Below are 71,917 nucleotides of genomic sequence, written 5' to 3'. Positions count from 1 at the left end.
ACCTACCCACACGGTGACATTCGGGTCAGCACTGGCTGTGAGGCCAACTGCTGGGGCCAGAATGATGTTTGACCAAATGTCCAGGCACCCTGTGGCCCAGGCAAGCTGACAGATAAAATTAGCCATCACCCTTGGTTCCCGGCCACATCCTCCCCTCTGCACTGGAGGCAGGGTAGCTGGACAGCAGCCACTTTGGGGGGAATGGCACAAAGGCTCGGGTAGTATCTCTAAATATTATCCTGCTACACCGATTTCCATCTCTGGCTTCTTTCTACAGGTTGAGCGTCCCTAATCTGAAAAATCCAAAATCCAAAATGCTCCAAAATCTGAAACTCTTTGAAAACCAACATGATGCCACAAGTGGAAAATCTACTCATAAGTACTTAACACAAACTTTGCTTTATGCACAAAATTATTAAAAAATATTGTACAAAAAATTACCTTCAGACTATGTTTATAAGGTATATATGAAACATAAACGGATTTCATGTTTAGACTTGGGTCCCATCCCCAAGATATCTCATTGTGTATATGCAAATATTCCAAAATGCAAAAAAAAAATTCCTCAATCTGAAACACTTCTGGTCCTGAGCATTGCAGATAAGAGATACTCAAGCAGTAGAAGGCTCCCCCAGCCATCAGTCCCCTCCTTCCTCCTTGTGGCTTATTCTCAAGGCCCAGCACATGGGCACCCCATCTGAATGCCCCTCCCCCAAAAAAGTGGCAGTCAGGGCTGTTGGGGTAGGTCTCTGCCCAGAGTCCTGGGAGACCTGGAGCCAGAAGCCTGCATCCAGATGGACCCTGATTGGAGGGAGCAGGCAACACAGACACGAGAAGCTGGAACAGGAGGTGGGGCCGACCACAGAGCAGACTGAGCACCCACCCAGGCCTTCCCACTCCACAGCCCACACGCTCAAAACGTTTGCCTCCTTTGCTGTGTACTCAGAACCAACTGGCCAGGGCACGGGGGCACCATTTCTCAGCTGCCATCAGCAGGTGACCCGAACCTAGCCACTTTGGCATTGTCAAAGAAGACAAACAGTGCCAATTTATAGGACTGGGCCAAGGGTAACTGTTATCTTGGCCCACTGATAGCCCCTTTCCCCATGCACCATAAGCACTGCTCAGAGGCAGATAAAAATAGCTTTGGATCAAAGAGGTAGTTTCCTTATTTTGTCTCCAAGGACAGATCAGAGAGCTGGACTGCATGCGGGCAAATCAGTTTTTACTCTTGGCAAGAGTTTCAATGCTTTCCTTCCACATGCACAGAAAAGTCTGCCAACGTCGATATCTGAAGCTGAGATAATAGGCTGTGGGCTGTGCTTTGGCTTTTGTTGATGGGCTCCCAGTCTTCAAGGTCTCTGCTAACATTTTGTAGACAGACAGGCTAAGCCCAGACATCAACAATAGTGGAGAAGTCCACTTGTGCCTGCTGGACGGATGAGGGTGTATAATGATAGTGATCTCATCACAGGCCTCTGCTGCTGCAACTCGGCACACACGTAGCATGACCCCCATTTTGTAGGTGGAGAAACTGAGGCTCAGAGAGGTCGCCAGTGCTCAACCCTAAGTCCAGCTACCCCAGAAGCCTGAGGTCTTTCAAGAGTCTGCAGATTTTGAATCGAACAGCCTGAGTTTGACTCCCATCTCACCACTTACAAGCTCAGGCTCTTAATCTCTCTGAGCCTCAGTTTCCTCATCTGTGAAATGGGAGTTAAAACAACTTCCAGAGCTATTTGTGGGTCAAAGGAGATCAAGTAAAAGAGCTATGTAATTTGCAGATTGACTTGTAGGTGCTAGTTACTGCTGCGTCACTCTTACAACTGAGTACCAGTGCACCTCTCCCGGGGCCCCTGGGAAGCAGGTGTCATTCCACCCACTCTACAGCTGGGAGACTGCGGTGCAGGCAGGCTAAGGGCCTTGCCACGCAGCCTGGAAGGAAGCAGTGAAGCCATCAGGGGAGGCTGGCAGCATGCTCCGGGGCGCAGAGCCCAGCGAAAAACCCCTGCGCTATCCTGAAGACCCTTTGGGGCAATGGTGTTTTGCAAGAGAATCTTCCCTTCCCTTCAAATTCGCCCAAAGTCTATTCTCTAGTACAATTCTCAGTCCAGGGGAAAAGAGATCTGATAGAGAAGTCACGCCAAGGTGTTGCTGCTGATGACGGCTGGGCCTGTAACCCCACTGGTTGTTTGCATCCAAACTGAAGCCCTGAGGGGCATGTTTCATTCAAAGAACTTGACAGGCAAGGGGTCAGGGCTAGTCCAACCACCCTTCGGCCAGCACCCAAGGCTCCCCAGGCACGGGGTCCCTGGGAAGAAGGCGAAGCCCCTGTCTCCGGGCCTCTGGGGTCGGTTCCGGAGTTCCGGGGCGAAGCTCGCTCACTGGGGTGCTCTCCCGGGCACAATGCGTGGGCAGCCAGCTGTCACTAACCTTGCGCCGGGTCCACGGCCACAGGTCTGGTTTCTACCAGCGGGCGGGGACGTGGCACGCCCCCGGGGCGGGGCCCACAGGAATGCTTAGCCTGCCACCCCCGCAGGGCCCCTCCGCGCCGGCGGCAGGGCCTCCTCGGGACTGCAGCGCTGCGGCTCCGCGGCTCGCGGGCTGCGTGCGCCCCGGCTGGTGCCTGTGCGGGGTGCCCCCCGCCCCCTCCCCCCGGCTGCCCTTGCCGGGCGCGTGCGCGTCGGAGCGCGGGGGACCGTGTGGATGCGGGCGGTGCCCGGGCACGCACGAGCCCAGCTGAGCCGACTCACCTGGGAGGGACCCGGCCAAGGCCAGCTTTTTGCCGGGGCAGAGCCAGGCCTCCTCCCCAGGGGCAGAGCTGGGGGAGGGTCGCGGGAGGGGCCGGGAGCAGGCGGAGCAGCGGAGGGGAGCGGGGACCCTCCGCGGGGGCAGGGGGGCATTCGCCCGCAGGCTCGGGCCGCCCTACCGAAACTCTACAGAAATGTATTTTCTCACAAGTCCAGCGGCCGGAGGTCCGCGATCAGGTGCCGGCGGGTTCTGTCCCGGCGAGGACCCTCTTCCTGGCTTGGGGTGGGCGCCTCTGTGCTGAGTGTCACATGGCCTCGCTTAGCAAGGACATGGACGCCGTCCTGCGGGCGCCACCCTCGTGGCCTCGTCTGAGCCTCGCGCTCTCCCAAAGCCGGAGCTCCCAACACGGCCGTGCTGCCGTTGGGGCCCCAGCGTGGGGGTCTGGGGACACGCAGCCCCGAGCAGATGGGCTCGCGGAGCTGCCGCTCAGCCGGGGGCTGCTGGGTTCCGAAGACTGCGGCTGCCACAGATGAACCCTCCCGAGGCAGCTGGAGCACACTCGAGACAAGCAGCGTGGTCCCTGCTTCCCTGGTCAGAAGGTGGATTCGCCCGCCGGTCCCCAGCCCGGCTCCCCGAGGGCCCAGCGTTCTAGTAGGATCGCGGAGAGCAGAGAGGTCCGCAGGCTGCCTCGGGGCCACGCCCGGAGGGACGGAGGAAGCCAGTCCCACAGCACCTGTCACACAGCACCTGCGCGCACGTGTCCCCAGCAGCTGGAGTCAGGCTTCCCAGCACTTGCCCTGGACATGGGATTTAGCATCAAAATGCTGCACTTACAAACTTAATGACACTCCAAATACCTTTAGCCAAAGTCAGTGCTGGGTTTGGCTTGCAGGTAATTCACGTTTGGTCCAGATGGGCTTATTCTGCCTCGCCTGTGTGATCGGCCAGGGAAAGTGAGGGTCCTGCTGAGCGGGGCGGAAGGGCTGAAGCAGGAGTCCAGCGCTGCATGGGCTTCTCGGGCAGACCGTGAGCAACAGCTGCTAGATTATTCAAAATGGGAGTAGGCACAACTCAAGAGAAAGAACCAGGGAGAGTATTTATCCCAACTCTGGCTGGAGGGTGGACAGGAGGCAGGCCGGAGCACAGGATCTGTCCTCTGGAGGCGAAGGCTGACAGCTGACAGCTCTGGGGCTGACGGAGGAGTGCCACCTTAACCTGTTGGTGTCTCAAATGCCACCACGCCCCGTCCCTCCCACTGGTTCCAATGGCTCAGTTGCATTATGCGGTGGAAATGCAGACCCATGCAGAGGAAATAAACCAAAAGGAAAGTGTTAGGAAGAGGAGGCCACGGCAGCAGACGGGGTACACCACCAACTCCAGGGGAGCCGATCGCATGGGCCACCATGTACAGGACCATTCATGGGACAGCCCTGTGAAAGCTTCTGACCACAGGCTGCAGAGGGTCACTGACAGGTAGGGCCGAGGCCGAGCCCACACCCAGAACAAAATAGCTCTTCCCAGAGTGACCCCCTCACGCAGGAGAGCAAAGCCATGTCCCAGGCCTGCCACCTGCTTCACCTTAGAACCTTGACTTTCATATCAAGTAGGGTTTCCCGGCCTAGACAACAGGAACAATGATGAAGATGCATCACCTACTGCCTGCACCAATGCTGGGGCTAAGGGCTTTACGTGCATGATCTGTCACAGTGAATCCTTACAACAAACCCTGGGAGCCGGGCTGACATTATACCCATTCTCCAGAAGAGAAAACTGAAGCAAAAACTGGCCCAGGGTCACATATCCTGAAGACTTGTGGGCGGAGGATGTGAGGGAGAGGAGCAATGGGGACAGCCCTGGCCTGGAGCTGGACTGTGGGTGGAGGGCGTGCTTTTACCCCAGGCCTGGTCAGTGCCTGCTGAACACACAAGCGGAATTGCCGTAGAGGTGACTGGGCGTGAGTCTGCAGCCCAGCAGAGAGGTTAGTGCAGAACTAGAAATGTCGACGAAGGTGCCGATGGTGCGTGGAATCTCCATGATGAGGTCCACAGCTGCCCCCCATCCCAGCTGGGGTTTTTCTGCTCCAGCGGGAGTGGGGAAGTGTGGTGGGGGAGCCCGGGTAGGGAAGGTTCCCCTCAAACCCTTTCCCAAGTCCCTGTCCCTCTGTTCCAAGGTGCCTACTGCCAGGCACTGTCGAGGACCATCAGGGAGCTGGCTATGACCAGGGCTGCAGGGCAGAGTGGGTCGCACCCCCTAACCCCTACCCGCATAAATGAATGCTTCACCCCAAGTACTCACGCCTGCTCTGCGGAGCCCTCCCCTCCCATGCCAGGGCTCCTTCACCTTCCCTCCCTTCCTTCCCCCTGCCTGGTCTTACCGAGCTCAGGGAGAGGAAAATGTGGGCCTGCAAGCTTGCGTACCTTTAGAGACCTTCTCTCTCATCTCCATTTCTTCCCTTTTCTTCTCTTTAGTATGAAACAGGGCAAGGAAATGGCCTTTGGGGTCCCACCAAGAGAGAGGGAGACAGGGCCCAGCAGGGTCCCCTAGGGAGCAGTGGAGACAGGAGGGAAGGGCCAGGTCAGAGCCCTGGTCACATCCAGCTGAGCAGAGCAGGAGGGGAGAGAGGGGCAGCTGGCGGGGAAGAAGCTCAGGGTGAGGGGTGCCCAGAGACCAGGAGAGGAAAGCCTGGTCCGCGAACAGGGCTGAGCAGGGCTCTCAACGCTGCTGAGAAGTGAAGAGGAGCTCAGAGCAGTGGGATTTGGCAACTTGGAGGCCATGGGTGCTGGTGACAAGCCCAGTTTCCAGAAGTGGTGGAGGAAGGGCACCTGTATCAGGGTGATGGATGAATGGGGCCCGGGAAGAAGAGGCAGCCCTTTGGGGAAGTCAGGGAAAAAAGGCCACAGAGGAGCCCGGGCTGCCTCCCAGGAGTGGCCTATGCCATGCCCAAGAGCCTGGGGCATTGTCCTGGGGGGACAGGAACCAGCAAAGGTGGAATGTTGATTTGCTCTTTCTCAGCCATGGCACAGCTGGCTGCGTCCATCATGATAATCCTTGTTTACAGGTCATCTGTCACCAAAGAATATTTGCAATTGCAAATGTTAAACAGGTCTGTCTTTCTAGTGTTTTTTTGTTTTGTTTTTTTTGTGTGTGGAAATACCTTTATTGTTTTTTTCTGATTGAAAAATAATATATGCTGGTTAACAAAAATAAAAAACAATCTAGAAAATGCATAAAATGTAGCACTCTGGGAGGCCGAGGCGGGTGGATCGCTCGAGGTCAGGAGTTCGAGACCAGCCTGAGCAAGAGTGAGACCCTGTCTCTACTAAAAATAGAAAGAAATTATCTGGCCAACTAAAAATATATATAGAAAAAATTAGCCAGGCATGGTGGTGCATGACTGTAGTCCCAGCTACTCGGGAGGCTGAGGCAGTAGGATCGCTTAAGCCCAGAAGTTTGAGGTAGCTGTGAGCTAGGCTGATGCCACGGCACTCACTCTAGCCTGGGCAACAGAGCGAGACTCTGTCTCAAAAGAAAAAAAAAAAGAAAGAAAGAAAGAAAATGCATAAAATGGAGCATAAATTTTCCCCTCAGTTCTCCCTCCTAAGGGTAACCACTGCATGGTGTAGATCCTTTCAGACTTGTTTTCTCTGTATCTTTACTTTTTTTTTTAACAAAAATAGATACATTCTACACATCGCTCTACATGCTGCTTTTACATCTAACAATCATGGAAATCCTTCAACATCAGTGCATAGTGATCAATTTCATTGTTTTAACAAGGCGAAAGGATTCCACAGTTTGCCTGGGCTGTCATTTATCTTATAATATCTTCCCCCAGCCATACACATTTAGGGTGTTTCTCCTGTTTTTGTTATTCTGTGCATTGCTGAAATAAACATTCTTGTACATATTTAATGCATCTGTGCATGTACAATACATTCTTGGAACTTGTGTGATTGAGTCAATGGGCAGCACATTTGAAATGTTCATAATAATTTCCATATTTTCCCTCAAAAAGAAAAGGAAAGCAATACCTCTGGCATTGCGTAAGAGTGCCTTTTTAATCTTTACCCAAGTGATACATGAACAATGATTCCCTGCAGGGGATGTTGACGTGGGGAAGCTGTGACATGTGGGCTGGGGGTGTGGGATTTCTCTCTACCTTCTGCTCCTTTTGCTATGAACATAAAACTGCTCCCAAAAATAAAGCCTATTAAAAAATGATTTCTTGGCATTATTTTAATTTTCATTCCTTCAATTAATTATGAGGCTGAATAGTTTCTGAATCATTTATTGGCCAGGTGTGTTAATTCTTCTGTAAATTTCCTGTTCATGTCTTTTGCCCATTTTTCTATTAGATTTTTCATCTTATTGGGTTATCTGAACTTTTGTATATTATGAAGAGTAAGAAGTTGTCATTAAACAAAAGAAAAGACACTGGTTGTTAATACAAAGTCCCCAGGGTGCAGTGAGAAGAACGGGGTTCCCATCACAAGCCTGGCATGGCAGGCACGGGTCAGCCTCCGCTCTCCCTCTTCCAGCACCCAGCCCTCAATTCTGACTCTGGCCGTGCCTATTGCCCCCCTATCCTCAGCTTACATTATCTGCTTTAAAAAATCATTCCTTCAATGTCATGTTCCTGCTCTGAGGTTTTTACATTGATTTTGAGGGCATCTGGGGTGGATAACAGGAGGCAGGTAAGGAAAAGGTGCTCTGCTTTGTTTGTGTTTATCATTCACTTACTCGCCAAGCATTTGGGCAGGGGATGTGGCATGCCAGGCTCTGTACCATAGCAAAGCGAAGTCAAGGGTCCCATTCAGAGGGGAGTTATATATATGGGCAATTAAGTTAAATCCAGTGTGACCAATGCTAGGATAGAAAAATGTGATAAAGAGAGAGGAGAAACGAGAGCCCTGGGATGGGGAGGAGATGGTAATCAGAGAAGGCTTCCTGGAGGAGGTGCTGCTGAATAAAGATTTCAAAGATGAATCAATTTATGTGGCAGAGCTGCTAGTGGTCCCAGTATCTGCTTTGCCTTTATCTCCACTGTCAGCTGGATTTGGGACCATTTAGACGGAAGAAAACATTTCCCAGATTCTACTGCAGCAGATTTGGTCATGTGACTAATTCTGGCCAGTGGGGTGTTAAGCAGAAGTGATGCCCAACTTCCGGGTTGTGTCTTCAGAGGGCAGAGCTGTGCCTCCCCTGTCCTTTCCTCCCTTCCCTCTCCCGGTGTGCAGACACAGTGAGGAGCCAGACTGGAGCCTCCGGGCCCTTGACGACCTTGGGGAGCTGAGAAGAGCCGCTGCCCCAGCTGGTTCGTTAACACGTGCGTTTGTGGAGGGCCTACTCTGCGCCAGACCCCTTGCTAAGCACCCTACAGAGATCTTCTCAACACCTGAGACGTGGGTACCATTATTATCCCTACTTTGAAAATGAGGAAACTGAGTCACAGGTTAAGTAACTCAACCGAAGTCACAGAGCTCCTGAGAGGTGAAGCTGAAGTGTGCATTCTTGCTCTAGCCCCTGCATGTGGCATCCTCCCTGTGCGTCCCTGCGTCCCTCACAGACGGACAAGGCTCCTGCCCTCGTGGGACTGACAGACCCACGAGTGAGCCAGTGAGCAGGCAGCCCGCTACACGGTGCAACGTGCTGCCCAGGGCAACGTGCTGCCCGGTGCAACGTGCTACCCGGTGCAACGTGCTGCCCAGGGCAACGTGCTACCCGGTGCAACGTGCTGCCCAGGGCAACGTGCTACCCGGTGCAACGTGCTACCCAGGGCAACGTGCTACCCGGTGCAACGTGCTGCCCAGGGCAACGTGCTACCCGGTGCAACGTGCTACCCGGTGCAACGTGCTGCCCAGGGCAACATGCTACCCGGTGCAACGTGCTGCCCAGGGCAACGTGCTGCAGAGAACAGGAAAGCAGGAACGGGAGGGGCTGGGCAGGGTCAGTTTAGCAGAGTGATCGGTGTCACTGAGAAGGGGACATCAGAGCAGGAACGCGACAGAGTGGGAGGGAGCCGTGAGGAGTCTGGGGACATGCTGGCCTGCTTTCAAATCCCAGCTCAGACACACATCAGCTCCTGCCGTTGAGTCCTTGACTTGGCGTCTGATCCTCAGCTTCCTCGACTTTAAAGCCTACGACGGCAGTTTGGGAGATTGGAGAGAGCACAGGTGGGCCCCACGGCAGAGTGCGTACAACAGCGCGATTCTCCACGACGATTAGAGTCACATCTCGAAGGCGCCCTCCAAGTTCCAGGCCCCGTGCCCAGTTCTCCACGGATGCATCCAGCTAGTTCCCTAGGGCAGGCGTCCTCACGGCACACCCTGCGGGGTGGAGACGAGTGTTACTCCCTCCGTACAGATGGGCAGACCCAGGCTGTGCACCTCGTGCCAGGCCCCGCAGGCCGCACGGCCAATGTCAGAGCCACGTCCTTGCCCACCAGCCTCCCTGCCACTGGGCCAGCCCCGTCGTCCTCCAGCAGCAGCTGCGGGCTGAGCCTCTCCGTGTGCCGGGTGCTGTCCGAGGGGCTCTGGCTACACAGGGACCGGACAAAGCAGAGCAAGGACCTGGCTGCCTGAGCCGACCTGCCCACTGTCATGTCAGCAGCAATGACCTGATGTCCTCAAGAGGGCCAGGACCGGGACGAAGCTCTCTGCTGGAGAAGTCGGTCACCCTGCACTCTGGGGGGGGACGTTTGAACCCACAGGCAGTGAGCAGTGAGCCCTGTAAGGATGTGGGAGAGGCAGTCAGGGAGAAGAAAAAGCCAGTGACAAATCCATGGCCTAAAAGATGGGGTACATGTCACCCTACTGGGGCTGGTGGCAGGCTGGGCTGCACCCATGCCACAGCCTGCATCTCCTCTGTCCCTTCTCACATGGGTACAAGCCACCTCCATTGACGCCTACGCCTCCACATCAGTCTGTCTCTGGGACCCCTGACTCGGGGCAGTGGCCAGTCCTGAAAGTTCTCCGGGAGAGAAGCATTGATCAGCCTGGGCCTCTTCCACCCTGGACATGCCACCTCGCTGCCATCTCCAACACCCTCAGGAGGACGATCTTCAAGGTCCCTGTTTTACCGGCAGCAGATGGGGCGCAGGGAGGCCAACTAGCTCACCACGTCGCTGCAGCTCGGCGGCGTGGGGCAGGCTGGCTCCTAGCCCTCGAGGACTGGCTGTCGGAAGTGCAGGAATGGTGAGAGCCGGCTGTCACACACAGACACTGCTAAAAGTTAAATTATATGGACTTGCAATTAAACACATCATACTAGGGCAAAGGCAATAAATATACAGAACTCACCGCTTCCAAACTGCTTCGCTGCTCCTCTGTGCTGTTGAGCTGTTGCCTCTGTCACGCCTGTGGGTGGTGGCGCTGGACAGCGGTGGCCACGTGCCCCTCTCCCCAACTCGGCGACCAGTGACGTCATGGGGGCAGTATTTACACCACAGAAATCAGCAAGGGCTGCAGAGTTGGGCTTGGCTTACAGTAGTATTGATTTTACCAATAAAGAAGTGTTAAAAATGCAAAGCACACTTAAAAGTGTGCCGGGTAGAGCTTGAATATAGTGCAAAAAATAGAAAGAAGAAGAAGTAGCCTTCTGGTGTTCAGCAGCTGTTGTCCCCTTTGGCATCGGAGCCACTCGTGTCACAGACACCCTCCGGGAGGCCTGACGTCCGCCCGGCTGGGCCCCGGGCCTCTCGGCAGTTCATGGTTTCCCCTGAGCTGGCCCGTCCAGCAGTCCTGCCCTACCAGCCTGCCTTGGGGACCACCCAGGAGCCAGAGCAGCAGGACGGGGGACCCGGGGCAAACAGCCCTGGTCCTTTAGCACAGCCCACCCTCCCCCTCCCCTGGCCTCGCTGCACATCCTGTGATCGTCACAGCCCGTGGAACTGCCCTTGTTCTTTCTGGCATTTGGTGACGTTTCGCCTGATGTCAGCCTGTGTGTGACACATGATCACTAACGATGTCATGTGCTTAACCATGTTTCTGCCCAACTAAACCTGAGGGCTTCGTTCCTGACAGTGACTGGTGACCTCTTTGTTCCTCTCTCCCTGCTTCTCTCTCCATTTTCTCTTTTCCTATCTTTTTTAATTTTACTGATATTTGTTTGTTTTTAACAGCTTTATTAAGAGATAATTCACATACTTTACAATTCACCCATTTGAAGCGCCCAGTGCAATGGTTTTTAGTATATCCACAGACACGAGCACTCGTCACAGCAGTCAGCTCGAGAGTATCCTCATCACACAGGGAAACCCGTACCCTCTGGCTCCTGCCCTAATGCCCAGCCCGGCCCCCGGCCCTGAGCAAGCTCTGATCTACCTTCGTCTCCACACATGTCCGTGTTCCGGACTTCACTCTGCACGATGTCTTCAGGGCTACTTATGTATCAGTACTTAATTTCTCATTATGGTCAGATGACATTCCTTTGTGTGACTGTACCACTTTTCACTACCCAGTCATCTGCTGATGAGCATCCGCGTTGTTCCCACATTCTGGCTATTATGAATAATGGTGTTATGAACATTCATGTACAAGTATTTGTGTGGAAAAATGGTTTCATTTCTCTTAGGTGTATGTCCAGGAATGGAATTGCTGGACCATATGGTAACTCTGTATTTAATCATTCAAAAAACAGCCAGACTGTTTTCCAAAGTGGTTGCACCATTTTATACCAGCAGTATATGAGGGTTCCCGTTTCTCCACAACCCTCTCCAACACCTGTTGTTAGCTGACTTTTTAATTCTAGCCATCCTAGTGAGTGTGAAGTGGTATGTCACTGTGGTTTTGATTTGCATTTCTCTGATGACTAATGATATTGAGCATCTTTTCATGCACTGATTGACCATTTATACATCTAATTTGGAGAAATGTCTCTTTATATCCCTTGCCCATTTTTAAATGGATTATTTGTGATTGTATTATTTGTAATATAATAATGGTTATAAGTGTTCTTTATATACTCTAGATACAAGTCTCTTATCAAATATATGATTTGCAAACATTTCCTCCCACTATAAGGGTTATTTTTTTATTTTCTTGATGGTGTCCTTTGAAGCACAAAAGTTTTTATGTTTTATGAAATCCAATTTATCTATTTTTTCTTTGGCTGCTTTGTTTTTAACATCACACCTGAGAATCCTTTGCCAAGTCCAGGGTCATGAAGATTTGCCCTTATGTTATCTTCCAACAACAGTTTTATGATTGTGAGAGTTTTGATTTCTGCTGAGTTAATTTTTGTATGTGGTGTGAGGGAAGGATCCAAATGAATTCTTTTGCATGTGGCAGCACCATTTGTTGAAAGACTGTTCTTTCCCCCATTGAATCTTCTGGGAACACTTACTGAAAAGCAGTTGACCATAGGTGTTTGGGTTTATTTCTGGACTCTCAGTTCTCTTGTGTTGCTCCATGTGTCTGTCCTTGTACCAGTCTGCTCTGTCTTCATTATCTATACTTTGTAGTAAGTTTTGAAATTTGGAAAGGTGATTCTTTGTATTTGGTTCATCTTTTTCAAAATTTTTTAGCTATTTGTGACTCCTTATAATTTCACATAAATTTTAAAATCAACTTGTCAACAAAGAAAATAGCTGGTATTAAGATAAGGATTGTATTGAATCTGTAGGTTGATCCGGGGAGCATTGCCATCTGATATAGTTTGCATATTTGTCCCCTCCAAATCTCATGTTGAAGTTTGATCCCCAGTGTTAGAGGGGGGACCTAGTGAGAAGTATTTGGGTCATGGGGCAATTCCTCATGAATGACGTGGTGCACTCCTCATGGTAATGAGTGAGTCCTCACTCTATGAGTTTCTGTGAGAACTGATGGTTAAAAAGAGCCTGGCACCTCTCTCCCCTCTCTCCCTTGCAAACTTTCTCTTGCCACGTGATGCCTGCTCTGCTTCACCTTCCACCATGAGTGAGCTCCCTGAAACCCTCACCAGAAGCAGATGCTGGCACCAAGCTTCTTGTACAGCCTGCACAACCATGAGCCAAATAAACCTCTTCCCTTTATAAATTACCCAGCCTTGGGTATTCCTTTATAGCAATGCAAATGGACTAATACACCTTCTTAACAATATTAAGCTTTATAATCCATGAACATGGGATGTTTTTATATTTATTTATTTAGTATTTAATTTTGTTAAATAATCTTTTGTAGTTTTCAGAGTATAAGTTTTGCACTTCTTTTGTTAAATTTATTTCTACATACTTTATTCATTTTTGATGTTATTTAAATATAATTGATTTCTTAATTTCATTCTTGGATTGTTTACTGCACTCAAATACAATTGATTTTTTTATATTGATCTTGTGTTCTGCAACCTTACTGAACTCATTTATGAATTCTAATAGGTTTTTTAGTGGATATCCTAAATTCTTTAGGATTTTTCTATATATAAGATTATGTCATCTGTGAATAGAGATAATTTTATTTCTTCTTTCCCAATTTAGATGCCTTTTTTTCTTATCTAATTGCCTGGAATAGAACCTCCAGTACAATGTTAAATAGAAGTGGCAAGAGCAGACAGTCTTTTCTTATTCCTGATCATAGGGGGAAAGCCTCTTGTCTTTCACCATCAAGTATGATGTTAGTTATGGGTTCTTCACAGATGCCCTTTATGGACTGAAGAAGCTCCCTTCTGTTCCTAGTTGGTTGAGTGCTTTTATCAAAAAACTGTATTGGATTTTGTCAAATTTTTTTTTTCTGTGTCTATTGAGGTGATCATATGGTTTTTATTTTTTATTCCATTGAGATAGTGTATTATAGTAATTGATTCTCACATGTTGAGCCAACCTCACATTCCTGGGATAAATCCCTCTTGTCATGGCATATAATTTTTTTACGTGTTGCTGGATTTAGTTTGCTAGCATTTTGTTGAAAATATTTTCATCCATATTCACAGAAAATATTGATCTGCGGTTTTCTTGTGATGTCTTTTTCTGGTTTTGGTATCACGGCAATACGGGCCTCAAAGTGATTTTGTAGGTGTTTCTTCTATATTTTGGAAAAGTTGTAAAACATTGGTATTAATTCTGCTTGCAATGTTTGGTAGAATTCAGCTATGAAGGCATCTGGATCTTGGCTTTTCCTTGTGGGTAGTTTTTTGATTACTCATTCAATCTCTTCATTTGTTATAGGTCTAATCAGTTTGTCTAGTTCTTGAGTCAGTTTCGTTAGTTTGCATCTCTCTAGAAATTTGTACATTTCACCTTAGTTATCTAATTTTTGGCATACAATTGTTCATAGTATTTTTATGATTATTTTAATTTCTGTGATATTAGTAGTAATGTCTTCTCTTTCATTTCTGATTCTAGCAATTGTTCTCTCTCTTGTTTCCTTGATTAATTTAGCTAAGTGTTTTTGTCAATTCACTGGTTTCAAATAATACATTTTTGGTTTCACTGAATTTCTCTATATTTCTTCTATTCTAAATTTCATTTATTTCTTCTACAATCTTTATTATTTCCTTTCTTCTGCTTGCTTTAGGCTTAGATTTCTCTTCTACTATAAGTGTCTTAAGGTGGAAGGTTAAATTATTGATTTAAGATCTTTGTTCTTTCTTAATCTTGGCATTTATAGCTATAAATTTCCATTCTAAGCCTTGCTTTTGCTGCATCCCGTAAGTTTTGGTATGTTGTGTCTTCATTTTCACTCATCTCAAAGTATTTTTTATTTCACTTTTGATTTCTTGCTTGATCCATTGTTTATTTAGGAGTGTTTTGTTTAATTCCTACATATTTTCTAGTTTTCCAAATTGTTTTCCTAATATTGATTTCTAATTTCATTCTATTGTGATTACAGATCATACTTTGTATTATTTCTATCCTTTTAAATTTATTGAGGTTTGTTTTATGGCTTTTGTTCCAATCTGGAGAATGTTCCATGTGTACTTGAAAAGAATATATATCCTGTTGTTGTTGTCATTGTTGCTGTTGTGTGGAGTGTTCTGTAGATATCTGTTTGGTCTATTTGGTCTATAGTATTGTTCAAGCCTTCGTTTACTTGTTAATTTCATGTCTAGTTCAATACACTATCAAAAGTGAGTTATTTAAGTCTCCAACTATTACAGTTGAATTGTATACTTCTCTCTTCATTTCTATCAGTTTCTGCTTCTTGTTTTTTGATACTCTTTTATTAGGTACACGTATGTTTATAATTGTTGTGTCTTCTTGATGAATTTACCCTTTTGTCATCATAAAATATCCTTCTTTGTCTTAGTAATAGTTTTTGTTTTAAAGTCTATTTTTTCTGATATTAGTATGGCCACTCCAGCTGTCTTGTGTTTGCTATTTGCATAATACGTCTTTTTCCATCCTTTTACGTTCCATTTATTTGTATCTTTGACTCTAAATTGTATCTCCTGTAGACAGCATATTGTTGGATCATGTTTTTTTTAATCCAGTCTGACAATTTCTGCCTTTTGATTGGATTGCTTAATCCATTCATTCACTGTATTAATAATATAGTTGCATTGACATCTGCCATTTTACTTTTTATTTTCTAAATGTGTCATGTCATTTTTGTTTTTCTATTATACCTCTACTGCTTTCTTTTGTATTAAATATTAATATTTTCTAATGTAGCCTTTAATTTCTTTAATAATTTTTTCACTATATTTTTGCATTATGTTTTTAGTGATTTCTCTATGGCTTACCATGTATATCTCAATTTATCAAAATCAGATTTATACTAGCTTAATTCCAGTGATATATGGAAATGTTATCCTGATACAACTCTATTTTCTTTGCCCCCTTTTTTGTGGCATTATTGTTGTGTATATTATATTTATTAATATTAGACACCCAACAATACATTGTTATAATTATTAGCTTCCTCTCTGTAGTCATTTTAGCCAAATGCAGCTTTGCTCACACCTACCTCCTTTGTGCTATTATTAATAAATATACTACGTTCCTATGTTTCACACCCTACAATACACTATAAACATACTATTTTATAAAATTGCTTTTTAAGTCAGTTGAGAGGAAAACAGAAAAATATGCATTTATATTGTCTTTCATAATTACACAATTACCATTTTGTATTTTTCATGTTTATCTGTCTCTTTTCTACCCTTTCCTTTCCCTCATTCTGACTCCCCTCCCTTGGCCCCTTATCAGGCACCTGCACCTGGTGACATTCAGGACTGGGAGTACTCAGGCACTGCACCCTAGCAGCTGTGGGAGCTGTCACGAAAGCAGGAGAAACCAGGGAGGCCACAGTGAGCTCTCTGCCTTTGGGGCCTGCCTGGAGGTATTCACAGAAAAAGCCCGTCATGGTTGAAGCCCTACTGTGTGCCAGCCACCAGACAAGGCTGGCTACAAACATGACCACAAGAGCCTGGCCAGGAAGGTGTCATCATTCCCACTTTACAGATGAGAAAGATTAAATAACTTGCTTAAGGTCAAGAGCTGAGAAAAAAGACTTTAAAACCAGTTTGTCTTATTCCAGTGCTGGAGCTGGAAGAGCTCCCTGCGGTGCTGGCAGGTGTGTGTTCATCATGCTCAGGCACCTGCCTTCCTGCAAGCAACAGGCGTCTCCAGCACCTCCTTCGGAGCCGCCCTGGCAAATCCCTCTGATTTTACTCTGTTCAGAATCCAAAAGTCAGAAAGGGAAATGTGGTTTCGGAGGTTTGAGCATTTTGGTTTTGGTTTAAATTACAACTCCCTTCACCTTCCCGTGGGATAATGAAAATTCTGACCACAGGGAAAAGTGGAATCACGTTCATGTTCCATCGAGCTGTGTAGCCTCGCCTCAGAATACGGATGCTTCTGTTACTTTTCAATAATTTTTATACATTTTTTCTCATTATAAAAACAATACAAGCATTAAAATGGAAATAATATATAATCCTTGGAAGAAATTTGAACATGTAGAAAAGTATAAAGAAGAAAATATAAATCACACAAAATTTGTCTATTCAAAAACAATCACTATTAACATTTTGGTGAATTTTCTTGTTTTTTCTAAGCCTTCTGTGTGTGTGTGTGTGTATAAATTTTTTTTCTGTGTAAGGTCCTACTTTTTTCATCTAACATTCCACAAGTATCTATCCACGTCATTAACATCTTCTCAGGAACGTGGTTTTCGTGGCTGCCTGAGCCCTCCCCGTGGGATACACCGCAGCTCTCGAGCTCCCCACGGCAGTCCTGCCACAGACTCCACTGCAACATGGCGATGGCCCTCTTCTTGGCACTGGGGGCTGGGGACAGTGGTAGTGAGGAGAGGGAAAGACAGGGAGCAGGAAGACATGCTCTCTGCCCTGGAAGAAACTGATGACCAAGCTGATGGCCTCAAAGGAATAGACCCGGAATTTTGGAAAAGATGGAGTGAACAAAGTTACAATTCAAAATCAAAGAGAAAGAAATAACAAACCCAGAAGAAAAGATAAAACGCTTCAGTCCATCCTCATCTCCAAGGTGGAGACGAGCAGACACAGCTGCTCAGGTTCAAGCCAGGGTCAAGTCCCGGGGACTCCCCAGGGCCGAGTCCGCACTGAGCCGGGCCTTGGGGGAGGCCAGGGAGGGGCAGGAGGCAGCCCCCGCGCCACCGGTGTGGGAATCAGGGCCAGCGGGGCAGAGGCAGGACGGATGGGACAAGCGTGAGCAGCAGAGAAGAGTGGAGGGTGGAGCTCAACTGCCCCCCAAAGAGGTCAGGCCCTCTCCTCAGCCCTCCAAAGGCATTTTTAAAGAGAACAAGATGCAAGTGGTGGTTAAGAAAGATTGATGAGGCCGGGCACCATGGCTCATGCGTGTAATCCTAGCCCTCTGGGAGGCTGAAGCGGGTGGATCGCTCAAGGTCAGGAGTTTGAGACCAGCCTGAGCGAGACCTGGTCTCTACTAAAAAAAAAAAAAAAAAAAATAGAAATAAAAATTATCTGGACAACTAAAAATATATATAGAAAAAATTAGCCGGGCATGGTGGTGCATGCCTGTAGTCCCAGCTACTCGGGAGGCTGAGGGAGGAGGATCCCTTGAGCCCAGGAGTTTGAGGTTGCTGTGAGCTTGGCTGATGCCACGGCACTCTAGCCCGGGCAACAGAGCGAGACTCTGTCTCAAAAAAAAGAAAAAAAGAAAGATTGATGAGGCAGCTGTATGCAAGCGGAGACCCGCCAGCGGAGTGGACTGGGCTTAGTCCATCCATGTCGGTTCTCCTCCTTCGGGTAACAGTACCTCAGCATTTTGGGGGAACCGCCTCCTCACTAGGTCGCATTTTGGTGGGGTGGCCAACAGGAGCCCGCCCTCCCGCAGCCAGGAGGGAGCCCCTGCACTCCCTCTCTCTGAGACCCGTTCTCAGTGCAGCCTCACAAAGCCCAGTGGAGACAGGCTGTCACCCATCCTGCCCGGGCTTGTCCTGGAACTCCCACTCCATCCAGCTCCTGTGCTGGCTCAATTCAAATCATTCTTCAGTTCTGTAGGCTGTACAAGAGTCTTGGGAAAATTTCACTTGTTGAGTTGCTCAGCCACAGTTGCTGCTACTTTTCCTGAAGAATCCTGCCCAGGGCGACAGGCCCACAAAGGAAAGAAAGCCGCAGTCGTCCGAGCATCTCTGTGCTCCAGGCCCTGTGGACACCAGTCATCTGGGTGGAGGATACTGAGCGCCTGCGATTCGCCCCAGGTCACCACCAGCCGGTGCCAGTTCTCCTGGATCTCTGCTGGGCCAGCTCCGAGCTTGGTGCTTTCCAGGACCCCACGGCTCAGACCCTTCGCACGCTTAGCAGAAGACTGACCCATGCACTGACACCTCTAAGGCACTGAGCCCCCAGGGACTGCCGGTCGGTGGGGCTCAGACCTGGCCGGGGGAGGACAGAGTCCAATCCCAGGAGATACCAGTTTCCCAGCACCTCCCTGAGAGACCCTCGTTTGGAATCACACCAGGACGGCTAAGTGGTCTCTCAGTGACAGGTGTGGACACAGCACACAAAATTACAGCTTGCTTTCTCTGCCTGAAAATCTCCTCTGTGAGAACAGATATTAGAATAAACCAGAGGCTTTAGTTTAGGGGTGGGCAGACCCAGGGCCACCTCTGAGAGTGGACCTCCATTCTTCCTGCTCCTGGTGGTGGGAGTCAGGGCTGTGACTTCACAACTCTTTATACTCCCAGAATTTAGAAGACTGCCTGGTGTGTGGCAGCATTCTGTATGATTTTACCTCAAAAATGGTGATGATAGCAAAGACGATGCCATTTTAACACAGCCGTGTCCACACTTTACAACAAATTTTATTACAGAAATGTCAGTGTTCAAACTTTTTCAACAGTGTGTCATGTATTTTAAAGAAGTCTTATGTGGAACCTAATATTTAAAAGAGTTTGCGGAAGAACAAAAGATGGTAGACTGGAGGTAACCTCCTGGATTCCTGCTCCCAGAGAGGGAGGCGTAGATCTCGTTCGTCTACACATGAGTGGATCGCTCCCCGCTAAAACAGCGTTGTGAATTGACAGAGAACCAGTGTGGGACACAAAAAGCAGGAAAACGAAAAGGTGAATGGGAGTTAAGATCGCAAAAATCTGGAGAGTGCGAGACAATCAATAGAGAGGGGAGCGTGGGATGGCTGCGCCCACCTCGCCAGCGAGTGAGGTGGTGTCAGTCCCACAAGAAAGCATCTTGCTTCCCCACTGGCCTCCACACCCACTCAGACAGGGACCTGCCTGAAGTCAGTGCAAATTCACCGTGGGAGACATGGGGCTCTGTGGAGAGGAGATGTTAGCGGGAAGCATCTTGGACTCCCGAGCTCTGTGCCAGGGCTGTGCTTGGCAGGGGAGGGCCTGGTCTGGGCTACCGCTGGAGGCAGTTAGGAGACAGGTGACTTGCCTCTACCACTCAGCGGGTCCAGATCAACAGAGGTGAACACTAAATAGGGGACTCTAGCCTGGAAACCGCCAAGGGCAAATAGGCCCGCTCAGCATGGATCAGAAGGAGCTAGAGCTCCTGCTGGACAGGCGTGAGGTTGTGGGAGGGTGACATAAAAGAGAGAAGGGGGCATCCTGATGACTCAGTCCCCCAACTCTGCACCTGCCAACCCCTGAACAATGATTCCCAGTGCTGGCGATCTGTGGGCAGGCAGTCACCATTTTGGGGGTCTACAGCCTAGCCACTGCAGTATGATACGGTATCGGGTGGCTCCCTTCCCCAACCCCGGGGACTCTTGTGACGAGCTCCACCTTTACACGACCTACGGTCAACTATCCAGACCCGTTCTGATGTGTGAACTCTGAGTGCTCCCCCAGTCATGAGAGACTAGCACCTGGATCTTCCAGGCACTGGGGTGCTGGGCGGACAGTGGCACCACCACCTCCCCTTAGCCAGCATCTTTCGGGTGGAAAGTGGTAGGCACCACCTCTGGAGGTTCATAGAGACAAGAAAAAGCCACTTTCTCTCTGCAACCAGTGTGAATCTTGGCTGCAGATCCAGAGTTGTCAGCCCAGTGACATTTTGATCAGAACAAAATCCTGGGGCTGGACTTTTGCCTCCAGTTGGCTGCCAACAGTGGGATCAACGGCCAGGGAACAAAATCCCTGACAAGAGACCAAAATAGGCTCCCCAAGTAACCCCTCCCACCAGGAGCAGCCCCCCAACTGTGGTAGAAGAACCCTGAACAACACATAAGCAGCTCCCCCTAGTGACAGAGGAAGCAAGCATAGAAGCGCCCACATCCAGATTGTTAGTGGTGGCGAACTGCCTTTTCCCTACAGCATCCACTGGAACAGAGCCTGCACAAGGAGTGTTACTTTCCAAATGAAAACTGAAAGGTGGGAAGCAACAATTGATCCAGATGGGAAAGGCTCAGCGAAAGAACTCAGGGAGTATGAAGAATCAAATGGAAAACACACCCCCAAAGAGGAACACCAGCTCTCTAGCAATGGACATTAACCAAATTCAGAACACTAAAATGACACAAGAAGAATTTCAAACATGGATCATCAGAAAACTTAACGATATGCAAGAAAAAATGGATAACCAACACAAAGAAACCACCAAAAAATCCAGGACTTGGAAGAAAAATTTACTAAAGAAATCTAAATATTAAAGAAAAATCAAACCAAACTCCTGGAAATAAAGAATTTATTCAGGGAGCTACAAAACACAGTGGAAAGCCTCAAGATCAGGGTAGATCAAACAGAAGAAAGAATCTCAGTGATCAAAGATAACACCTTCCAATTAAATAAGTCAATCACAGAAATAGAGCAAAGAAATAAGAGAAAAGACCAGAGTCTGCAAGAAATGTGGGATTATGTGAAGAAGCCTAACGTGAGAATTATGAGCATTCCTGAGGGTGAAGAAGATAATACACAAGGGTTGGATAAACTATTTGAAGATATAATTCAGGAAAATTTCCCAGGCCTTTCTAAAAATCTAGATAGATATACAGGTACAAGAAGCCCAAAGGACCCCTGGGAGATTCATTGCAAATAGGAACACACCATGTCATACAGTCATCAGACTGGCCAAAATATCCACTAAAGAGGCCCTTCTTCAAGCTATAAGGTGAAAGAAACAAGTAACATAGAAACGAAAGCCCACCCAAATAACGCCATATTTCTCAACTGAAACCTTACAAGCAAGAAGAGACTAGGGCCCCATTCTCACTCTTCTGAAACAGAGTAATGCCCAGCCTAGAATCTTGTACCCAGCAAAGCTAAGTTTTGTATACAAAGGAGAAACTAAGACATTCTCAGATAAACAAAGACTGACAGAATTCACTAAGACAAGATCAGCCCTCCAAGAACTACTCAAAACAGAGTTGCACACAGACCAGCACAAGAAACACTCACAAATGTAAAACTACTCAAGAGCTAAAGATCAAAGGAAAGATACCACAATGGCTCAAGAGAGAAAAATAACAATGAAGTTCTACCCAACAGGATGAACAAACATCTTCCCCACCTATCACTTCTCTGAATAAATGTGAATGGCTTGAACTCTCCACTCAAGAGACATAGGCTGGCCCAATGGATAAAAAAATAAAATCCAAGTGTCTGCTGTCTCTAGGAAACTCATCTAACCTGCAAGGATAGATTTAGACTGAAAATAAAGGGGTGAAAAATCGATATTTCAAGCAAACAGAAGCCAAAAGAAGGCTGGAGTGGTGGTTTTAATTTCAGATAACTTAGTTTTTAAATCAACAAAAACAATGAAAGACAAAGATGGTCACTATATAATGGTGAAGGGTACAGTTCAACAAGAAGACATAAAGATACTTAATACGTATGTACCCAACTTAGGTGCACCCAGATTCATAAAGCAAACCCTACTTGATCTAAACCAAATGATAAACAGCAACACCATAATAGCCAGAGACTTCAACACCCCGCTGACAGCACAGGACAGATCCTCCAAACAGAAAATAAACAAAGAAATAATGGACTTAAACAGAATGCTAGAACAAATGGGCCTGACTGACATTTACAGGACATTCTATCCAAAATCCACTGAATATACATTCTTCTCATCAGCTCATGAGACATTCTCTAAGATTGACCATATCCTAGGACACAAAGCTTGTCTTAAAAAATTTTAAAAAATACAAATTATACCATGTATCTTCTCAGATCACAGTGTAATAAAAGTAGAAATCAACCCTAACAGAAACTCTCATTTCTACTCAAAGTTGTGGAAGCTAAACAACCTTCTCCTGAATGATTATTTTATAAATGAAGAAATCAAGACAGAAATCAAAAGATTCTTTAAACTAAATGACAAAGGAGACACAAGTTATCAAAATCTGTGGGACACAGCTAAAGCAGTCCTGAGAGGAAAGTTTATTCCCATGAATGTCTATATCCAAAAGACAGAAAATTTACAAATAGACAACCTAATGAATAGAGCTGGAGAAAGAAGAACAGACAGACCCCAAACCCAGCAGAAGGAGTTAAATTAATAAGATCAAATCAGAACTAAATGAAATGGACAACAGAAAAAATATATGGGAGATTAATAAGACAAAAAGTTGGTTAAAAGATAAACAAAATAGACACACCTTTGGCTAGACTAACCAAGAGCAGAAAAGAAAAATCTCTAATAAGCTCCATCAGGAACGTGAAAGGAGAAATTACAACTGATGCCACAGAGATACAAGATATCATCTATGAATTCTACAAAAACCTTTATGTACACAAACTGGAAAATGTGGAGGACATGGACAATTTTTTAGAAACACACAGCCTCCCTAGGCTCAACCAGGAAGAAATAGAATTCCTGAACAGACCACTATTGAGAACTGAAATCGAAACAGCAATAAGAAACCTTCCCAAAAAGAAAAACCTCGGACCACGTGGTTTCACACCCAAATTTTACCACACCTACAAAGAAGAACTGGTTCCTATCCTACAAAAGTTATTCTACAACATTGAGAAGTACAGAATCCTCCCCAACACATTTTATGAAGCCAATATAACTCTGATACCAAAATCAGGAAAGGACACAACAAAAAAAGAAAACTACAGACCAATACCCTTTATGAATGTCGATACAAAAATTCTCAAAAAAATCCTAGCAAATGGAATCCAGGTGCTTATCAAGAAAATAATCCATCATGACCAAATGGGCTTCATTCCAGAGATGCAGGGGTGGTTCAACATACACAAATCTATAAATGTAATTCACCACATAACTAGAAGCAAAAATAAAGACCATATGATCCTCTCAATAGACACAGAAAAAGCATTTGACAAAATTCAACACCCTTTTGTGATAAGAATGATTAACATAATAGGCATAGATGGGGCCTACCTAAAAATGATACAAGCCATATATGACAAACCCACAGCCTACTGAATAGGGAAAAATTGAAAGCATTCCCACTTAGAACTGGAACCAGACAAGGTTTCCCACTGTCCCCACTGCTATTCAACATAGTGCTGGAAGTCCTTGCAAGAGCAATCAGGCAAGAGAGCAAAATCAAAGGTGTCCAAATGCAGACAGAAGAAATCAAACTCTCACTCTTTGCTGATGATATGACATTATATCTACAAAACCCCAAGGATTCAACTAAGAGACTCCCTGGAATTGATAAATGAATTCAGTAAAGTCTCAGCATAGAAAATCAATACACACAAATCAGAGGCATTCATATATGCCAATAACAGTCAAACTGAGAACCAAATCAAAGACTCAATACCCTTCCCAATAGCAACAAAGAAAATAAAGTACCTAGGAATACATTTAACTAAGGAGGTAAAAGACCTCCACAGGGAGAACTATGAAACACTGAGGAAGGAAATTGCAAAGCATGTAAACAGATGGAAAACCATACCATGCTTGTGGACTGGAAGAATCAACATTGTTAAAATGTCTATACTACCCAAAGTGATCTACAGATACAATGCAATCCCTATTAAATTACCAACATCATTTTTCACAGATATAGAAAAAATAATTTTATGCTTTGTATGGAACCAGAGAAGACCCTATTTAGCAAAAGCAATTTTAAGCAATAAGAACAAAATGGGAGGTATTAACTTACCAGACTTCAAACTATACTACAAGGCTGTGATTATTAAATCAGCTTGATATTGCCATAAGAACAGGGACATAGACCACTGGAACAGAACTGAGAACCCAGATATAAAACCATCCTCATATAGCCATCTAATCTTCGACAAAGCAGACAAAAGCATACACTGGGGAAAAGATTCCTTATTCAATAAATGGTGCTGGGAAAACTGGATAGCCACATGTAGAAGACTAAAACAGGACCCACACCTTTCACCTCTCACAAAAATCAAATCATGGATAACAGACTTAAACCTAAGGTGTGAAACTGTTAGAATTCTGGAGGAAAATGTGGGGAAAATGTGTCTTATAGATACTGGCCTAGGAAAAGAATTTATGAAGAAGACCCCAAGGGCAATCACAGCAACAACAAAAATAAATAAATGGGACCTGATTAAATTAAAAAGCTTCTGCACAGCCAAAGAAACTGTCATGAGAGCAAACAAACAGCCTACAGAATGGGAAAAACTTTTCACATGCTACACATCCGATAAAGGACTGATAACTAGAATCTATTTAGAACTCAGGATAATCAGCAAGAAAAAATAAAACAACCCTATCAAAAAGTGGGCAAAGAACATGAATAGAAATTTCTCAAAAGAAGGCAGAAGAATGGCCAACAAACATATGAAAAAATTCTCAACCTCGCTAATCATCAGGGAAATGCAAATCAAAACCACAATGAGATATCACTTAACCCCAATGAGAATGGCCTTTATCAAAAAGTCCCAAAACAATACATGTTGGCGTGGATGCAGAGAGACAGGAACATTCGTATACTGCTGGTGGGACTGAAAACTAGTGCAACCTCTGTGGAAAGCAATATGGAGATACCTTAAACAGATTCAAGTAGACCTACCATTCGATCCAGCAATCCCATTATTGGGCATCTACCCAAAAGAACAAAAGACATTCTATAATAAAGAAATCTGCACTCGAATGTTTACAGCAGCAGAATTCACAATTGCAAAGATGTGGAAACAACCCAAGTGCCCATCAATACATGAGTGGATTAATAAAATGTGGTATATGTATACCATGGAGTACTATTCAGCTATAAGAAACAATGGTGATATAGAATCTCTTGTATTTTCCTGGATAGAGCTGGAACCCATTCTACTAAGTGAAATATCCCAAGAATGGTAAAATAAGCACCACATGTACTCACCATCAAATTGGTTTCACTGATCATCACCTAAGAGCACATTTAGGAATAACATTAATCAGGTGTCGGGCAGATGGGGGGAGGGAGGGGATGGGTGTATACATACATAATGAGTGTAATGTGCACCATCTAGGGGATGGACACGCTTGAAGCTCTGATTTGGTGTGGGGGGAGGGCAAGGGCAATATACATAGCCTAAACTTTTGTACCCCCATAATATGCTGAAATAAAAAAAGATAAAAATAAATACAAGAGTTTGCAGAAGCAAAGTGGCCCTCATTAAGGGGCAGAGGGGGACAGAGCCCACACGCCATCCTTCCTCTGGCACCTGTGGCATCTTTGTGGAAGGTTAGGGCAGGATTTGAGAGATACTTTTGAAAACACTTTGCAAAACAATCTCTTCACTGGAGCACATCATTTCCATGGTAGAATCAGGGCTCAGGGATGGAGCACAGGGGAAGTGACTGTAGCCTCTCCCCTGGCCCCATTTAGTGGCCAGTTGATCACTCCCCTGATTCCAGCCTTCCCAAGAGAAGAGGGACCGGGGCAGGGGCAGTCCCAGCTGCCCTTCCCCAGCCTGTGCTAAGCCCCTAACATCACTTAATACTTGGACAACCCTGAAAGGCAAATATCATTAGTGTCCTCATTTTACAGATTAGAAAACAATAAAAAGAGCAGAAGCTTAGGAAGGTTAAGTCACTTGCCTAATGTCAATAGCCACAAGTGGAGGTTTAGAGCTGAGTCCAGACCAAAGTCTACACTCGTGGCCAAGCTAGAACACACCAGGCATATTCAGAAAGAGCCACAGCAGTGCACCAAGGCCCCCATTCCCTGACCAGGATGCTGGGGATGAGGGAAGTGATAATAAAACTCCCTGCCTTCTACCTAGAAGGGACCCTGGGAATTTAGGTGGGGCCTTGGCCAGGGAAGGCCAAGAGGCAGGCAGCATGGGGTGGAGCATGGGAGAGGCAGTGGCCCGGGCTCTAAGGGGCAGAGACGGGGCAGCCCAAGGTCCTGGCTGTGGTGTGGCCACATCACCAGGCCAGAGCACACAGAAGACCCCAGGGAGGCTACCGGGCTGGGAGCCCCAGGAGAGGAGCTGGCCCCTCCCTGGATGGGGTGTGCAGCACTTGTCTTGTGGAGTTGGCCCAGTCTCCCTGGCAGGATGAGGGATGCTGCTGGGAGCAGCCTGAAGGCCCTGCAGGGCTCAAGAGGACACCCTCAGTGCCCCACCTGCCAGCACACCCTTCACCCCTCCTCCCACTCCCCAATGAGTGGCCCCTGTCTGTCCACCCAAGAGGCTGGGTGGAAGCCCTGCTCTTTCAATTCTCTCCTGGGTATGTCTTTAAAATGGTAGTAGGCACCTACTGCATGCCAGGGGCTCCACCGAGGGCTGGGTCGACAGCAGAGGGACAGCAAATGCCCATGTCACATGGAGGGATGGACCAAGGACAAAAGCTCTACACGCACACTGCAGCTCGGTGCTCACCAGGATGCTGGGGTGCTGCTCGGGGCAGCCCGAGAGACACACAGGTGCACAGAGCACTCCAGGGATGCGGCTCTGCCACAAGGAGCTGAGAGGGCTGAGTCCAGGGGAAGGGATGAACAGAACCCCTTGGCTTCCCGGGGCACGTGGGGGCAGTGGGGTCTGCACAGGTGGAGGGGAGAGGGTCAAAGAGGTCCCTGGTGCAGGAGCATGTGGAGTGTCCACTTGGCTGGGTCAGTGCGCCATCCACTCACCCAGACCTCCCAGGGGAAGTGTCAGCATCCCTCAGAGTCACGCATGAGCTCAGAATCACACCTGCACCACATGGCAAGGCTGCCGGTCCCCTCACAACCCCATCCCTGCTTTTTAATTTAGTGACCCAACACGCTGTACTAGTGTACACCTGTTGCCCAGCCCAAAGCACGTGCCTACGAGGGCTGAGCCCTTCCCCCTTGTGGCTAGTGGCCCGTCTTCCTGGCAGAAGGGATCCTTGGGGACAGCAATGCACCCGTGGTTCAGGGCTCACCCCTTGAGGAGCAGGACATGCTGCCGGGCAGGCTGACTGGCCGTGTGGGGCCCAGGCTGGAGAAGGGTCGAGAGTGGCAGTTCGCCCTTTTTGCTGGGCCCCGCCCCGTGATGGTGCCCCTCCAGCTGGCATGGCCTGGAGGGCTTTGTGGGAGGGGGTGCAGTGGTCCCTCCCCAGAGGGCATCCAGATGATGTAGGGATCACCCGTCCAGCGGCCTGCTCTGCGCCAGGCCCCTCTGAGTGCCCAGCTGTTGGCTGCCCCTGCACACCCAGGGCCAAGCCTACTTTTCCTCAGGCTATTTTAGGGCCCTGCAGTCGCAGAGGCAAGACCACAGGCTGGGCTGCCAAGCCCCTTCCACCTGGGGGCAAAGGCGCAGCCTCTGTGCGCCCTGACTGTGTGTGGCCAGCGCCATGGGCAGGGTGCTCCCCAGGCCCTGCTGGTCATGTCTTCGGCATGGCCCTTTGCCAAGACGCCAGCTGGGGAACAGGATAGTCCCGTCGTCAGCAGTGCGCCAAGCATTCTGCAGAGCCGAGCGTAAGGCAATCTGCGCATTGGGCTGGGTCGTCTCTGACAGGGACGCAGTGGAGTCACCAGCACCGCCTTCAGGAAACCCAGTCACCCGACACCGGTATCTGTGTGATCAAGAACCACATCTCCTTCCGCCTCTCGCACCACGGCATTAATGTCCCCTAACGGGGAGGCCAGAGAGACCATCTGCAGATAGTGAGATCATGTGACAGAGCGTCCACTGGTCTTCTCAGCCACAAACCCCTCGTGACAGACGTCAGCGAGGAGCCGGAGGCCAGAGGCCACCGCGAGAGGAAGAGCCAAGCCACCCAGAGCAGGAGGCGGTCGATCTGATAGCTCAAGTGGGCTCAACTGAACCCACCCCCAGCGGGCAGAGGCAGCAGATCTGCCCACGAGCCACGGGGCTGGGCGCTCACGGCCCCCCAGGTCCTGCGGGATGGAAGGAGGGACGCGGAGGGAGAGGAGGAAGGAGGGGCCCTGCAGACGCTTGCACAGGCTGCTCCACTGTGGCCCGCGCAGGCCCGGAAGGGAAGGGAACTCGGAGACCATTTGCCACAACGCTTTGTTCTGTTTTCTTGGGAAAGAACCAAGAGCAGAGGGGATGAGCTTGCAGCGCCCCAGCCGTCAGTGACAGCCGGGGTGAAAGGCGGGACTCTTGCCCGGGCCAGCAGCCTCTCTCACGGGCGCAGTCGGAGCCGCGCTGGCCCAGAAGCCGGTGCAAATATTCATCAGCATCACTGCCCCGTGCCAGGTGCCCTGTCGGATCTCCAACGACAAACAAATCCTCACACAAACTGTGATTTAACGTAGGTTATGGTTAAAAGTGTGTGGGGCTGAAAGACCACAAGGCCTGGGGCTGGGGAGCAGGGAGAGCTGTCCTGAGGAGGTGATGTCTCAGCCGAGACCTGCAGCTTCGCCAAAGAGCGGCAGGGAGAGTTCCAGGCCCGTGGGCACCCTCCCCCCACCCCAGCAACCCCTTTGCTTGAACAAGCCACCCACACGTCCGGCCTCCCGTGCAGCTGTCACCGCTGTCCAGCCCGAGCCTTTGTTCTGCAGCCCCACCCTCCCGGGGCCCCTCACCCCAGCCCCGGGATCCCAGCACCAGAGTGGGGCCCAGGTGCAGTGGGGTGGTCCTGCTCCGACCCCCAGGCGCACCCACCACGCCCGCCACAGCTCCGCACACACCGCGGGCTCTCACCAAAGAACGAGCGAGGAGCCCATAACACACAGCCAGCCGCAACGCAGGGAAGCGGGGTTGCCGTGCTCCTCCGGCCAGCACCCCAGCACCCCAGCACCCACAGCCGCCAGGCCTGCGGGCGCGCGAGCCCAGCGGAGGACCGAGCCGCGCGCCGTCCGTTCCGAGAGGTGCTGCTCCACTCAGTGGCCAAAAAACCGCCCCTTGAAACTCCCTCTCCCGTCTGTTCCCTCAAAGCTTTCCCACGTCCTTTACTCCTGATCTTTCCGTTCAGAGCCTCCTGAGAGAGGGAACAGCCGCCCGGCCTTGGCTTCACTCTGGGGCCGTGGAGGAGGGGCTCAGGGAGGGAACGGCTTTGACTAGAATGACCTATACAGGCCACCCCACACGCGGACTCTCTGACAAGAGTGCTGCGGACAGTGCAGTCCTGAGCGGGGCAGTGGTTTGCCAGGATCCCCGGGCTCATCGGTGACAGGGCTGGGATTCTGGCTGTGGCGGCGGTGGCTCTGAGACCACTGTCCCACCTTCCAGGTAACTGTCCAGAAAGGACACTGAGGCTTGGCTCTTGCAAACTTGAGTCTCTCCAGCCCAGGTCACAAACGGCCCTCTGTCTGCAGACTCAAATAACAAGTGCTCCAAGCACCATGTCCCTGCGGCCAACCTCAGCGCTCAGCCCCCAGGCCTGTGCATCTCAGCCTGATGGCTTGGGCTCTGAGCCGGAGGGGACACATCCGTCTTGCCCAGGCCTGGTCTCCTCCCTGTGCCACCTCCTGGGCTCCCAGGAGTAAGGGCAGCAGGATGGTCGATTGATAAACAGCCCGGACACCACACCGCTCCACCAGGGCCTCTGATGCAACCTGTGACCGGCCAGCTGACCCCAGCGGGAAGCAGAGGGAACGGGTCCGATCAGCTGACCAATCGCCGTGCACCAGTCACATGCGCTCAGTGATTTATATGTGAGGAGGTGCCGGTGAGCTGGCATTTTAGAAACCAGGACAGCTTCCAGTACCTCGGAGTAGAGATAAGTCACCTTGCAGTCCATTTGTGTTTTCTGGAGAAATCACAGAAGTGGTCCCTGCCTAGTTATGACCGCAGTGAAAGTACCTTTTGCCCCCAGGAAAGGCGAGCAGAGGCCCTTTTGTTTTCTGTGATGTACAATCTCTAGAAAAGGATCCCAAGGGCCTTCTTGGAGGAAAAACGATAACATCACAGCCCAGCAGCCTGGGGGAGGGGGACGCAGTGCATCCTGTGTGGGGACCCGCAGCGAGGCCCTCCCGGAGGCAGCGGACCAGCCCTCAGGCGCTGCGTGGGACTGTGCTCAACAGCGACACCTGGGGGCCCCGACAGAATCCTGGTTGGGTCTTCAATCTCTCCTGTGGTGTCTGAAAGCGGGACCAGCTCCAGGTTCTTGGATGGTTCCGGGAGTTTCCGCCCCTCCTGCAAATGGAGCTGGTGAAGACGAGGAGCTCATGCCACGTGAACACACCTCTCTGCACCAAGCTGGTGCGGGGCCTCCCAGGCCCGCCTGTACTGCCTCGTTTCCTGCTCACCACCGCCTGGGTGGCACAGACCGTGGTCTGCATTCTGCAGGTGAGGGTGTTCAGGAGTTAATGTCTTTCCCAAAGCCACACACCACAATGTGGCAATGCTGGGATTCAAGCCAGGTCAGTCTGACTCCAGGGTTCACACTGCCTCCACCCTCCACGAGGCCTCTCTCTGCCCACAGTGGAAGCCAGAGACTAAAAACGATCTCAGAGCAGCATCGCGGCCAGGTACCGTCTCCCTGTGGGCTCCGCCCAGTTAAAGCTCCCTGAAGCCCCGTCCTATCTGTGCCATCCCCAGTCAGGTAACACTGTGGCATTTGACTCCCACGTGGCCCGAGCCCCTTGGATCAAAGACCACATGGCATAGTTTTGGGGGGTTTCCCCCATTTTGTTTAGCTGGTGCAAGAAACATGCCTAAGCAATCAGCATAACTTTTGAAAATCAATTTGTATTCTGTCAGCCTGAGTGTCACTGACAACCTCGGCTAATGCAGCAGTGATGAACATCTGGACACACGGCAGCTGCGGGGGGAAGAGGGTATGGAAACACTGAGATGACAGCTTGTTTTTCGTGAGCTAGATTGGCTCTGTGCAAACGGGAGAGGGAAACGGAGACAAAATGGAAACCAGAGAGGGGCGGGGGGAAGGGGGGAGAAAGAGCTGCTCCTCCCCAAGGAACACATTCCCTGGAGAAGCCGCTCAGTCCTCAGGCACGGCGGTGGGGGCCGTCTTGTCCCAGCCCGCCTCCCTGGGGTGAGGTGCAGTGTGCTCGCAAGGTCTCCTGGCCAATCCAGGCCAAGAGTTCAGCACCAGGCCCCAGGTAAGCCTTCAGCAGGCCGCCTGGCTGGGCAGGCCGTGACGGTGTCCCAGGGCAAGACACACTGAGGACTGGCCCAAAGTCTGCATGAGAGTTTGCCAGGCGAGCAAAGGAAGAGGACACCGGGGCTGAGGGTGAGGAGCACGGAGGCCCCTGGGCTGCGGGGGGTCGGGGCCGGGCGGAGGCCAGTCCAGGAGGCCTGGAGGTCCCCCCTAGGGTGTGCATTTGGTCCTGCAGGTGGACGGGTGACGTGTCTTCGAGACACGTCACAGATGAGACCAACGTGGCCATCCCCAAGGGGACAGATGTGTGAAGCACACCAGCACCCACCTCGCATCCTTCCTCGTCCAGCCGCGGGGAACTCACAGCCCGATGGCAGCAGGCAGCACCACAGACGGGTCCCCGCCCTCCTGGGACCCACAGACAGGGAGCAAGAGCAGCAGACGAGTGTGCGAGGCACGCTGGGGAGGCACCACGCTCTTGCAGACGGGGTGGCTGCAGTGAGTGGGAAAAAGTGTGCCAGGAGCAGGAACCTGCCAGGGCAAAGGCTTGGTGAGCTGAAGCACAGCCCTGAGGCCATGGCCGGGGAGAGGGGCTGGGGAGTCACCCCACCCACCTGCCACAGCATTGCCCCTGAGGAAGACCTGCTCCTCCTTCCCTGGGACTCACCCAAACCCACCCCTAGTGCCCCAGGCTTTGGAGGGGTGGGGGCAGGAGGGGGAGGAGCCCTCCAGAGTTCTCTTCTTGCTTCGACCCAAGCGTGGTCCTTCAGTGCCCAGCAGATTCGATTTAAAATTCAGCCACAGGCTCGTGACAGCTGCCCAGCCCACACAGAGCCCTGTAAGAGAAAGGAAAAGACACTCCCCAATAGTGTTATAACATTGCTTTCCTTTTAGCATGAGGATAGGTGTCAATTCTGAAAAATTGGAAAACGTAGGAAATGACAAAGGGAAAAAGTGCCCATAATCCTTCTTCACTATTGATATTTGGGTGCTTTCCTGTGTTTATAGATGGGCAGAGATATATTCGCATGGTGGTCTGAGTGTTTGTTTTAATAGAAGCCCAGTTTTCTGCCCTTCAAAGTAGCATCATTTTATTCGCAATGTAGAGCAGTGAAGAATGGAGGTGTAGCTGGCACTTTTGTGTCCCTTTCGGACCCCTTGGTTTGCAGGCTGAGGATGGACCCGTCTGCACACAGACCCCTGCCTTGGAACCAGGAACCCGCCTCTGATTCCTGAGGTGTGAGTGGGGCCACGTGTCAGGGCCTCTGAGTGACAGTACCTGGAGAAAGACGCTCATGGTGACCCAGAACCCTGGCAGGAAGGCGCCAGCCAAGGGACCACCTCAGCAGGAGCAGCAGATGGTGTGAGGGATGCAGGGCTGGCGCTCTGCCACTCTGTGTCCGGGCACAGCACGGCCTCGGCACTGTTTTGATTACTATAACTTCGTAGGAGGTTTTGAAATCAGGAAGTGAGCGTCCTCTCACTTTGTTTCTGTTTCCATTTTTCAGTGTTGTTCTGACTGCTTAGGGTCCTTGCAGTGCCATGGGAACACGAACGTCAGTGTGACCATCTGTGCATAAAAGGCCGTTGGAATTTTGACAGGGGTCACACTGAGCCAGCAAATTGTTGGGGGTGTCGCCACCTTGACAATCGCACCTCTTCCCCTGTGAACACTGATCGCCTTTCCATTTAATTAGAGCTTCTTAATTTTCCTTCAGCAGTGCTCTGTAGTTTCCACTGGGCAAGTCTTTCTCAGCCTTGGTTAAGTTGATTCCTAGGTACCATATTCTTTTGGGTACAATCGTAACTGGAATTGTTTTCTAAATTTCTTTTCATATTGCTCACTGCTGGTTTATAAAATTACAACTGATCTTGGTGTGTTGATCTCATATCCAGCAACTTTGCTGAATTTGTTTATTATCTCTAGTAGTTATTTTGTGGATTCTTTGGGATTTTCAGTGTATAAAATCATGGCATCCTCCTCAAATGGAGAGTGTCACTTCATCCACTCCCATCTGAATGCCTTTTCTTTCTTCATCTTGTCCACTTGCTCTGGCCAGGACCTCCAGGACAGTGATGAATGGAAGTGGGGAAAGTTCTTGGCTTTCAGTCTTACACCGTTGAGTATGATGTTAGCTGTGGGTTTTTCTCAAATGCGTTTTACCATATTACAAAAGTTTTCTCCTATTTCTAGTTTGCTTAATGTTTTTATCATAAAAGGGTGTTGCATTGTGGCAAGTTTTCTTTCTGTGTCTACTGAGACGCATGTGGGCTTTTTCCTCTTATGTTTAGCTACTCCTGCATTCTTGAAATAAACTCCACGTGGTCAGAGTTTGTATCCTTTTAATGTGCTGTTGGATTTGGTTGCCAGTTTTTTGTTTTGTTTTGAGGATTTTTGTGTCTATATTAATAAGGTACATTGGTCTGTAGTTTTCTTGTGGCATCTTTCTCCTGCTTTGATATCAAGGCCTCACAGAATGTTAGAAAGTTATTATGAACTGAATTTTGTCCCCCCATAACTCTTATGTGGAAACTCTAACCCCCAATATGACCATATCTGGAGATGGGGCCTTTAAAAGAGGTAATTAAGGTTAAATGAGGTTATAAGTGTGAGGCCATAATCCAATAGGACTAGTATCCCTATTTTTAAAAAGGAAGAGATACCTGGTATCCAGCTGTCTTCTTCTTCCCATCTCCCTCCCTCCCCCCGGCCCCCCACATACAAAGGAGAGGCCACAATGAAGACACATGAAGACACCCATCTGCAAGCCAGGAAGACAAGCCTTCCCAAAAACCAGTCCTGCTGGCGCTCCGATTTTAGGCTTCCAGCCTTCAGAATGGTGAGAAATAAATACGTTTGTTGGGGCCACCCAGTCTACGGTATGACGTTATAGCAGCCCGAGTGGACTAGTACAGAAGTGTTCTCTCTTCATACATTTTTTAGGAGAGTTTGAGTAGGATTGCTGTTAATTTTTCTGTAAATGTTTAGCAGAATCCACCAGTAAAATCATTTGGTCCTGGACTTTTCTTTTCTGGGAGGTTTTTGATTACTGATACAATCTCTTTACTCATTATAGGTCTGCTGAGATTTTCTATTTCATCTTGAGTCAGTTTTGGCAATTGGTGTATATCTAGAAATGTACCTATTTTACCTAGATTATCAAATTAGTATCTGTACAATTTCATGATATTCTCTTATAATCCTTTTAACTTCTGTAAGGTTGGTAGTAATGCTCCTATTTTTATTTCTTATTTTAGTTATTTATGTCTTCTCCCTTACTTTCTTAGTCTAGATAAAAGTTTGTCAATTTTGTCAATCTTTTCAGAGAACCAACTTTTGGATTTGTTGACTTTCTCTATTGTTTTTCTATTCTCTATTTTGATTATCTCTGCTCTAATTTTTATTATTTTCCTCCTTCTGATGGCTTTGGATTTAGTTTGCTTTTATTGTGTAGTTCCTTAAGGTGTAAATTTAGGTTAGTGATCTGAGATCTTTCTTCTTTTATAATGTATGCATTTACAGCTATAAATTTCCTTCTGAGCACTGCTTTCACTGCATCCTATAAATTTTGGTACACTGTGTTTTTGTTTTCATTCATCTCAAAGTATTTTATAATTTTCCCAGTCATTTCTTCTTTGACACATTGATTGTTTAAGAATAAGTTGTTTAATTTTCACATATTTTCTTATTTTTCAGTTTTCCTTCTGTTAATGACTTCTAGCTTCATTCCATTGGAGGTGGAGAAATACTTTGTATGATTTCAGTCCATTTAAATTTATTAGAGAATTTTATGGCCTTAATATGTTCCATCCTAGAGAAAGATTCAAGTGCACTTGAGAAAAATATATATTATATTGTTGTTGAGTGGAGTGTTCTTTATATGCCTGTTAGATCTAGTTTGTTTATGGTATTGCTCAAGTTCTTATTAATAAGTCCTTCCTTACTGATTCTCTGTCTAGATGTTCTATTTATTATTAAAAGTGTAGTGAAGTCTCTTGATATTATTGTAGAACTAGCTATTGCCCCCTTCAATTCTGTCAATGTTTGCTTCATATATTTTGGGGCTGTGTTGTTTGATGTGTATATGTTCATAATTCTTCTATCTTCTTGATAAATAGGCACTTTTATAAAAATATAATATATATTTTGTATCTTTGTAAAAAATTTTGACTTAAAATCTATTTTTTCTAACATTAATACAGCTATCCCACCTCTCTTTTTTCGTCCTTTTGCTTTCAACCTATTTGTGTCTTTGGCTCCAAAGTATAAGTAGCATATAGTTCAATCATGTTTATTTTTAAATTCTATTTCACAAATCTCTGTCTTTTAATTGGTGAGTTTAATACATTTATATTTAGAGTGACAATGAAGGACTTACCTCTGCCATTTTGTTATTTTTTTCTACATGTCTTACATCATTTTTTTCTCAATTCTTCCAATAATGCCTTATTTTATATTTGATTTTTTTCTAGTGTGCCATTTTGATTCATTTCCTTTGCTGCAGTTTTTATTTATTCTCTTACTGGTTACCATGGGGATTGCAGTTAACATACTACATTAACATTCTAGCTTGAATTGCTACCAACTTAGCTTCTATAGCATTCTTTAACTTTATTCCTACCCTTATCCATCTTCCTGTTGTTAATCTCATAAGTTACATCTTTATACATCTTTGTGTGCTCATTAACATAGATTCATAACTGTCATCTTATTCATTTGTCTTTTAAATCTTATAGGAAACAAAAAGAGGAATTACAAAGCAAAAATGTAACAAAATTAGTTTCTAAATTTATCTATGTAGTTACTCTTGCCAGAAATCTTTATTTCTTCATACAGCTTTGAGTTACCTTCTAATGTCCTTTCATTTCAACCTAAAGTACTCCCTTTAGCATTTCTTGTATGGCAAGTCTATTAGTGACAAACTCACTTACCTTTTGTTTATCTAGGAATGTCTTAATTTCTTCTTTATTTTTGAAGGATAGTTTTGCCAGATATAGAATTCTTAGATGATAGTTTGTTTGTTTGTTTTTTCTCAGCACTTTAAATATATATTATCCCACTGCCTTCTGGTCACCATGGTTTCAGATGAGAAGTTGACTGCTAATCTTATTGAGTATTTATTGTACTTGGCAAGTTATTTCTCTCTTGGTGCTTTCAAGATCTTCTCTTTGTCTGTTTACAGTTTGATTATAATGTGCCTCATCATGCCTCTCTTTGAGTTTCCCCTGGTAGGATTGCCTCAAGCTTTTTGGATGTGTAGATTTGTGTCTTTCATCAAATTTGAGAAGTTTTCAGCCATTGTTTCCTTGAGTACTTTTTTCTGTCCCGTTTTTTCTATCTTCTGCTTCTAGAACTGCCATAATGTGTATAGTTTTCCACTTGATAGTGTCCCATAGACTCCTTAACTCTGTTCATTTCTCTTCATTCTTTATTTTTTCTGCTTCTCAAACCAAGTAATTTCAATTGCCCTGTCTTCAAGTTCTCTGCCTGCTAAAATCTGCTGTGGAACCTCTCTAGTGAATTTTTTATTTTAACTGTTGTACTTTTCAGCTCTATAATTTCTATTTCTTTATTGATATCCCTACTTGTTAATATACCATTCTTCTGATTTCCTTTAGTTCTTTGTTCATAGTTTCCTTCAGCTCATTGAGCATATGTAAGAGTTTAAGTCTTTTAAGTTCAATGCCATCTTTCTGAAAGATGGCTTCTGTCCATTTCTTTTTTCCTGTTGAGATTTAGACATTTTGAATATTGTAATATAGGAACTCTAGAAACCAGATTCTCCCCTCTCCCCAGGAATTGCCGTTTTGTTTGTTAAGAGCTGCAGTCATCCATTTGTTTAGTTTAGAAAACTAAACTATTTTTGCAAAACCTACATGCCTATTTGTGTGTGGTCACTGAAGTCTCTATTCCATTGTCTCTTTCATCAGTGACCTAACAGAGAATTCCTTGAATGTCTGGATTCAATAAGAAAAGGAAAAAGAAGAGGTGTTCTGTCTCTTTAAATTCTTTGGACAGGTGCTGCTTCAGCCAGAGTGGTTGAAATGATGGCCTCTATGCTGATCCCTTAGTGAACCATTAGACAGAACAAAGTACACAATCCTGTTTTCAAGGGCATGGTTTATTGTCCACCCTGGCACCAGAAAGCCATGCAAAGAATGTGGCCCATCTTCCCTACAGCTACCTGCTTCAAGGCCAGGAATGGAAAACAGTAGCTGCTACATGAAAAACCAAAATTTACCTGCCCTTTTCCTCATCAAGAAGAGTGCTGAATGCTGATGGATTCCAGAGTTCCAAACTCATTACTTCTGACAATTCTTGCTGGTGCTCAGTATTTACTTGGCAGAGGGACCAATTCCTGGAGCTTCCTACTCTGCCGTCTTCCATGACAGGTAACTGGTTGTTAATCTACCATTTTGTGAAGTGCCCTTCATTTTTTCATGTTTATTATATTTAGGTTTTCTCTTTTGGAGTAAGTGTTAGTCCTTTATATTTATCTAGGAGGCCATCTATTGTGCTATGTTTAGCAATCTTTTAGCCCCTTTTCAATCTCTTCCACATCTGATATACTTCCCACCTTCCTTCCAAATCTATGTGTTAAGATTCTCCTTCCTCACCACCATGAAGGTGCAATGTTTTGGGAGCATCAGGTTTGACCAACAATGAAGTTTTCATTTCTAATTATAGTTAAATTTCCAAAGTTTTACAGACTCCTTTTTTTTTTTTTTCTATTACAGCAAATACAAGTTTATTCCTGAATTGAGCACACTTCACTCACTTGCGTTCCAGGAAGATTTCCTGAGTTTTAGAGGAATCAAGCTCCTGCAAGGGAGTGTGGACTTGCACATTACCCCCGGGTCCTCTCGTGGGGAGCCGTTCTGCCTGCAATGCCATCCATCATGTGTGCACTGGCCAAACACACTGGGGCCAGCAAGGCCAGCTAGCAATTTATCTCTTTTGTGGAGGGTTTCCAAAGAACGAGTCCGGTATCTATTTATGGTTTGGGGTTTTTAATTCATTTATCTCTGTTTCTATCTATTAATTCCTTTGTCTTGCTTTCCTTAAGTTTACTTTATTCTTCTCTTTTTAACTTGAATTGAAAACTTACCTTATTTATTTTCCTTTTCTGCCTAACGCTGTAAAGCTTTAAGGTCATGAATTTGCTTCATTACAATTTTGACAGCTCTCCTAGGTCTTGATATATAGGGTTTTCACACTGCTGTTTTCTTAGTATTCAGCAATTACAGTTTTAAATTTCTCTTTGATTCAAAAGTTATTTAGGAAATGGTTGCAGTGTTTTTATGTTTATGTTTAATTTCCACATGGATGGAGGTTTTTGGTTTTTCTTTTGTTGTTAATCTCCAATTTTGCTGTGCTGGATCAAAGCACCAACCTGTACAATTTGTATTAGGGAAAATGTCCTTTAATTTTTTCTTGTTTTGTTTCACAATGAATGAGCATTTTTTGTAAGTGTCCCATAGGCACTGGAAAAGAACTCAGCTTCTCAGCCCGAAGGGTACAGAGCTTGACGTGTAAACTATTAAGTCATCCGCTGATTACGTCACCAGCAGTGCCCACGTCCCTGGCTTGTCAGGCCCACAGAAAGCTGTGCCGTGGCTTTTCAGTCTTACTGTGCTTCTTTCGAGTTTTCCTTACGTTCATGGGTGCAGTTGTAGGGGATTGATATCAACCTAGGGCCCAATGTTACTCTTAATGCTGCTGTTTAGGGCAAAGAAATACAACTGGCAGATGTCCCTGAGCAAAGGAGAAGTCACACACTCAGGGACAGTGGCAGGAGTCCCTGTGTGCCCTCGAGCCAGGCCCCCTGCCCAAGAAAGGGGACACCCTAGCCTGGGGCCTGCTGCTCATGGGACATCCTTAGGCTGTCCGGTGTTCTGACTCTGTGGCATGGGCAGCATGTTAGGAAGGTTCCAGATTGCAGTGCTTTGGACAACCCACCTGCAGACACTGCTTGGGAAGTTGTACAGAAATATGACACTAAGTTAACGGATTTGAAATTATACTACCAGCCCACGCCTAAAACCATACCCATCCTCCCTCCAAGTCTGCCGCTTTATAGCATTAACCCCTGTGTCCCTTAGAAGCATAACTATGGTCAAAGAGGAAGTTTCCAGTATGAGAACCTTCGATTTTTCTTACATTTATGTTATTCAAAGCCCAAGTAAATGACTCAGGCTCCAGGCAACGTCCACTGATTCCTCCAGTGTAAGATAAGAAAACAAAAAAGCACATGTGTACTTCCTCCTACATACCCCTCTCCTTTCTTCCCGTTTTTATTGACATTTGGAATTTTAGAGTCAGTTTCTTACTATTTTTATTATTGGTACAATCTTTTAAACACATGCATCATTAATAAAAACAGGAAAACACAAATTAAGAGCATAATGGAGCACTTCTGCACACCCAGAAGCTGGGGGCGGGCTGCGGTTGGTGCATGGAGAGCAGAGCCCACCCCAGGCCAAGGGGGCACGGGGGCCAGGAAGAGGCCGGCAGGAGGACGTGAGAGGGCAGAGGCCACACGCAGGGCCTCTGACAGGGGGCAGCACTGATCTGCCCGCTGCTCCACAGCCTTTCCCGGTTACTGCCATTGGCCCCGCAGCACCCTGTTGGATCTGCCCGGCAGAGGCCCCTGCGGGAGCCTGGAGACGGGAGGCCCTAGGTGGTCAGAGCCAGGCTGCATGTCCTCCAGCTCTCTCCCTGCCAGGCCACGGTGGTCAGGGCCGTACCCTCTACCTGCAGCCGTAGCCTCTGTGTGCAGCTCCCCCCTGCACCCAGCGCTTTCCTGGGTTCTGGCTCAGCCCCTCCCGTACCCCCTGGGGCCTTGGTGGGTGGCAGCCCCCGCTGCTGCTGTCTCACCAGGCCCAGGGGTCCCTTCACCTGCCCCACTGTCCTCAGCAGTCCCTCCACCATCCCTCCTCCACTGCCCGGGCTGAGTGTGCCCATTTCCTGCCAGAACCCTCTCTGGTACATCCCTTGCATGCCAGGCTGTCTCAGACAAGGCTCCTTTATTTGCAGAGGAGAGAAGTATTCCCAAGCCACCTTAAGACACTGTGTCAGGGACCTTACGACACCCTCAGTCTTGACGATTTGCTAGCAGGACTCGCGGGACTGAGAAGAGGCTGCCGTACTCACAGTGAGAGGGTGCAGAGCACCCAGCAGAGGGAAGGGGCACGACAGTCAAGGGCAAGAGATACCAGGGAAGCTTCCAGGAGCCCCTTCAGTAAAGTGGGACACGTTTTCTTGGTTCAGGGACATGCTTTATTCTCCAGCAATCACGTATGACAACCTTTGTAGTGTTCCCGACAGGCAAGCTCACCAGAGCCTCGGTGCGCAGGGTTTTATTGGGGGGCAGTCATGGAACCACACAGCCCTCCATGGCTGCCCTCAGCTCCTCAGACTCCAGACTACGCCCCCCAAGCAAAAATAGGTATTCACCACAAATCACATTGTCAGGCTGGACTTACCCGGTCAAACTGGGACAGCATGCCCCACGGCCCGGCATACAAAAGCACTTATCAAGCAAAATATTCTAAGATGTCAAAGGTGATCTTCCAGGGGTGGGACAAGGGCCAGTTTTTTTATTTGAAAGGTACAGGGTTTGAGCAGCCCAGGGCTCCTGCGTTAACCCTTTCCTGCCCAGCCACAAAGCAGATGCACTTCACAGGGCTCAGCCAGGGCCGACGGCTGGGCCTCCAGAGAAGCAGAACGGGGAGCAGAGAAGGCATCAGCCACGGGGGGTCCCTCCTCCCTCACACAGGGCCACCGGTATCTCTTTCCTATTTCTTCCTGTCTTGCCTTCCCTTCTCCCCTCTGCTCCCTCCCCTCCCCTCCCCTTCTCTCTCTGTCTGCCTCTCTCTTCCTCCCTCCCTCCTTCCCCTTCCTCCCCCTAAATACCAGCATCCTCCCCCTCTCATGGGCACTTGGGCCCAAGAGGACTTCCCCAGGCCACCTGCCCTGCATGTTCTCTCGGTTCAGGTACAATTGCAGTTGTCTGAGGCAAAAAGAAAAACAAACTCGTTTTCTGTACACACAATTCTGACAGTAAGTGTGTAGAGGTTTTTCCCCACACCAGCAAATTTTACAGTCCTCTGTGGACACCAGCTGGGTGTCCTACAATTTACCTCAGTTCTGACACTAACTGCCCAGAGTTGGCACAGACCCCACAGGCTCGTCCCGCAAGACTGCCCCCAGCTCCAGATGCCAACTGCAAGTCCCAGGTTGTCATCTGTGCTTCGGATCAACGAGAAATAAATCAGGGGTTCCCAGATCCCCCTCCTCATGTTCAATAATTTGCTAGAATAGCTCACAGAACTCAGGAAAATATTTTACTTACTGTCTATTATATGACTTACTTACCAGTTTATTATAAAAGATACAACTCAGGAAGAGCCAGGTGGGAACAAGGCACAGGGCAGGCACGGCGGTCCCTTCTCTCCAGGTGTGCCACCGGCCCAGGAGGGGTTTCACAGAGGCTCGTTCCGTGGACACGACTGATGAAACCACTGGCCGTGGGACCAAACTGAGTCACCCTCCCGCCTCCCACACAGTGGGGCTGCGGCTGAAGGTTCCCACCCTCTAACCTCGTGGTTGGTTCCTCTGCCAACCAGCCCCATCCTGCAAGAGTCACTTCATTAGCATAAAGTCAAGGATGGTGGAAAGGGGCTTGTCATGCATAATAAAATATGCTCCTCTCAGCCCTACCCCTCGGGGAATTCCAAGGGTTGGGAGCCCTGTGCCAGGAGCCAGGCACATAGACAAAGTGCACATTTCTTATTACACTGCAGTATCACAGAGGCCCGATGGCAAATGGCCGGGACAGAGAGCTGAGTGCACCAGCTTGAGTGAGGTGCTCACACCCAGTCCAACCAGCCGCAGGCAGAGCAGCGAGGGCAGAGAAAGGCCGTGTGGGCTGAGGAGACTCCCCAAAGCGTGTCCGCCCCACAGGTACGGATGCTCAGTGCTGGCAATGACAGATGAGACCCAGGAGCTCACAGGGCAGCGGGCAGGAGGTGCCTGCACTGCCCGTTCCAGCCAGAGGAGCCACCGCTCGGCATCCTGGCACTGCGGAAGACCTGAAACAGGCTACAGCGATGTGACCTCACTGCCCTGAAGGACACTTTGGCCTGATGCTACTCCTAAGTCCCTGGGGGGCATAACTGGCCCCAGGAAAGGGGACAGGCAAATTTGAGCAGGACCCAGAAGGTGCAGAAAGGGACAGGGATCTGGACCCATTGGCTTTGTGTCCTGCATTATTGGGACCCTTTGATGGACTGAGGGTCACACAAGGAAGGACACCAAGGAACTCCAAAAGCGTCCTTGGCGTGGGGAAGGGGGAGGCTGGCCATGCTGAGGCCCTGTGAGGAGGCTGGGCTGCCTGAGTAGGCAGGGCCGGGTGCAGACAGGAGGTGCACACTGCCCTGTGGTGCAGGAGTGGCAGCGTGACAGTGTGTGCAAAGGGGGACAGGCTGGACAAGCAGCCACCGGGCTGCGCAGGACCAGTGCTCAGCAGTGACACCAAGTGGCAGGGCCAGGCAGCATGAGGTGACCTTGGAAATGGGATCAACTCCTGGAGTTGAGTATGACCCAGGACAGCGGAGGGGAAGGGAGGCCTCACGCAGAGAGAAGCAGGGAACAACAGCGACAGCACATCTGCATGCAGCAGGAGAAGCAGGCCTGGTCACCCAGACACCCGCACAGGGCACACTGCGTCCTTGCTCCCTCGGGTTCTCCACGTCCAACCCTGTCTCCGGAAGCATCCTGGCAACCCTCATGAGGTGCCAAGGCTGGGATTGAAGTAAAGGTTATTGCTTCCAAGGAAATGTGCTGGAACTTCTCAGCATGGCCTTCCCAGACTCAGCAGAGAGGGAGCTGTGTGGGGGCGAGAGGCCCTTCCTGCCACTGCCATTGGAAGCAGGGCCAGCTCCAACCCAGTGACAACGAGTCACAGATGGTACCTCCAGAGCACATTCCAATGCCACAGTCCCAGGGCTCCCAGAGGCTTCTCTGATACCGGACCAGGCCCCCAGCACCCGTGTCTATGGCACCATCCACCACCCTCCCCCGGGCCAGGCATTTAGCCCCCTGAGCTGCTGTTTATCCAACAGTAAAATGGAAAGAATAATGTCAATCTCACCAGGGTGTTATTTAGATTTATTTATTAATGCTGGCAATATACTCAGAGCCCTCAAGATTAAAGCAATAGATCACCAGGAAATATTATGGCATCCTGTTGCCATAGAGATGGCTCCGTGCTTTTGGCCCCTCCCTGGAGCCCCACGGAACATCAGGCTGGAGGGTCTGGGGAGCAGAGCTGCACCGACCAGGGCACTAACAGCACCAATAATTAAATTACACACAGAGGAAGCCCATGAAATATGTATGGGACAGAAATGGATTTGATTCATTTAGGCAAATGGGCATGTTTTCCCATTAGAAATGGCTCCCCGGAGCCTGTGGCCGGCTCTCGGCAGCCCTCGTTTCTTCAGACGAAGCAGGGGATTGGGGCATTCTGGAGGCAACCAAAGCCAGGCGGGGTGGGGCAGAGATCCAAACCGGGACAGCACAGCCTCCATCCCAGGCCAGAACCAGGCCGGGCCCTCACTGCAGCAGGCCCCAGGCCCAGCCCGCACCCACCGCCCAGCAGCAGCCGCCCTTCTGGGCAGCCGTGTGTGCCTGAGTGGCCCTGCCACAGCACAGGCCTTGGGGACAGGCCCAGCCTCCCTTCCTGCCCCACACGCCCGGCCCGTCCAGGAGAGGGCTGGGCCTCCGCCTCGGCTCTCTGACCCCAGACACAGATGGCACTGTCCCAGCCAGGGGCCTGAGGGAAGTCTCACGCCTGAGGCGTGTGCCCCTCCACACCAAGAGTCCCTCCAGGGCAGAGACGGAGCCTCACCCATTGGAGGCCTGAGCCTCCTGCCCAGCCGGCAGCGGGTGGCGCCAGCTGTCTGGAGCCACAGCCCAGCCTCCCTCCCCCGAGGCTCAGGGTCACAGCCCTCCCACTGAGGCTCGGCCTGTGTCCTGCTCTCCTGGCCCTGGGGGGGTGGATGAGCAGAAACACCCGCGCCCTCGCTCTGCAGAATCCCTGTCAGGGAGGCCCTTCTGCCTCGGGCCAGGCGCTGCTCCAGGCACGGGAAAGACGCCGGGAATAAGAGACGTCAAACCCCGGCCCCACACGCTGGTGCTGCGACGTCCGTGTGCGCTGTGGTGAGCACTCGGAGAGGACACTGCAGGGCAGGGGCCGGTGGCTGGGAGCTGACGGCACGTGCCAAGGCCCTGAGGCACAGCCGGCCCAAAGCGCCCACCTAAGTGGAGGGCACCTGGCTGAGCTCTCGGTGCCCAGGTGGGGCCTGGTACGAGCCAGGCACCTTACGGTTGCCACATCCCTCAGCCCTCTGCCGAGGATTAGCACCGTTTTGTCGTTGGGGAACCCGAGCGCAGAGATCTTATGCACTAGCATGTGCGACTCGATCCCGGTATGCCCGGCTCCAGCGCCCACCTCTGTCTATGTGCCCCGGCCGTAACGCTGGAGCCCGCGTCGCCCTGGCCTCCGCAGGCCTCGGTGTCCACGTTCCTCCTGAGAAACAAATGAATGAATGAATGAATGAACAGACGCCGAGCCGCACCTCGGTGTGGAGGCCTCCTAAGCCCCGCTGGCAGGGCAGGCAGTCTGCCTGGGCACCTGCACCACTCACCAGGGCCGTCGATGGCTGAGCCGTGTCTTCTGAAGCCGCCCAGCTGCCGGGCAGCCTCTGGCCAAGCGTAAGGGAAGCAGAACATGACCCCAGTCAGGGTCCCTTTGCCCAGCGCCAGGCCCAGGGGAGGCGTCTTGGGTTGACCAGCAGGGGCTGCACCCAACCCTGTCTCCAAAGGTGACCTGACACACCTGGCCTGGCAGCCCCTGACGGGACCCCTGGGCCTGCCCCTGCCTTTCTCTGGAAGCTCCCACCTCTTGCCTTCACCCTGAGGGTCCCAGCCACACAGGGGGCCCTGCATGGAGCGGCATGGCCAGGTGCCTGGCCCAGTGGCCCTCTGCCTAGAAGGTTCTGCACGGCCCCTCCTACTTCTGAGGCTCAATTCTCATGCCGGCCTCCCGACCCCAGGATCCGTCAGGCCCTGGGGCTTCCTCCACCAACACCCCACCCACAGTGGGGGGCCCCTCATGGCCTCAGTGCTCAACGGGACCTGGTCCGGACCCCAGACAGCACGCCCTGCCGCCCTCTGCCTCTAGAAGGCCCCCGCTGGCCCTCCACAAAGCATCTGGGGAGGGAACAAGCCACCTCTGCACATCCCAGCGGCGTGTCCGAGCTCCGAGTGCTGTAAATCCATCTCCCTGACACTGGCGGGCGTGGGCGCTGTCAGCGGTGGGGAGAGCCATTATGAATGATTCCACTTGAGCCCATCTTCAATAGGAGGAAATCGATAGGCTCTTCCCGGCATGTCACTCCCCTCCCGTGACCTCAGTGCTTGGCTGGCTGCTCTCCACGGCCACACTCCCTCCTCCTTCCTTCCCAGAAGGGGCGGCCCTTGCTCAGAACGGCCCAGAGCCTTGGGGATATCGGCCTTCTCTTCCGGGAAAACGCCTGTGGCACCCACGTGGGTCCCTGGGCGGAAGGACCGGATCCGCGAGGACAGTCTGTGGTGGAGATCGTGCCTGCCTTGTGCAAGGCACCAGCCACCTTTCACACACGTCTGCAAAACTCATGGGGCACCAGGACATCAGCCCCAGGGTCTGCCCTAGGGCCTCCACCCGCCCAGCGAGGGAACCGAGCCTCAGAGGTCACCCCCAGATGCACAGCTCACAGGTGGCGACATCCGCGTGCCAAGGGGGGTCCCAGGGCCGCACCTCCTGGGTCCAAACCCCAGCTCCATCCCCCACAAGCCGCTTAACCTTACACGCCTCCATGTCCACACCTTTGAAACGGCTGATACCACCTGGATCCGGCACCGCGAGGCTGTCCAGAATGGTGGTCCGGCCAGGACCACTCCCTGAGCGAGGCCTGTGATCTTCAGAGAAGGCGACATCCTTTGTCCAAAGGTGGCCGCCCCAGCCCTGCGGGGAAGCCCGCAGCCTCAATGCCAGCCGGGCGCACGCCCTCGCGGCCTCAGGCTGAGACTGAAAGAGAGTTCAGAGAAAATTCTCTGTACTGACCTTCCCTCACCCCGCAGTCGGCCATTCATTTTTCTAGTCTGCTTTGGAAGCGTTCCCACAGATCCGCTCCCAGGAGGCAGCACGGGCCAGCAGAGAGGCCAGCTCTGCAGGCAGAGACCTGGACCCTGCTGTGCCACCACCTGGCTGTGGGACCCCAGACTATGTCCTCGCCTCTCCAGGCCTCAGATCCTCCTGTACAGTGAAAGGGCTGGACTACACGGACCACCAGGCCCCCCTGGGCAAGACGCGGTCCCTGCAAGGCCTGGCGCCGGTTTGCCTGCCCGGCCACAGCCAAGAGCCTGCACCCCAGGGACTCGAAATCAAAGAGCCAGCACGCCGCTGCTCACACCGACTCCCGCGGGAAGGCCGGGACTCCCTGCGTGCTCCCTCGTGCCAGGACTCAGGCTGGAGAGTGGGGACCATCGTCTGGAAGTTGCTGGGCACTGGGAGAGGCATCCGAAGGGCCTCACGGCAGAGATTCAGTGCCCAGCGTGGAGGTCACGCCCATTGCTAACAGATCAGCCAGACGCAGTCACTCCGCCCAGCCACAAGCTAACCAGGACGTGCAGGCTGGGCCCGGAGCAGACGGCAACACCGCCGGGCAGAGGGGCGGCTTCTGCCGCACAGACCCCACACGACTCTGGGACACAGTGATCCCCAGGCGTGCCCTGCATCTGAGCAACCTTGTGCATGGGCACGCTCCGTGAGAAGACAGAGCAGAAACACAGCCATGCTGGCCAGCACCTGGGGCCCCAGGCACCCCAGAAATGCAGTGGTGTGGTGGGGGGAGGTGCAGGAGGAGGGGTGGCAAGAATTAGGACTAGGGAGTCACTGCTGGTCATGTGGCTTCATTCTCACGTGCTGGGCCCTGCCAGGAGCCAGACTCCCAGTGCCCCCGGATACAGGAGCGAAGTCTCTGCCGAGTTACAATGGCCACCCCCCGGGCCGCAGGTACTGCAGCATCCAGCAATGCCAGCCTCAGTGAAAAACAGATGTCTGCCCAAGGCCTCAGACGCTGTCCATTCGGCCATTCTCCACTTGTTTAATGACCTAGGCTCAGACAAGAGCAGCCCACCGGCCCTGCCCTCAGACAGCCACTGGGCGATGGCTGGCACCCAGCCCGGGTGCACCTGCCCTGCACCATCCTGCGTCTCCCTGGCCTCTTGGTGTCAGGCCTCGGAGCTGCTGCTGCCGCACCGGCAGGCATGGCGTCCCCCGCAGTGTTCTAGGGAGGGCATGGCGTCCCCCGCAGTGTCCTAGGGAGGGCATGGCGTCCCCCGCAGTGTCCTAGGGAGGGCACCGGCAGCCCCCTTGGGCAGCAGCAGGTTACAAGTCTCATGACACGGTGGGACCACAGGAGCCCACAAAACTCTCCACTTGCCCCTTGCTGCTGGCAGATCGCCCGGAAAGGACGAGACCAGCAGCCACAGAGCTCGCTCCCCCCAGGGAAAATCCTCCTCCAGACTCACAGCCGTGGGTTTGCCCCCAGGTCTAAGCCCTGAGCTTCTTCCTGTGCGTCTCCAGGCCCACCCTGCCACCCCCCGCCCACCCATGCTCCCAGGATAACTTCTGTTTTCTACAAAGCAAAATTGCAAGGATAAGGCATGCTGCCGTAGCCTGCCTTGTGTACTTGAGGTTCACGGCAAGCATCATGTCTTGTTAATTCACACGCTGCATCACCTTTGCTCTAGTAAGTACCCACAGGTGCCCTGCGGGTGGTTCAGGGAGTGAATAGGAAAGAAAAAAATAAATAACTCATAAACTCACTGTTCCCAATTGGTATATGTAATTCCTTCCAGCCTTTTTTCTGTGCATTACTGCTGTCCATTCACAAAGCAAAATGGCAAGGATAGGGATGCTTTTGTAGCCTGCCTTCTGTACTTAAGACTGGTTCCATGGTGAGCATTTTATCAAGTTAATTCATACGCTTCATAAACCTTGTAATGGCAGTGATGGCATTCATTCTAATCGCTCCATCATTTAGCTGGCCATTCCCCTAAAGTGGGCATTAAGTAGTTGCCAATTTGGGGCCACATAAATAAAGTCTCAGGGCCTCTGGGCAGGAAGGGCGGTCAGCATCACTAAGCGCACTGCAGGGCGGAGGCTCACACGGGCCTGCTCACCTGGACCTGCCCCTCTGTAGAGGAGAGCCAGGAACCGCCCCTCTGCAGGTTCCTCCTCGCTCCCTGGAGCAAAATGCCCCAAAGAGGTCCCCACCTCCCCTCCGCAGCCTCAGCTCTCCCAGGGGCCCCTCTCCCCTCTGCACGAACTGACTGTCCCTGAAAGGTGCTTGCTGACGAGTTGGATGCTGCTTGGGGGACACCTGAGACAGTGACTGGGGAGGAGGAGGAAGAAAGGGGCCCAGGAAAACCAGAGGGCACAAGGCCAATGATATCGAGTAGCTGCTCTGCCCAGGCCCCGCCGGGCGGCTCTCAAACATCCCCCGTCACAGGGAGCCCCTCCAGACTGTGCACCCAGCACACCCGGGCACAGAGAGAGGGGCGAGGAAAGTCCAGGAGAATTCAGGAGAGAGGAAGAGAGATCACGCGTGCAGAGGCTGCAGAGGGCAGGGAGAGTGCGGGGAGCACAGCAAGAGAGACCAAGCGCCTGGCCGTGGGGCACGGTGCCCAGCGCGTGACGGCCAACCAGACCACTTCGCCAGACTGGAGCACCCCCCAGGGGGGCAGCAGCGGCTCCCAGAGGCTCCCTGGCCCGACCTGCCCTTCCTGGGCAGCCCTCGTCCACCCCGGCCCCCAGGGACCCTCTGCAGGCCACTCGCCCAGCGCTCCCTGGCAGTCGGCCGAGGCGGTGGCTGGTCTGCCCGGCACCCTGGCTTCCCCGCTCACTCCCGAGTGACGTCAGGATCGGTCCCTAAAGTCCATCCTGGCCAGTCGACTCTTAGAGTCTGCTTCCTGGCAGCCAGAGTGCTACCATCACCCGTGGGTCCCCGCCCGGCCTCTGCCCCCACCCCGCCTCAGCTGCCCGCTTCCTCCTCAGGGCTTCCCCAGCGACTCCGCCCACGACTGCCAGGGAGACGACCTCCTCACCAGCTCACCCCTCCCTGCCCACTCACGCTGCCCCGCAGCCCGGGCCCTCTGCCCGCACCAGCTGTGCCCTCCCAGGCTGCCAGGGCCTGCTCGGTGCTGCAGGAGTTTGCCCCTGAGGGCCCCACCCCTGCCTCCGCCTCGCCCATGGCTGGAGGGGCAGGACCACTTCCTGTGGGTTGCGAGGAGGAAGGGCCGCTGTGCACAGTCACGTGGAGCCTGCAGGAGCCACCGACGGTTGCTAGCGGAGCTTTGACTTAGAGCGTGTAGGGCTGTCCTAGCCTGGGGATTTCTCATCCATGAGACGCACAAGTACGGGGACCAAGGACCTGGCTACAGTGTCACTTCTGGCTGTCCCCACTGTGGTACCCCCCAGTGTGAATGAAGCCACTAAGAGCAGAGACACCATCAAGGAAGCAGGCCCTGGGGAGGTGGGGGGAGCCGGCTGGGGGTGCTGTGAGCAGCCCACCTTGCTGAGGCCACCATGGTGAGTGGACGGGCATCTGAGCGTGTGCACCAGCGGCTGCCCCACACATGGGCTGGGACGGGCATGAGGGCACCAGGCATCCTAGTCAGCTCGGGTGCCATGCAAAGTACCACACACTGGGCAGCTCTGCTATCCCACAGCTCTGGGGCTGCCAGTCCAGAATCCAGGTGCCAGCGGGTCTGGCTGCCTCTGAGGGCCGTGAGGGAAGGGCCTGCCCCGGGCCTCTCCCTGGCCTGAGTGGATGTCTCTGTCCTCGTTGCCTCATCTCATACAGACTCCAGTCGTGGTGGATTAGGGCCACCCAAATGACCTCATCTTACCTCGATTACCTCTGTAAGGACCCTGTGTCCAAAGAAGGTCACATGCTGAGGTCCTGGGGGTTAGGACTTCAGCAGGAGTTAGTGCTGGGCACAATTCATCCGCCAGCACCACATGCCGGTGGACTCGTGCTGCCTCATGCAGGAGGCTGGGCCTGGGGAGGCAGACGCCTGCTGGAGGCGTCTGTGTGGCTGGCCACCAGTGCAGGTGCCAGCCACTCCTTGCTGCCACCCAGGAGGCGACGGCAGGGAGGAGTCGGGGCTCTGAGCCCCGCCGAGGGCCAAAGCCCTGTTTGCAGTCATTAGCTCCCTCACCACCCCCAGCACCCGGGGCTCCACAGCAATGCACTGAGTTTTGAGCCAAGGCTCACTTTAGTTACCAGCAATGCTGCTAGCAGGGGAAATAAGTCCTCATCATTAGCACTGAATCCAGATGAATGAGCCTGCGTCTCACTGGCATTCCGGCTGCTGCTTTTTTTTTTTTTTTTTGGTCACAGTTTGCTGACATGGTTCTTTCTAATTTGAAGCAACCTAAAAGAAACCTTTTACCAAACATGACACATTACCATTTGGGAAATTTAAAGGAAATTATAATTCTGCTTATCTATTACTGTTTTACAAACTGTCCTGAGATCTAGTGGCTTAAAACACCATTTGAATGCACATCACTGTCTGGGGCAGAGGGCGGGGTGGTCAGAGCTGGGGCAGGGCTTAGCTGGGCGATTCTTCTGCTCTGTAGGATGTTGGCAGGTCGCTCTGTGGGGCTCAGCCTGCAGCTGGTCTGGGGGTCCAGTCTAGCTTGTGTGGACCCCCACATGAGGGACCTGTCCCTGTGATCCCTAGGTCTCTCCACAGGGCAGTTGGGGCTCTGACATGGCAGCTCAGGCCACCAGGAGCCAGTGGTCCTGACAGAGATGCCGGAAGCCCAGGCCCAAGCCTGCCAGGGGAAAGGCTCAGTCCCCGTCACTGTGGGGAGAGCATTTTGGAGAGGAGCGGAGGGAATTGCTAGCCTAGAATAATTGTGTTCTGGTTAGCAGATGGGCAGATGTCCTGCCCGAAAAGGTGTTCAGCTTACAGAGTGACCCGACTCTGAGGAGATGTAGCACACGTGCACACCGATGCATGTGTGCACCCTCTCTTGCACACATGCACCTACACACTGCACACGCCCACATTCCCACACCTAATACACACAAAATGACAGCACAGCACAAAACTATGGACCCCTGCAGCACAGAGTCAGGGAGAACACAGAAGAGGAGCCAGCTCCTCAAGGACTGTTAGTGAAAACCTACCGTGGCCAGGCCCGAGCAAGCTTCTGGGCAGCAGCAAAGGGGCAAGAGATGGAGCCGGAGCCATAGATGGGAGCGGGTGGAGCTAATCCAGACGCCCCCATCTGCCTCCTCGGGATTTGGCCTCACGGTACATGGACTCGAAGCCACCAGCACCGGGGCACACGCTGACACCCATAGGACATTCGGCTGGCAAAGGGTCCTATTTAGCCCCACAGAGGTCTTTTGTTTGGTTGGTTTTTAATTAGTTATCAACATTTAAAACTCAGAAAATACCACATAAAATGTAGGCTTCTGACTTCTCTTGAAAAACAGACCGGCCAAGGATCACGCATGGCACTGACCCGAGTGCTGGGCCCACCTGGCCCCACACCAGCCGGCCTCGGCCCTCAGGTGCCTGCTGGCGACCACCATGTCATCCCGTGCCCGGCCTTGGCAGCCATGCACCTGAACCCCTCACTTCCTGCTGAAGAGTGGGCGCCGGGGGAGGCCCTGTCCAAGGCCACACCCGAGCCCCACAGGCTGCTCAGCTCACACCTCCCCCAGCAAGGCCAGTTCGGTGCCCACCCAGTGCAACTCCCCGCTCCACGCTCCCTCCTCAGAGTCTCACACAGCTTCGGGCCCCGGTGGATGCCTTGCAAAGTCCCAGGGACTCAACCACGGGGACTTACAACCAGGTTCTCCACACTCATGAACTGGGCAGTCCAAGGCAAGGGTGGATGCCGGTCTGCCCGGGGCTGGGCTGATGCCAGGCCACCCCCTCCTCAGCGGCCCAGGGGCCCATCTTGCCCCACCAGCTGGGACTCCAACCTCCTATCCCCACCCCTCACAGCCCTCCCTGGCAGGACACCCCCCACCCTGCTCACACAGGCCTCACCTGTGGCCGGACTGCAGTCCAAATGAGAGGAGGATCCAAGCCCCACCTCCTACATGACTACAGAGATTTCCAAACCCCCACTCAGAACCAGTGACTTAGGGCAATGGCACCAAAATGAGACAACATAGGCCATGATCTGACACTTAGTAGGTGCTTAGGAGATGACAGTTGCTGGCATTATTACCATCAAAGAAAATCTCACATCCTCTCCACGCTAAATTTGGCTGACAGTGCATAGTGGAAGAGATTCGTTAGTTCCACCATATGTCCTAATTGGAACTGTAGCCGGAATCACTGCCACTTGCCAGAAGCCAGGGGGGAAAAAAGGGTTTCTCTTGACTTGCTACAGACGGGCACCGTTACCAGGCACATGGCTTCCCTGTGGCTCCGGGATCTCTCGCACTGGTCTCCATCTCTGCTAGCACCCCACGGCCTGGGACTCCATGGGTTGTCCTTGAAACCCGGCAGAAACAATGCATTAACGGTGACATTTCAGATGCAGCAACGTGGTACACGGGAAATTCATAGAGCGAGTATTTGTGGCGCAGCTGCCGCGTGTGCGAGAGCTGGGCACACGGGACACCTGCCCCGGGCAGCTGGGGCGGAGCGAGGGCTGGCCACACCGTGCACACACAGCGGCTCCGTGTCAGGGGACCAGTGTGACGGACTGCTGGGCTCCTGCATCGGGGAGATGCTGGAACAGCCCCGAAGCGGAGATGTCAGCCAGCCACAGAGTATGCGGTGCCCGCCACGGTGCTGCAGCAGACTGTGCCTCCACCTCCTCGGAGCTGGGAGCCAGGTGCTCCCTGGGCTGCGTTCAGGAATGACAGGGCTGCGTGTGCCCGGATGCTGAAGAAGCAGACCAACAATATCCGAGTCATTTACACACGCGGTGTTTGGTATGAGGGCCACTGACACAGAGGAGAGATGGCCCAGGGCACTGCTTTAGGTCTTCCCGCCTCACCCACCTCTTGCCCCACTCCCTGTGTGGTCTCTGAGCGGCTGCATACAGCCCCTGCCCTCCCCCTGCCACCTGAGCTCTCCTAGCGACATCCCTGGAGAGTGCCAGGCATCCACACACACGTGCAGCCCAGGGAGCAGCGGGTCAGCACCACATGGCAACCCTTCACCAGCAGCACATGGGAACCAGTGGGCAATGCCTCCCCTTCCCTCCTTGCCCTGCCTGCAGGGTAGCCCTGAGGCCCGGCCAGGCTGCTCAGGGGCTGCAGCCCAGCAGGCCGCCCTCTGTGGGCTCTCCCTCCTGCCCGCTTCACTCCTGCCTTCCCTCCTACTCCCTAGCCTTGCACCCCGAGGGAGGCATCCTCGGCACAGAGGCACCACCCAGCATTGCCCCTCCAGGAAGCACATGGCAGGCGTGAGTCACAGGTCAGCATCACTAGCAGGGCCTTCAAGGTCACTTTGTTCGACTCCAGCCTCTCCTTCCACATTGCAGATAAAAGAAGGAGGCTCTAGGGGAGGAATAAATATCTTTTCTTGACCCATGGCCAGGTTCATGGCTGAGGCCCCTGTAACAAAAGACAGACCAGCAAGAGAAAAGCACACAAGTCCGTTTATATAAATGCAGACACACCATCAGACAACGTGGCTGTGATCCAATGCCAATAACCCTGGGAGCTTAGCAAGCCTTGTTTATATTCTTCTCTGTGTCCCTGTGTCTCCAGAGATGGGCACTTTCCTTTCCTCTATGTATAAAGAGAGTATCTCTCAAATGAGGATTTTTTGATTGTCTTGTGGGGAGAGAAGTGGGAAGGAAGTCAGAGAGAACTTCCCGCTTCTGCTGTTTCCTAAATGCCAAGGCACCACATTTTGGGGAGGTGTATCCTGAACCCCATTAAAGCCCAGAGTTGAAAAGGCCACACAATTGACAGCAGAGCAAGGACTAGGTCACACTTGTCAACCCTCAGTCAATCCTCAGTGCCCCTCACCCTGCTGTCTCTTTTCCTGATACCCTGTACATGTGTTTGTGACAATGCCCAAGGAAGACAGTCCAGGAACAAGGTGATGGCATTTAGTGGACACATTTCAGGACCCGTTTTCCCTGCTTCTCCCCATTGAGTTCACCACGGACCCTAGCAATGGTGCAACAGAACAGCTACCCAAGGAGGTTGCTGAAAAAGGCAAGAAGAAAGCAAGCTGCGTCGGCACTCCAGGCCTCCAGGACTTCAGGACGGAGGAGCAGCATGGCGGCAGGGGGGTCTTGCATCCCAGCCCCCGCCCCCAACAGAAGGCCACCAGGCTCAGCACTTCCCAGCCCCAACCTGGCAACAGAAGGCAGCTCAGGTGGGCTCCTACCTCCCCTAGATTCACTGGGAATCCCACACACACAACCCCACAGCAGGCAAGGCTGACGCCACCAGCAAGTGTTCGACTGGAAGACCCATCAGAATATGTAGCAGGGGAAATGCTCTCCGTCCCCACTGAGCCTGAGACCCCCTTTACACATGAGAGATGCCAGGGCAGGGGCCAGGCAGAGCCAGCACGGGAGGCTTCCGTAGGCAGCCTAGTCCAGAATGGCTTTTTGTTCTCCGCTACCCAGGAAGGGAAGGTAGGGAAGCCATCTAGCTGCAGCAAGTGGCCCAGGAAAGGGAAGCCCTTTTGTCCCCGTGGGTCCAAGACTCACCTCTCCCACCCAGAGATACCTGGACATCCAGGGGGCACCAGTAGAGTGGTGGTGTCCCTGCCCTCTCCACCAAGGAATGCTGGGTAGTTTGACCCAGTGAAGCTCTCTCCGCCCCGCGGGCAGCACCAGTGTGACCAGTGGCAGCCCTGGCAGACCACGGTGAGAGCACAGTGCTTTGAAGTCACACTGGAACCACCATAGTGGGCTGCATGTACACCTGGACAGGGTGACGGCCCGCTGGAAAAAGATGGACATAGGACCCAGAGTCTCCTAACGCAATAGACAAAACGGCCATGATACAACTTTTTAAAAATCATCTATCATTTCAAGAACCAAGAAAACCACAACTGGAGTGAGAGGAGACAACACCAACACTGAGATGAATCAGATGTTGGAATTATCTGACAAGGATTTAAAAGCAGATATCATAAAAATGCTCTCATAATCAATTACAAATTCTCTTGTAACAAATTAAAAAACATAAAATCTCAGCCCCCAAAATATTAATTATAAAAAGAAACAAATGGAAATCACAGCACTGAGAAATGTAATAAATATAATAACATTTAATGTAATAACAAATAAAAATGTTTCTGGATGAGTTTAATAGTCACGTGGAGATTATAGGGAATGGAATCAGGTATATATCAACATATGAGGCAAAACAGTAGAATTTATCCCATCGGAACAACAGAGAAAAAAAAGATATTTTTAAAAAATAAACAAAATTTCAGAAACCTGTAGGAAAATAACAGAAGATCTAACATTTACATCAGTGAAGTACCAGAGGGGGAGGAGAAAGAGTGGGGCCAAAAGACCATTCGGCTGAAAACTTCCCAAATTGGGCAACAGACACAAATCTACAGATCCAAGAAACTGAACAAAAACCAAATAGTATAAACCCAAAGAATAGCACACCCAGACAGTGATATTTAGTATGGGGAAGATAAAAGGACTTAAATAAAAGTGAGGTTTTTACACTATACTCAAAATGGTAAAATGTTGACTCCAGTAGACTATTGTTATAAGTCACATATGTAAAGCTGAGTGTGGTGGCTGAAAGTGCTCTAATCCCAGCACTTTGGAAGGCTAGGCGGGAGGATCGCTTGAGGCCAGGTGTGCCTTTCCAGCGTACCTCTAAACCTGGTCTCTACCTCGGTCCAATCCCATACGCCTATCGCTTTGCAGACTGCTCCACAGAACACTGGAACCCAACATGTCTGTATTAGGTACTTAGCCTGCCATTAGGGTCATGGGCAGCCTTGGCAACATAGCAAGACCCTGTCTTTACAAATAATTATTAAAAAATTAGCCAGGTGTGGTGGCACGTCCCTGTAGTCCCAACTGCTCAGGAGGCTGAGGCAGGAGGATCCCTTGAGCCCAGGAGTTTGAGGCTGCTGTGAGCTACAGTAGTGCCACTGCACTCCTGCTGGGTGATCCAGTGAGACCCTATATCTAAAAAAACAAAAAGTCACATATGTATATTGTAATTCTAGAGTAAGCACTAATAAAAACTATACAAAGAGATACATTCCAAAAAAAAAAGCTCCATAAATAAGTTAAGATTAAATCCTAAAATATGTTCGGTAACCAGCCCAAAGGCAAGAAAAGAGAAACAGAAGAGCTAGAACTCCTCTGTTCTAGCAAACAGAAATTGAAAACAAAGCATTAAATATCAAACTTAAGTGCTAACATAACAATATTACTTTCAATGTAAATGGTCTAAATACTCCAACCAAAATATGGAGATTGCAACAGTGGATTTTTCAAATAATCAATTATATGCTGCTTATAAGAAACTCTCCTCAAATTCAATAACTTATATATGTTGAGAGTAAAAGCAGGAACAAAGACATACTATGTAATCATTAATTTTAAAAAAGTAGTGGGTCTATCAATAACAGATAAAATGCATTTCAGAGAAGAATGTCTGGAGACAAAGAAGGATATTACATAATGAAAAAGTGACCAAACTACCAGGAAGGCATAAAGATCTTAAACAAGTACACACCATACAACAGAGCCTCAAAATACATAAAGCAAAAACTGATACAGCTAAAAGGAAAAATACATAAGGCCACAACTATAGTGGGAGACTTAGCACCCCCCTTTCAGCCACTGACAGAACTACTGGACAGAAAATCAGCAAGGATATAGAAGGATTGTGAATGATGAAATCAACCAACAAGATCGAATTGGCATATGTAGAACACTCTACCCAAAAATAGTAGAATACGCATATTTTTAGCAGCCATGAAACATTCACCAAGACAAGCCATATCCTGGTCCATGAAACAAACCTCAGCAAGTTTAAAAGAATTGAAACCATACAGAATGTGCTCTCAGACCATAATGGAATCAAACTAGAGACCAATAACCAAAACATGAGAAAATCTTTACACACATAGAAATCAAACAACACACTTCTAAATACATGGGTCAAAGAGGAAGTCTCAAAGGCAATTTTAACACATTAACTGCCATGTGAGCTGTATTTAGCTCACACTAGTTTTGAGCCCGGGGCCTTGTGAAGCATATGTAACTCACACGTCTCTTTACCTTGGGAGCCATGTGAACTATCTTTCAAGTTGCATATAACTCACGCACAGAAAACAATAAAAAATAACAAATTTTTCATTAAATTAGAAAGGATCGTTTTATTTTAGAAGTTTTTATTCTATTTTCATAATAAAACACCGTGGCCCCATGGAAAAAAAATTTCTATTGTGGCAGTCGATGTGTTAAAAATACATGGATCATAATGAAAATGAAAACACAACATTTGTGTGATGCAGCTAAAGCAGTGCTGAGAAGGAAATTTATAGCATAATTTAAATTTGTGTCTATTATTTATATTTGAAATCAGTAGCCTAATCAATAAACTCAAATATATAACCTACGTTCCTTCCCTCAAGAAACGAGCAAGATAAGAGCAAAACAAACTCAAAGCAAATACAGGGAAGGAAATAAAGACAAAAGCAAAAAATCAGTGAAATTGAAAATAGAAAAACACTATGGAAAATTAATAAAAGGAAAAAATGGATTCTTTAAATAAATGAAATTAATAAACCTCTAGAAAGACTGACAAAAATAAAAAGAGAAAAGACACAAATTGCCAATATCTGTACAGATCCTACAGTCATAAAAAAGACAATAAACGAGTACTATGAACAACTTTATACTCGTAAATTTGACAATAGAAGAAATAGACCAATTCACTGAAAACAATAAAATACCAAAATTCACCAAGACAAAACAGACAATCTGAATAGCCCATCAAACAAATGAAATTCATCCTTTAAAAGTTTCCCCCAAAAATATTCAGGACCAGATGGTTTCACTGGGGAATGTTATCAAACATTTAAAGAAGAATTAACATCAATGTTACAAATCTATTCTAGAAAATAAAAATGAAAGAGGGAACTCATTTCACGTGGCCAGAATTATCCTGATACCAAAACCAAAGAGAAAACCTGCAATCCAGTATCTCTCATGGATTTAGATGCAAAAACTCTAAACTAAAAAGAAACCCTACAATGTATAAAAAGTATTATACACCATGACAAAGTGGAGTTTATTGCAGGAATGCAAGAATGATTCAACATTTGAAAGTTGATCTGTGTAATCCACCATATCCGCAACTGAACAAAAGAACAAAAGAAGAACAATCGTATGACCATATCAACTGAGGCATAATAAGCATTTGACAAAATCCCGATACCCATTTATAACTTTTAAAAATCTCTCAAAAAATTAGGAACAGAGGGGAATTTACCTCAACTTGTTAAAGAATATGTAGAAAAAACATTATAGCTAACATTATACTTAATGGTGAAAAACCAGATGTTTTTACCATAAGATCAGGAAAAAGGCAAGGATATTCACTCTCATCACTCTTAATCAATGTAGTACTAGAAGTTCTAGCCACTACAATAAGGCAAGAAAAAGAAATAAAAGGCATAAGGATCAGAAAGAAACAAAAACATCTATATTTAAAAATGACATAATTATCTACATAGAAAATCTCAAAGAATCTATGCATACACACACAGACACACACACACACACACACACACACACACACACACACACACACACACACGGAACCTCCTAGAATTAACAAGTGAGTTCAGCAAGGTCACAGGATGCAAGATTAACCTACAACAATCAATCCTATTTCCATATACTAATGACTAAGTACAGAAACCAAAATTTATAATACAATACCATTTACAATTACTCCAAAGAAAATCAAACACTTAGGTCTTACAATTAGCAAAATATGCACAGAATCTACATGCTGAAAATGACAAAATACTGATGAAAGAAATCAAAAAAGAAATAAATGAAGAGATATTTTGTTTTCCTGGTTTGAAAGACTTAAAATAGTAAAGATGCCAATTCTCCCTCAAATTGATTGATAGATTTAATGCAATTCCTACAAAAATCTCAGCAATGTTTTATGCAGATGTAGATAAACTTACTCTAAAACGTATATAGAAAGTCCCGGGAACCAGAATAGTAAACATCTGGAGATAAGAAAAGGTGAAATGGGAGTGAACGTCACTGTTACTCAGGCGACAGTGATCAGGGCGCAGCAGCACTATGGAGGAAGAGACTCAGATGCACAGAACAGAACAGAGAACCCAGAAATAGACCCACACAAATATGCCCAAGTGACTCCTGACAAAAGTGCAAAATCTGTTCAATGGAAGGGTGGCCTTTCCAAAAAAACAAAAAATGGATACACGAACCTACAAGTCATAAAGTTGTACAAAACTCACAGGCGTGCAAGCACGCACACACAGTATTATCTTGTCAATGGAAAAGAAGCCAAACTCTGTAAAATAATTTAAAGAGGTTTATTCTGAGCCAAATTTGAGGACCAAGGCCCAGAGTGGCCCAAGAAGCCTTGAGCAAGTGGACTGACCGTGGCTGGGTTATAGTTTGGTTTTACACATTTCAGGGAGACAGGGGTTACAGGTGAAGTCATAACTCAATACGTGGAAGGCGCACATTGGTTTGGCCCAGAAAGGCAGGACATTTCGAAGTGGAGGCTTACAAATCACAGGTGGGTTTAAGGATTCTTTAGCTGACCATTGGCTAAGAGAGTAAGGCTCTGTCTAAAAGACCAGGAGTCAGTGGAAAGAAATGCTTAAGGGAAGGGTCTTCTATCTTTCATGTGATGCTCTACCAGAATCAGGTTGGGAAGTAAACCACATTATATTGGGTTAACAAATCCTGTTCAGTGAGATTTTATCATTTGTAGGTGTGACTCACCAGGCCCCCTTAGAAAGGAATTTGGGCAGAAGAAGACCAGAGTTTACTCCTCAATATAAATGAGCCAAAGATTGCCACTGTGAGTCAGACCCTATGTTGTTTATTTCTTCACTGCAGGCTGAGACCTGGTAGCTCAAAAGCTCACTGGTGCCAAACTCAAATTTTACACATCCTGTTCTTTAAAATAAAGCCCCCACACAGCAAATTTTTAGCCATTCAGAAACTGCCTGCTGTGCAGACCCGGAAAACCTCACAACCAGTTGTTCCCTAGTGATAAGACAAGGCCCCAAGCTGCTCTCTGACCCAGAGACTCTGCAGGACACCACGTAGATACTGAGCTCCACCCCCACCCCTCTCCTTCTCCCCTGCAAAGGAGAGACCCACCCATCGCCTCTGCACAGACATCTGCCAGGATGGGCTTCTACATGCAACCCTGTCCCAGCGCTGCCCAGTAAAGCTCGTTGGTGTTACCAACTCTTGTGGTCATAAATTTTCCTTGATCTGCCCCAAATCCTTCAAACCCCTCGCGCACACACGCACATGCACACACACGAATGCAAGTACACTGGGAAATCTGAATGAAATCACTGGGTCATATCAACGTCAAGAAGCAGTGGCTTTATCACACTAGAGCTTTGCAAAAACGCTGCCACTGGGGGAAACCAGGCAAAGGCTACAATGGTCATTATTATTTCTTAAAAATTCACATGAATTTACAGTTGTCGCAATTAAAAAATTTCCGGCTACTTGCCCAACCCCCTCCCACGACAAGAAGTGACAGGACGATCAGGCCCTTCTCCAGCTGCTGAGACCCGACTCGCCTGCACAGAGCAGTCCTCCAGGACAGCTGGCAGTGGGCTGCATGCATTCCCACGCACGCATGCACACAGTACACTCATGCATGAGCACACGACATGAGCACAAGCGCACATCCTGCACACACACACGCGCGCGCGCGCGCGCGCACACACACACACACACACACGCAACTTGCCAGGCCCGACACAGAAGCCCCCCACCCTGCCCTCCTGCTGGGGAAGCGGGAGCTCGGAGCCCTCAGCCCTGCTCCAGGCTCTCCTCCAGCTCTGGCATGTCGGCGAGCAGTGGCCACTCGCCCCAGCAGCCGCACCTGTAGCATGGGGTGGTCCCGGCCTGTGGGGCTTTTCCTCTAAGGCTCAGAGATAGTGTCTATAATGTGGGTCTCAGCATCCCCATCGAAAAAATGAGCAACTTGGGGCCAAAAAATATTATTATTCTTGCTAATAAAACACCACAGCACATGCATGCAAGAGATTAGCCCTAAAGTAGAGCCCATCAAGGCCCAAGGGAGGTGGATGGGGGTGTCAGAGTCCCTGGCCTGGCAGTGTGTCCTTCAGAGAGTGTCCCCTCCCTCCATGCAGCTGGGAGAAGCTGGTGGGTGCCAGACGGGGTGATCATAACCCCTTGGATGCACACTCTTACCCACGCACAAGCACACCCTCAGCCCAGACAGAGCTCAACCCCAGACCTGGAGTCTGTTAAACAAATACTGCTTCAGTCTGTCAAAGCCCCATCCCACCTTCCACAGCGCGCGGAAGGCCCTGTGCTGCAGCTCCAGGCGAGGCTGGGTGGGGTCGGTGTGGCTGGCTGGGTGGTCCCGCCTCTGCGCAGCCTGTCCTCCACCCGTCCCCACTCGGTGCCATGCTGGAGACCCTCCGCCGGGCCTGTCGGGAGACCACCAACCCACCGCCCAGACCAACAGCTGGACTTGTGTGCCAAGAGCCTGGTCAGCAGTGGGAGTTGGGACAGGAGACCGCACAAAGAAATCCCGGGAAGGAAAGCTTCCCAGAATCCCAGACCCCTGAACACAGCAGCCGTGGCAAGCGGGTGGGAGAGGTGACCAAGATGTCTCCCGAAAAGCCATGACAGAGAAAGTCATCTTTCCACAGTTGAGTCCATTAACACTGAAGGACTCCTCCTCCCAAGCAGTCGCCACACAGGCTCTGTGCCCAGCACAGGAAGGCCAGTGGGCCCAGACCCACGGGGTTGGAGGTGGGGAACTGATCCTGGAAGTCCCCGAATGCCAGAACCGGAAGCCCAGGCAGCCCCTGGGGTATCGTCCGCAAGCACTGGGCTAGGGTTTGTGCCAAAATTCTCAAGCCCCCTTCTTGGGCCACTAAGATTCCTGCCCCTCTAGCCAGTCGCCCACCTCATGCAGCTCCCTGGCCTCTTTTAGAGCGAATTTTGTAAGAACTGGTGCAAAAGCAGAGTGGGGTCAGAAAAACAAACCCCGCATGACCCCGCCGCGTTGAGGGGCCTAATACGGTCAAATTCATAGACTGAACGAGTGGCAGCCAGGGCTGGGAAGGGACGTGGGGAGGATTCCACAGGCGTGGAGCGTCAGCAGGCGGGCGAGTGCGTTCCAGAGACGGCAGAGCATCACTGCACCGAAAGGCAACACCAGTATCGTCCGCCTAAAAACTCGTGAAGAGGGTAGGTCTCATGTTAAGTGCTCTTACCACAGTATAATTTAAAAGAAATAAATGTAAAGAAAAGCGAGAAAGAAAACAGAGAAGTGTGGGGCCTGTGCCCCTGCACCCCTGGCAAAGACAGGAGGCCTGGCCAGAGACAGGGTGGAGAGCCACCTTATCTATATGCTAATTAGCCCTGCAAAATTACAGGCTTAATTAAGCTTCGCCCTCCCTCCATTTTATCTGCCCTGGACACTGAGGCCCGGGGCTGAAATCGCAACCTCTGATCAAATTAGCTGTCCCCCAGCCGCTCCTCTCCCAGGCCGCCGAGCCAGCTCCCAGAGTCAACCGTGCTGCTTTCCCAAGGCACAAGGGATTTAAGAAGCGATTAGGAATCACACCCAGGAGCAACCACCCCCGACCTTTCTGCTATCAGCTTCCTCATGCAAAGGGGGTGTTTTATCGCTGATAGGTGGCAAACGCACACCAGGCCTGTCCTCCCTGCCGCTGCAGGACTTATCAGTTAGCAGGTGGATGTCGGATGTCTAGTCAGGAGCTCTCTCTTCCCCTCCTCCACCCAACACCCCAAGGCTTAATACTGTCACAGGGACAATGGCTTCCTTCATGTTTCTGCCCTGCCACGTGGCCCCAGGCAAGTGATTTAAATTCTCTGAGCCTCGGGTTCCTTATTTATGAAACGGGGATGTGGCCTCCACCGGGCAGAGTGAGAGCAAGACGTGCTGTGGGTGCAGCGTGGCCCTGCGTAGCAGCATCGGGAATGCCCGTCTCCTGCCTTCCCCGTCTTCCCCCCCAGCACCCCAGTCCGCAGTCCCTGCTGCTCCACCGTCATAGTCCAGCTCAAAGCCGCAGCCCTCACCCAAAAAGCCACCCTGGTAACTCCGCGTGGACACAGCAGCCCTGAAACCCCAGGGAGAGGGGCCTCTGGGCGCCGGGTCCCTCGGCCTTGCTTCTCCAAAGGGCAGCGCCACGCAGAGGAGGTGCCAGGGAACGCGCCTGGATAAGAGCACTGAGAGGGCTCGGAGGTCACTGACTGCAGGCTCAGGAGTACTTAGTAGATGACAGGAGAGCCACTGGGCCCCCGTCTGGTGTCCTTGACAGCAGTAGCTGCTCAGTCACCGCCCCTCCCCTGCCAGGCAAGGCTGGCCTCACAGGCCTCACCAGGGCCCTAGCAGCCGCCACCAAGCAGCCGCCTCAGCAGACCTGTCAATCCAATTTAGCCATGTGCAAGAGGCGCCCCAGGGAGAGGCAGTGAGCTGTCCCAGCCAGGCCATGACAGCTCTCCGGATACTGTCTCCACGCACCGGACTGAGTGTGTCCGTGTTGGCCTCCGGTCCCTGGATAGAGCAGTCTCGAAGGGCCCAGATAAGCCCTTCCCCCACACAGGAGCTGGCTCAGGGTGCGTGGGGGCCGGAATTCCCACGTGACCCCCAAGAGTGCCACCTCCCGAGTGTACGTGTCCTGCGCCATCTGGGAACTGGGAACATGATGGGTTTCACTTCCAGGGCTAGGTTGTGTCATGTGGTACTGGGGGACTGTCCTCAAATGTCCCGCAGTTGAAGCCACCCCTTCAAGCCTTGCACCTCTAACGTCAACCGTGACCCGAGACCTGCCGTCCCGACAGACTGTAAGAGCCCGTGGGCAGGAGCATCCTGCTCAGTGCCCACCCCCGTCAGCAGCCCAGTGCCAGGCACATGGGAGGCAGCAGGAACCCGTGCGGATTGTAAATGGCTGGGGGGCCAGCAAGCCCAGCACGACGGCACACAGGAAACAAGGGGGCAGTAAAGCTCTGAGCGGCACAGCCAGGGTGCGAGTGGGGTGGCCAGGCTCTCCCTGGGGGCCGTGCGTGGCCCAGACCCAGATTGATCAGGGTCATCTGCCCTCTCTCACAACGCACCACTAACATGGCATCAGTGGATTTTTAAAACATATATATAATAAAAACCCACAAGGTTCCAGGAGGGTGGGACCAGAGGCAGTGGCACACGCAAGACTGCAGCACATCTGGGATCTAGAAAATCAATGGAGAGCAGCAACTGACCAGGGAGCCCAGCCAGTGCCCGTGGGAGGGGCAGAGGCAACGCCGAGGGCAAGTGACCCCGCCCCAAACCACCCTCCAGGCCCGGGAGAGGGGAGCCCAGCGCTCACCCAGGGGCCAGCAGGAAGAGTGGGCCACAAAATGTGTTATCCCCGCCCATACAATTTGGGGAGAGCGACTATCAGTAATTTCACCAGGACAACAGATGCAGCCCAGGCTGGCCTGGGGGTGCAAACCCCGATATGGCAAAAGTCAGTGTCTGAGTCCATTTTGTGTTGCTGTGACAGAATGCCGCAGACTGGGTCATTTATAAAGGACAGAGATTTATTTCTCACAGCTCTGAAAGCTGGGAAGTCCAAGATCAAGGTCCTACCTTCTGACAAAGGTCTTCCTGTCGTGTCATCCCAGAGCAGAAGGCAAGAGGGAAAGAGAGAGAGACAGAGAGAGAGAGAGAGTGAGAACACACACACACACACTCACACGAGGGGGTGAATTCACGTCTGTAACAAACCTGCTCTTGAAATAAGAGTGACAGGTATCGGCGGGTCCCAACGAGGGCAGAGCCCTCATGACCTCCTCCCCTCCTAAGGGTCCCACCTCTCAACACGGTGGCATCAAGGATCATGTTTTCAACACATGAACTGTGGGGACACATTCAAACCTCAGCATTTGGTGATGACGGCAGGTGCTCAGGGCCCCTCACTCCCAACTGGGTCTGCACTCAAAAGGGTAGAACCACAGCCCCTGGGCCACGCCCGGCTCCTAGCCCAGAGAGGACATACCAGGGTGGTTGTGCAGAAGAGAGACCCCCAGGCCGGATGCTTGCGAGTCCCCAAAGACGTTGTTCATGGCATCGCAAAGCCCCACCCACACCCAAGAGCTCCCCACTCGTTTTTATTGCTTGTTTTTAAATATGAATTGGCAGCCAACGGCCACCAAACATTTGAGGAAACCTCCAACATAGAAAAAAAGAAACCCAAGCAATCAGGGGAAAGAGGGAGGTAAAAAATAGACACAGAACAAGAAGAGAGTTCTGTAAAACAGTAACACATGCACAAAAAGCTCTTGGAAATTAAAATTATAATGGCTGAGGTAAGTAGAACAAAAAGTGTGGAAAATAGAAAAGACAAGAAGCTCACGAGTCTCTGGGAAAGACCTGCCTGAGCAGCGTGCCGCGAGGTGCCGGACGCGGGCGGGACCCGGGGAGGCGCCGCTGAACGTCCGTCGCCTGCCGAGTTTCCAGCCAGCGAGGCCCCTGCGTAGCCAGCGCCATGGAAGGGGAACGACCCACACAGGCGACCGTCACTGCGACATTTCAGAAGGTGAAAAACAGCCAGCCACTTATACAGGAACTGGCATGGCGTTAGGCTTTCCGACAGGGACATGCGAGGCCAGAAGACGCTGCAGCAATGTCTTCGCCACGCCCAGGAGAGGACACCTTGCCTCGAGAGTCCTATACCCAGCCCCGGGGTGCGCGCCGCTCTCCCAGCCTCTGTGCAAAAGGGCGGACGGTGCAACCGTGTCGCAGCGGGGTCCTGCAGGTGCCTTAGCTCCTGTGGTGGGTGGAGGCATTTTGTTTCACTATTTTTAGGTGGAGGCGGTTTTCGTGCAGCTTTCAGAGGTCAGTTTCATTCAGAAGGGCTTGTTTTCCTTTAACAGGCCCTAGCTTCCTTCTGCGGCTGCCACCAAGCGGTGGCAGCGGTGGGGTGGCTTCTTTCTGTACAACTCTGAGCCCAGCAGAAGCTTGCAGGCACCAACCTCCAGCTTCCAGGGGTGCAGAGGCTGCAGCCGGGGTGGGCAGGGGGAGCACCTCCAGCCAGGCTGCCAGAGCTCCGGAGCACCTCGGGGGAGCACCTCCCTCGTGGCAGTCCTGCACTGTTGTGAAAGTCACCCCGAGAGGCCCCACCTAGAAATCACTTCTGTTACATATAGCCCTTCCAACAACTGTGATTTATATGTCCTGCATTGGACGTGGGACCCTGCTGATACAGCTGCCAAAGTGCCACCGCGAATGCAGAACAGAGCAGCCCCCAGCAGCGCGTGGCCCAGGTCCCCACCTGGCCTTTTCAGCCCTCAGCCGGCAGCTGCTGCCTGCTGCTTCCAGAGTCTCAGAGCAGCGGTCTCCAGGCAGCCACCCCCGCACCCAGACGGTACCTGGAGTTAAGGTTTCTCTCTACACCCACCCTTGCCTACAGGGGACCTGGAGCCAAAGCCTGCCCGGGGCCATGGCATAAAAGCTCTGCGCCCCTGCAGGACAAAATCCACCGTGTAATTTCCCCTCCAGGGCTCCCACCAGGCTGGGACTGGCTCTGCACCAACGTGGCTTCCTCCTGCCTTGCCCCAACATCCCCACTCACTGGCAGGACGTTCTCAATGAATCACTTGCACACAGACCCGTGTCCCAGAGTCTGTTTGGGAGGAACATTTTCAGTTCTGCAAGGACCCTCAAATTTTGCCCCATGTGCCTGTTCTCAGGAAGCTGTCAGAGGACGCGCTTCAGTAGAATGAGGGTGTGAAGCAGGAAAGCAAGTCGCGACCCCCAAGCTGCCGTGAAGGGAAGCCCTGGGACCACCGGCAGGCACGGGGCGGCGGCGTCTAGGGAGGGGACAACGGCCGGAAACCCACGTAGGAGGTCCAGGAGAGAAGGAGGTCCACAGAAGGGCAGTTTGACTATCTGGAAAGTAATATTGATTCACACATAACTGATCTGGTGAAGCACCTAGAAACAACGGCAACGGGTACGTAGAAATCCAAATAAAGGGGAAATACGCTCATAGCCAGTCCCGGAAACATCATCGTCGTCTACTTCACTTATCAGTAAGCGCACTTTGCTGCCATAATAATGGAAATACTACCTATTGATTTAACCAAAAGTTGTGATAAACATGTACTGAGGATGGGGGAAGGGCCAAGACAGGAAGTTCGGGGACGGCTGAACCAGCCACTCCCACTGCGGTCGACACACGATGTTCAGAACTGATTAATCAGGAAAGAGCAGTATCAGCATATTGTTTAAAATATGGAAGTAAACAGCTGTGAGCGTTGCCAGCGGAAATCCATTTGATATAAATGTGTTCTTTTAAACTTCATCACTTCCCAAAGCGTGGCTTCTGAGCACACGCACACACACACACACACACACACACACACACACACACGCCCTGACATGGCACGGTGAGACAGGAAGAGGACAAGGACGGAGCCGTGAAGGAGGCGGGCAGACAGGGGCACTGTGGAGAGGTGTCGCCTTCACCCTGCGCCCAGCCCCACCACACAGGAGGACACAGCCACCACACAATTTAAACAGTCCCCGTCCCCACATCCCACCCGCCACCAGCCATCACTACCCCGCAGGCCACGTCAAGGAGCCGTCCGTCCGAGGCGAGCATTGCTCTCTCCACTTCAGACGTGGAGGTTCCCCTGCTGGGGTCAGAAAGTGTGGCGAGCACACAGGCTGGCTCAGTCCCTGCCCTCGGTCCCTGCATGCGCCGAAAATCTCGGCACCTCGGCTTCCTCGTGTGGCGGATCACAAAATAGCCACCGTCATTTGTAGCAACTCCAGTTGTTCTGGGGCAGCCTAGTGGCTTCCTTGGACTGACAGGACGTGGCAAAAGTGACAGTGAAGCCATACTGAGCCCAGAGCTGAGAGAGACCTTCAGCTTCGGCGCTTGCTGCCCCTAGTAGCCGGCCCCTGACCCGTGAGCAAGCCGCGCTGGCCTGCGGGCGCGGAGGGCACGGCCCAGGCCCCAGTGCCCGCCAGCAGCAGCGAACCCCCAGCCTCGCGGGGGAGGCCATTCCAGCCCGACGGGCGCCCAGCCGACCCGCCGACTGACCACGGATGCATCAGCAGGCCCAGCCGAGACCAGAAGCAGCAGCTGGCGAACCACCGGATAAACAGCGGGCTGTGGGTGTTTGAGGCCACTGAGCTCTGAGGAGCTTTGCTCCGTAGCGAGGGAAAATCCATACACCTTCCTGGGAAATGGCCGTACTAATGCTTGGTGCTCAGGGTTTTGTAGATGTAATGATAACACGAAGGAACCGCAGCTGCTCGAAAATGTTCTTGTCTCCCATTCCCATCTCAACACCTGAATGCAAAAGAGATTTCAGCCACTGCTTTTCTACTGAGGGCCCTGGGGAGAGGCCAGGAAGTGGGGGCAGGACCCCCAAAGGAAAGCAAGGACATCTCCAAGGCAGCCCCGGCCACCCCGGCACAGCCCTGGAGTTGGAGCCACAGGCTGGCTGGCGAAGCAACTTTGCAACAGCTCTGAGAAGGCAAAGATTTAACCACTGTAATTGGCTTACAGATTTTGCAATCACATTTTAAGGTGCACAATCTGCCACCATCTCCATTGGGTATTACAGCAGCCTTCCAGGGAAGTTTTATCTCCACCACCTGTGGACCTGACCCTGTGCCAGGAGAGACACTGTCCCTGATCATCCTGGAAGGGTGGGGAACGGCTCAGGGCAGGCCCGCCTTGCCCAGGGGCCAGCCGGGACTTCAACGACGGATCGGAACCCTGGGCTCCCTGAGCCTGCCGCAAGGGTGCCCTGCACTGAGCTTGTCTGCTCCGCTCCGACTTCTCCCCGGGGTGGGCCTGAGGTTTCGTGAAAGAGCACTGGGTTTGGTGTCTGAACACCCAGGCCACACCAGAAGTTCCGCATCTGATGAAGACACACACGCTGGAGAACACGGGACGGCCCCCGGCTGGCCAAGGAAGCGGCCTGGGTGCTCTTCTGCATACAGGCCCCCACCAGGGACAACCAGCAGGTGTCCTGAGCCTGCGACGGGGAAGTGTGATCTCCACTGCCCAGGAGGCCACTGTCCGGGGTCTGGGAGTCTAGTCTGCAAGGACCACGGAGCTCACTGGGTCCACCCTACCCCTCACGTTATGGCTGAGCAAATGGCAGCTCAGGGAGGGGCAGTGACCTGTCCCAGGGCCTCAGCTCCTGAGTGGCAGGGACAGCACCAAGGCAAGTGCCTGATTGCCATGCGGTGCTCCTCCTGACTGCAGGCTGCCTCTTGTGCAAGATCTCGACACTGCAAGACAGTGGGCTCTCCGTGCATGAGGGGGGAGTGCCCCAGGCTTTGCCCACTCCAGGAGCCATAATCTTGACTGTGCGTGGCCAGGTATCCATCCAGAGGGCTTTGTAGCTCGGGACTAGGTACAGTTAACCAAGGTGTTCATGGGAACTGCATGGAGACCACCAAAGGAGACCTGTGAATAGTTGACCTGCGTTAACAGCAGCACCCTGAAGGGTAGACAGATGATTCCAGAAGCAGCATATGGAAGCCGTGTGCCGGTCAGCATTCCTCTCATCGCAGACTCTCCGGTTCTCTCTGGGCCTCTGTCCTCGGCCTGTGCGTGGCTTGCACGGCTCACGGGTGATTCTCAAGCTCACCCAGTGCCTTTGTTCAACGTCCACTTCAACGAGCCAGGGGTTTGCGTCCTTTGCTAGCCTCTGCAACGTGCCACAGCCATTGGCGCCACCCCCACCAGGAGCCCTGGCGTCCCTGAGGTCCGGGATTAACACTGGGACATTAATAGAGACCTGTCTGACCTGCAGGATCTCAGGACACGGCCTTGGCTCCTCCACGCCCACGTCACGGGAGAAGGGCACATGGCCCCTCTGCTCAGTCAGGGGTCGCATCCGCCCCTCCCTCACCCCCACTCCCTGAACTCTGCAGTAATGGCAGCAGAGCCCGGCAGCCACAGTGAGCAGACTGCCCGGGAGGGGGTGAGGGTGGGGGAAGCCGAGGACCCAGAAGACGGGCAGCCCTGGAGGGCGTCAGACCCATGGGTGTCCCGTCCACCGCCGACTCAGGAGACGCCCGCAGTGTGCACAGCCCGGACCACCCTGGCCTGGCCAGAGGCCCAGACCTGGTTCAGTCTGTGAACAGTCTCCCTGCACCCTGCCCTGCCCCCCGACCCCTGCCCCCAGAGTGGTCTTTCTAAATGCATGGTAGCCCCCTGCTTAAAATCCCACAGAGTAAACAAACACCTCCACTGCGTCTCCCACGGCTCCTCAGCACACTCTCATTAGCTCTGTCCTTCCAGGAGCAGAGGGAGCCTGAGAAGTTGCACAGTTTGCTCAAGGACTCAAACTCGGTCCATTTGGATCTAAGTGATTCACACATGTGTATCCCCTGGCAAGGAGAGCTGGGCTCACCTTTCTCAGCCCGGGAGTACATGGCTCTAGGCCATCACCAGCCCCACCCGGCACCTTCACAGCCCCCTCGGCCTCCCTGCCTGTCCCCTGGGGCCAGCACACCCCGTGCTCTGTGCAGCCCCGCACTCGCAGCCACCTGGCCACGCTCCTGGAGGCCCTGGCTCCTCCTGCCACACGCAGACTCAGAGGTGAGATGCTGCCAGAAAGTCCCGGCACCAGGATGCCCCTGAGGTGGGCGATGCCAGGGAGCCCACAGACAAGCCCCCTCATCCCCTTCCTCTCTCCCATAGCCTCGCCCAAAGCATGCATAGTCCACGCTGCAGGTCCAGGGTGGCCATGTGGCCAAGGGTATGCACCTGTGGCGTGACCGCCATCTCCTTGTGGCCCCTTCCTCCTCCCCAGCCGTCCTCCCCAGGAAAGCGCCTGCACGCACTCCTCCCTGGCTCTGTTTTCTGGGGAGCCAGGCGCAGGCGCTGCTCCGGTCTTCACTTCGCTTCCCCTTCATCCCTACTCCCACCCTCCAGCCTCTTCCCATCCCACGCGCTGGATGCACTTCCTGGAGCGCGGAGGCCTCCTGGAATTTGTCTTTCGAGGGTGTGCATATTAATTTCCGTGTATGCTGCTGTACCACG

General features: G+C 50.9%; 1 long non-coding RNA gene across 1 annotated transcript; it reads right to left on the bottom strand.

The window, feature by feature from the left end:
* Nucleotides 1-43,665: 43,665 nt before the first annotated feature.
* Nucleotides 43,666-45,959, bottom strand: LOC123643481. Its single transcript, XR_006736805.1, has 2 exons — nt 45,802-45,959; nt 43,666-45,098 (listed from the first exon to the last, which is right to left on the bottom strand). It is a non-coding gene; the product is annotated as an uncharacterized LOC123643481 (long non-coding RNA).
* Nucleotides 45,960-71,917: the final 25,958 nt, after the last annotated feature.

The sequence above is a fragment of the Lemur catta genome, chromosome 8, assembly GCF_020740605.2.
Source record: "Lemur catta isolate mLemCat1 chromosome 8, mLemCat1.pri, whole genome shotgun sequence".
NCBI lineage: Eukaryota > Metazoa > Chordata > Mammalia > Primates > Lemuridae > Lemur > Lemur catta.
This window is presented reverse-complemented; position numbering and strand designations above follow the sequence as displayed.